The 71475-nt window shown below is 38.1% G+C and overlaps 5 protein-coding genes and 2 pseudogenes across 5 annotated transcripts; 4 read left to right on the forward strand and 3 right to left on the reverse strand.

The window, feature by feature from the left end:
* Nucleotides 1-25690: 25690 nt before the first annotated feature.
* Nucleotides 25691-26974, reverse strand: LOC116133021. Its single transcript, XM_031418695.1, has 3 exons — nt 26802-26974; nt 26606-26682; nt 25691-26261 (listed from the first exon to the last, which is right to left on the reverse strand). Exons 1-3 carry the CDS (start codon nt 26943-26945, stop codon nt 25691-25693), a joined length of 792 nt encoding a protein of 263 aa, XP_031274555.1. The 5' UTR covers nt 26946-26974.
* A 741-nt stretch (nt 26975-27715) lies between these two features.
* On the reverse strand, nt 27716-29263 carry LOC116133131 (protein ROOT PRIMORDIUM DEFECTIVE 1-like). The gene has a single exon (XM_031418810.1). The coding sequence runs from the start codon at nt 28947-28949 to the stop codon at nt 27741-27743; it is 1209 nt and encodes a 402-aa protein (XP_031274670.1). The 5' UTR covers nt 28950-29263; the 3' UTR covers nt 27716-27740.
* Nucleotides 29264-30187: 924 nt separating this feature from the next.
* On the reverse strand, nt 30188-32630 carry LOC116133118 (protein Mpv17). Its single transcript, XM_031418796.1, has 5 exons — nt 32263-32630; nt 31230-31385; nt 30994-31126; nt 30865-30904; nt 30188-30299 (listed from the first exon to the last, which is right to left on the reverse strand). The coding sequence occupies exons 1-5, from the start codon at nt 32521-32523 to the stop codon at nt 30212-30214; spliced, it is 678 nt and encodes a 225-aa protein (XP_031274656.1). The 5' UTR covers nt 32524-32630; the 3' UTR covers nt 30188-30211.
* A 3546-nt stretch (nt 32631-36176) lies between these two features.
* Nucleotides 36177-46545, forward strand: LOC116133134 (auxin response factor 6-like). Its single transcript, XM_031418815.1, has 16 exons — nt 36177-36286; nt 36384-36975; nt 37435-37547; nt 38211-38309; nt 38406-38462; nt 38540-38698; nt 38802-38886; nt 39025-39115; nt 39538-39702; nt 39780-39902; nt 42052-42127; nt 42260-42407; nt 42504-42927; nt 44391-45117; nt 45557-45747; nt 45982-46545. The coding sequence occupies exons 2-16, from the start codon at nt 36933-36935 to the stop codon at nt 46178-46180; spliced, it is 2700 nt and encodes an 899-aa protein (XP_031274675.1). The 5' UTR covers nt 36177-36286; nt 36384-36932; the 3' UTR covers nt 46181-46545.
* Nucleotides 46546-46984: 439 nt separating this feature from the next.
* Nucleotides 46985-50213, forward strand: LOC116133142 (protein DETOXIFICATION 41-like). The gene is made up of 8 exons (XM_031418822.1): nt 46985-47452; nt 47672-48216; nt 48322-48408; nt 48508-48564; nt 48644-48882; nt 48973-49091; nt 49173-49259; nt 49346-50213. Exons 1-8 carry the CDS (start codon nt 47144-47146, stop codon nt 49415-49417), a joined length of 1515 nt encoding a protein of 504 aa, XP_031274682.1. The 5' UTR covers nt 46985-47143; the 3' UTR covers nt 49418-50213.
* A 2018-nt stretch (nt 50214-52231) lies between these two features.
* LOC116133022 lies at nt 52232-59018 on the forward strand (annotated as a pseudogene).
* A 1256-nt stretch (nt 59019-60274) lies between these two features.
* LOC116133129 lies at nt 60275-62724 on the forward strand (annotated as a pseudogene).
* Nucleotides 62725-71475: the final 8751 nt, after the last annotated feature.

Here is a 71475-nt window from a genome sequence, read left to right on the forward strand (position 1 = left end):
TTTTATACTCATCCACATGTATATTTTCTTATATATTTTTAGTAAGTTTTACTGTTATATTACGAGTATACTAGCTAGAGAGAGAAAGTATTATAGTGGCGCTCTTCCCACCAACCGCCTTTTTGGCGATCATGGATTTCTTTGCACTTGGGCCCTCCACTAGGGGTGTTCAAAAAAATGCAAAAACCGAACCGAATTGATAACCGAACCGAAAAACCAATTAACTGAAAAAACGGTTCAGTTACAGTTCAAGAAATTCAAAAAACCGAATTTTCGGTTCGGGAAAAAATCAAAACCGGTTTTTTGAACCAGTTTATATATATATATATATAAATAAAAATAATATTATATATTAAACAAAATAATAATAATTTAAACTAAATCCCTAAAAAAATTGTTAGTAGTGGTCAATGGATATGTATGAATGTTTAATTTTAATTTGGATATGTATTGTTTATATTTACAATTGAATTTAGGAAAGAATTAAAAAAAAAAAAAAGTTTTATCCAATAAAAAAGGGGAAAACCGGTTCAAAATCAGTTAACCGAAAAACCGGTTTTCCCCCAAACCGGTTTGGTTCAGAAAAGTGGTTAACCGCTTTTGAACACCCCTACCCTCCACAAGCTCACCTCTGGTGCGCTTCGTGCTGGCAGCATCCGCTAACTGTTTTGTCATTGGAGTAGCCGGCGCCTTCCGGAGGCCACCATTTTCTTCTTAAGGCTTTTGGGTTTTTCGGCCTATATTTCTACAAGGAAAAAGGGAAACAAGTTAGCGATCTATTTGCGGTGGAAATCAAACTCGGGCAAGCAACAACAACAACTGGCTTCGTCCTTTCAAAAGTCGTATGCCTTTAGCTGAGGAAGCGTAAGAAGCTTGTGGATGTTGCATGAATTGTCAGGAAGATCACTGAAACACTGCAACCTTTGCAACCTTGCCGTTGGGAGATAGTTTTGCTTGACGTTAACTGCAATAGAAAATAATTCGGTTAGATAATGAAGCAAATCTTGAAACTTATCCTCGCGTACACGAGCAACCAAAGCCTTACTCACTTCCTAAGCGAAGACACCACTCGTCCCGGCTTCATAGAAGAAGAAATGGGAATCCCAATGTGGGACCTTCTTTGGGACATCGACCAGTGATCCAAATCCAACCAATTTTCAACAACAAACAACACAAAATATACCCTAAACTCAAGCTCAAATTCGGCCAAACACAAATGGAAGCAATGTTACACTTACTTGCAACTTTTAGGTTAAGACAAGAATGAACACTTCAAGCATAAAGGAATTCTCCACCAACTTGAATCGATTCACCACCAAATCTCCTTGCCAAGACTTGGATAAAGAAATCTCAATAAGAACACAAAGTTCTCTCAATGGTTAAACCAAGTTTTTGATAATTTTCATGAACTAACTTTACAAGGAGAATAGTTGCCTTTATATAGGCAATTACAAGGTTAAAAAGTGACAACAAATACATTACAAGAAATGACAATAATAAATATTCACACAAAATTACAAGCCTTCCATTCAAATTAAGGCCATACCCATTTAATGCAAAAGGGACATGATTCCCTAATTCTAGGGTTCATGTCTTTAACCACCCTATTAGTTGAAAACTCACTTTATTAGCCCAAAACTTGATCATATCCTAATCAAGTCTACTAATAAGGGTGCAAGAGATTGGCCTTGAGATCTTGCATTGGATCCAATAAGGGTTCAAGTGGACTTTCCCCTTTGGAATGAGAATTGGGCCGAATGGCTTACTTCAACATTTGGGCTTCTCTCTTGGTAGACTTGAGCTTCCTTTGTTGGGCTTGGACTTGGAATGGTTTGGGCCGAAGTGCTTGGCTCTCTCTCCCCTTGGCTTGCTTGGGCCGAATCTCCTCCAATGCTTTCCACACTCCACAATCCAAGTGTTTTAGGACTTGGAATGAAATTCTTTGTTCAACCGAATTAACAAGTGTTTTTAACTTGTAATTCCTTGTCCACTCATGTTTGCAAGTGTTTTAGGACTTGTACGTATCATCCTCCTCGGGTTGAGAAGGATTTGCCCTCAAATCCAAATCATCCTCCAATATGGGCTTAGATCCCCCACATTGAAGGTGGCCGAGACTCCCCCATACTCACTAGGCAACTCCACCTATAAGCATTATCATTTACCCTCTCAACAATCTCAAAAGGTCCATCGCCCTAGAGCTAATTTACTCTTCCTTTTACTTGGAAACCCCTCCTTTCTCAAGTGAATCCAAACTAAATCCCCCGGTTGGAAAAGCTTAGGTTTTCTATGCTTGTTTGCCTTATTCTTGATCTTCTCATTTGAATTCTCTATTTGAGCTCTCACGTTTTCATGGGTTTCTTCATTTGTTTCAACTTCTCATTAGCATTCACACTTGGCTCAAAATCAAGGGGTAGGGAAGTGAGATCAAAGGGATAATGGGTTTACTCCATACAACACCTCAAAAGGAGTGTGACCCGTAGTAGAACTAGGACTCCTATTGTAGGTAAATTCAGCATGTGCCAATTGCAAATCCCAATCCTTTAAATGCTTACTCACTAAACTCCTTAGGACATTACCCAACACTTTATTCACCACTCTCGGTTTGACCATCGGTTTTGCGGGTGGTGTGAGGTGCTAAACATTAATTTGTCCCTAGTCTCCCCCATAAACTTCTCCAAAATGACTCAAGAATTTTGTATCCCTATCCGAGACAATGGTCCTCGAATGCCATGAAGTCTCACCACTTCTCTAAAGAACAATTTGGCAATTTTGGAGGCATCATGCGTGGTATGGCATGATATGAAATGGGCCATTTTTGAGAACCTATCAACCACTACCATGATGGAATCTTTTCCTCTTTGTGTCCTAGGCAATGCAACCACAAAATCCATGCTAAGGTCCTCCCAAGGTGCTCGGCTATGGGTAAGGTAGGTATGTCCGGCCTTGAATTGACTCTTAGCTCTTTGACATGATCCACACCTTCTAATAAGAGCTTGAAAACCCCTAACATTTTAGGCCAATAAAATATTCCTTGATATTTCTAAAGTCTTAGTAACCCCAAAATGGCCTGCCAACCCACCACTATTGCTTTCCCTCATAATTAGTTCTCTAAAACTACCCTTAGGGCACATAATCTTTTACCCTTGAACAAGTACCCATCATGCATAATATAATTCTCAAAACCAGGTTTCCCACATTCAGTTATGCATGTTTTCATCTCCAATCTTCCTCATAGCACAATTTCATTAATTCAAAACCTAGAACTCTAGAATCAAGCAAAGAAATAAGGCATACCTTCTAGAGAGTGCATCAGCTACAACATTGTGTGATCCTTGTTTGTAATTCACACAAAAGAAAAGGATTGGATGAACTCAACCCATTCAGCATGTCTTGTGTTGAGTTTACGCTGCCCATTGATGAACCTCAAAGCTTGGTGGTCCGAATGGAGGCAAATTGTTTCGGCCGAAGGTAATGACTCCAATGGTCAAGTGCTCTCACATAGCATAAAACTCCTTATCATAAGTGCTATACTTCCTCCTTGAATCACTAAGCTTCTCACTAAAATATGCTATTGGCCTCTTGGATTGATTCAAAACTGCCCCAATGCCAACACCACTTGCATCACATTCTACTTCAAACACTTGGTTGAAATCGGGTAAGATAAGGATGGGAGCTTCACACAACTTCTTTTTAATCAATTAAAGCTTCATTTGCTGCCTTAGTCCACTCAAAAGATCCCTTCTTCAAACATTCATTTATGGAGCCAATGGAACTAAATTAGGGACAACCTACGGTAGAAAGAGGCTAAACCATGAAACCTCCTAACTTCCGTAATTGAACCAGGTTTAGGCCAATTTTGAATGGATTCTACCTTGATTGATCTACCTTAATGCCTTCCCCGAAACTACATAACCCAGAACACCAATTGTTTCATAAATAGCTCACATTTTTCAAGCTTAGCATACAACTTCTTTTGCCTCAATAATTCAAGCACTAGCTAGGTGTTCTACATGACTATCCTCAGAAGTACTATATATCATATATCATCAAAATATACAACCACAAATTTTCCAATGAAAGGTTTGAGTACCTCCATTATTAACTCTCATGAGTGCTTGGTATTGGAAGGCCGAAAGGCATCACCATCCATTCATACAATCCTCCTTTGGTCTTGAATGCCGTTTTCCATTCACTCCCTCTCTCATTCTAATCTGATGGTAACCACTTCTTAGATCAATTTTTGAGAAGGTTGCACCATGAAGCTCATCCAACATGTCATCTAACCGTGGAATGGGATACCTATACTTGATAGTTTCCGATTGATGGCCCGACTATCAATACACATCCGGTAAGTGCCATCCTTCTTGGGTACAAGCAAGGCTGGAACTGAACAAGGGCTCATGCTTTCTCTCACAAATCCCATGGAAATCAATTCCTCAACTTGTCTTTGAAGCTTTCTTGACTCTTTGGGATTGCACCTATATGCTGGTCTATTGGGAAGAGGTGCACCGGATCCAAATCAATATGATGTTCTATTCCCCTAAGTGGTGGCAAACCCCTTGGTAACTCACTAGGAAAACATCCGCAAATTCATCCAAGATATGGTGAACTTTTGGTAAATTCAGGTTGCTCTCTCTCTTGGTTTGTCTCGGCTATAAGGAGGGCAATGAAGGTTTGTGTTTTGGAAAGCTCTTTCTAATTGGGTGCTATTTAGGAAGAGGGTTTTACGGTTGGTGCCTTGGATGGGTTTGGGAAAGTGTTTGGGAAGTTGTTTTGTGTGGAGCTTGGATAATGGCTTGGGTGGGGCTAAGGGTGCAAGGGTAATAGACTTCTTGTTGAGCTTGATGAGTATGTATTCTTGCGGCCATCATGGATCACTTCTCTATCATATTGCCGTGGCCTTCCAAGTAAAATTGCAAGCATCCATGGGAATGATATCACAAAGTACCTCATCCGAATAGCTCCTCCCAATGGAGAATGGTACCACTACTTGCTTGACTACTTGTATGGTGTCCTCCTTGCTCAACCATTGTAGCTTGTACGGGTGAATGATCCACAACCACACCCCAATTTCTCCACAAGTTTGGTGGAAGCAACATTGGTACAACTCCCACTATCAATGATCATTGAACAAACTTTTCCTTGATATGCACCTTGTATGGAACAAGTTCTCCCTTTGGTTCTCTTGGGGTTTACTTGAGTATGCAGCAACTCTTGAGCATAAGCATCTCTCCATTATCAGCTTCCTCAATAACCTCATTCTCACTCTCATCTACTTCCTCTTCTTCACTAGAATCCTTTACAAGCATCATCAATCTCATTTATTTCTCTAAGGGTCATAACTCTTCGGTTTGACAATTTGCTTGGAAGTGCCCATAACCTTGACACTTAAACATTTCTTGTTCCTCAAATCAGGCCGTGGAGCATCATTCCTCACAAACCTATTTTCTCCTTTGGTGTTTCATTGGCTTTGTTCTTATCATAAGCCGTAGGTGCCCATATGGTTTGGTGTAGGAAGGTGAACCCCTTTGGTAGTTACTTTCCTTAAAGAGTTTCTTGGGGGCCAAGGACTTCATGTTCTTCAATTGCTTTTCAATCCTTGTAGACAGCTTGCAAACATCCCAAAGGAATGGTAAGCTTGCAACTCAAGCTTGTATGCAATGTCCTTACTTAAACCACCTATGAACCTTGCAATGTTATGCTCTTTCTCTTCGGGAATATCACTTCTCACACATCAACCCTTCAAACTCCCGAATATACTCCTCAACTTTTCTATCTCCTTGCTTCAAATTATGGAGCTTAAGATAAAGGTCTTGTTTTGTGATTTATCGGGCAAGAATCTTTTCTTCAACACTCTCCTCAATTTCTCCCTATCTAATTCTAGGCCTTCCCTTCTCTTTCTCTCTTCTTCCTTGTATTTTCCCACCACAAGGGGCATACTCTTGAACTTTAATATGGCTACTTTACACTCTTTTCATCATTGTAGCCCTTAAATTCAAATACCCGCTCAATCTCATGCAACCAATCAAGAAGTCTTTTGGGTCAGACTTCCATTGAATTCGGTAAGTCTACTTTAAGACCCCTATCATCATCAACTTTCTCCTCCTAGGCACTTCGGATTCACTAGATGAATCATTACTATCTCCTAGGTTTTCCATATACATGGTGTCCTAAGGATGCTTCGTTGGTGGTAGTGTGGGCGACCATCCCGTGGGGGTGTTTGTGGGGTTTCCTCAAAAGTAGGTTTGGGTTGTGAAAGGTTGGCAATGTCCTTACATGTTACCATCACACTCCATCATGCTTGACATATTTCTCTTTACTTCATCAGTTCTTCTTGAATTCTTTTGTTGGCACTTTCCCATGGTGTTGGGGTGGAATTGAGAGGAAGGGGACTTGTTTGCCATGAGAATTTTGAAAGTTTAGCTACTGTGACATGAACTCCGGATGAACGTAACTTTTTGAAAGTTAAAGAAAATGGAAAATGGAGGAAAAGGTCAAGTGTATGAGTTTTGGTGATTTTGGTTAAGTGTAAGTATTCTATGAATAGTGTTCTATGATAGTGTTTTGTGAATAGTGTTTTTTGTGATTAGGCTAAGGAATGGTGTTTATGGAGATGAGATTAGGTTAATTTAATTGTGTTTGGGTTTAGGGATTGTGTTTAGGTTTAGGGTTTAAGGTTTGGTTGTAAAGGAATGGGTTTAGTTGACTTTGGAGGGAATTGGTTAGGGTTTGGGTGAGGTGGCAATGGGTTGGTTACAAGGAACAAGGTGTAAGGGATTTGGTTGGGGAATAGTGTTTGATGAGAGAGAAAATTGTTCATTCACTTGTAACAAAGAGAAGTTTTGAAAACCTTAGGCTAAAGAACTCCAAATCCGGCAATGTATACTCCAAAATCCGGCCACCTTCTTTCAATCAATCCTAAATCAATCCTACTCCAATTCACAACCTAAGCTCTGATACCAATGATCCAAATCCAACCTTTTCAACAACAAACAACACAAATATACCCTAAACTCAGCTCAAATTCGGCCAAACACAAATGGAAGCAATGTTACACTTACTTGCAACTTTTAGGTTAAGACGAATGAAACACTTCAAGCATAAAGGAATTCTCCACCACTTGAATCGATTCACCACCAATCTCCTTGCCAAGACTTGGATAAAGAAATCTCAATAAGAACCCAAAGTTCTCTCAATGGTTAAACCAAGTTTTTGATAATTTTCATGAACTACTTTACAAGGAGAATAGTTGCCTTTATATAGCAATTACAAGGTAAAAAGTAACAACAAATACATTACAAGAATGAAAAATATTAAAAATTACAAAAAATTACAAGCCTTCCATTCAAAATTAAGGCCAACCCATTTAATGCAAAAAGGGACATGATTCCCTAATTCTAGGGTTCATGTCTTTAACCACCCTATTGATTTGAAAAAATCACTTTATTACCCAAAACTTGATCAATGATCCAATCAAGTCTACTAATAGGTGCAGAGATTGGGCCTTGAAGATCTTGCATTGGATCCAATAAGGGTTCAAGTGGACTTTCCCCTTTGGAATAGAATTGGGCCGAATGGCTACTTCAACATTTGGGCTTCTCTCTGGTGACTTTGAGCTTCTTTGTTTGGGCTTGGACTTGGAATGGTTTGGGCCGAAGTGCTTGGGCTCTCTCTCCCCTTGGGACTTGCTTGGGCCGAATCTCCTCCAATGCTTTCCACACTCCACAATCCAAGTGTTTTAGGACTTGGAATGAAATTCTTTATTCAACCGAATTAACAAGTGTTTTAGGACTTGTAATTCCTTGTCCACTCATGTTTGCAAGTGTTTTAGGACTTGTAAACGTATCAACCAGCCTGTTGAAACATACTTTCCTCTCCTTGGAAAGGTAGTACGTCTAGCCTTGCCCTTTTTTAAGCCTGTAGAAGTGGACAAACTCTTCGACGGACGGCTCACCTAGCTCAACGATCATGTACGCAATGTATACCCTTGTAGTGATCAAGTAAGAGTTGGTCGTCAATTGGAGAGGAGCGATGTCAAATTGCCTCAACACTTTATCAATGAAAGGGTGCGGGGAATGCATACCCCGCACTTGAGGAGAATCTCGAAAATAGCCACCTATCCAACTGGAGGGTTCTTCCGAGAGTGTTCTCTTGGGACCATTAGGTTGAGCTGCGGCGCGTAGGTCGCCTTGTTGCGTTCAGGATCCCCGAGGGTGATCGAGGATTGTGGCTCTTTTCGTAGCCTAAGAGTTAGAGAAGGTGGGGAATGAGCCAGTTGGATTGAAGCACAGTCGGATAAGCCCGCAGTGTTGGGGTCCGAACTTCTAGGGACAAAATCTTTGAATATCTCGAGGGATACATCCCCTAATGTTGTCGAGCCAACTGGTGAATCAAACATTCGATCTATTGTGTGACTGCTAGATGAAGACATGGTTGTAACTCGACTCTAGGTACCTGAAAAAAGAAGCGAACATGTGTTAGAGCTTGAACAACTCGGTGATCATTCCATATTTGCTTCTATCTCAGGCACCCGAAATAGCTCGTGTAACACAACCAAGTCACGCAACCTACCCATGACACCCGTGGCCACCATGATTAAACCCCTTTAAAACCCAAGACCGCCAGAAATGCACCCCAAAAACCCTACTAAAACCTTAAAACATTCAATGTGGTCACTACAACAGCCACACTTTAGCATAAAAGTCATAAAAATGAGCAAGGAGGAGAAAAAAGTCTTACCAGAATAAAGAAGAGTGCTGAGAACTCGTAAGAAAGACCACCGTGACGACGTAAGAGCAACGACAAAGAAAAGCAAGAGGGTGGAAGAACTTTCAGAGTGGTTGTTCTGACGATATTCACCAACTTTTTATAGTGATTTTTGCATGGAAGACGAAAGGGCGAAGTTCAATCTTGACCATCGACTTACAACTGATCCTAGCCCTTCGTTCGTTGAGCAGTCTCAGCCCTTAGATGTGGCCACGTGTTGACCATCCACGAGGTGCGACGAACTGTCTGATTGATTAAAATGATAATCGTCACCGCACGACACCTCAACTTCGCACGTGAGCAGCTATTATCGCCCATGCACGACGAAACGTAACTGACAGGCTGTCGCATTTAATGCAACACGACCACACATAAATTACATTTATACCATAACTTTTTATATTCTGAGTTTTGATAGGTGGCACAGGTAATAATGTCCAAGTGTGAAGAACGTCGACCAGACGTAAGGTTGGTCGTGGAAGCCCGATCGAGCATGCACTCAAAGACTCACTATTGAAGCCGAGCTTAGCGTCAATTCAAGCGATAGTCTTCGAAGCCCGAAACGAGCATTGAACACTAGGGGACAGGTGTTGTGTCTGGTTTTTCTGCCAAGCTCGGGCTAATGTGAGGATATAGCTCGACCCAGAATGATCTCGGCAACTATGATTGATCGACCCAGCATAAGTTCATCGAGCTATAGCTCGACCCAGCACAAGCTAGTCGTGGACAATCCAAGAAATTAATCAATCAAACCTCAGATTACTTCAGATCCCAGATATTGTAACAACTACTGAAAACTAGTACAATGCATGCATAATAACAATAGAAAATTGGGCCCACAGTTTTCTTTTCATTTCAATTCATATGTCTTTTATACACAAAGAGTACTGTTTACAAAAAATGCATTTTAAAAGACAAAACAGGGGAAACAGTGTAGCTATCTCTCTTCGCTTGCCGACGCCCCTCCGACTGCATCATCACCTAGATCCTGCATCCACAAAGGAAAATAACGGGGTGAGCACAAATAATTTACATGCATGTCTCGACCACACCTTGATCAAAGGTAAATGTTTATTTTTCATGTCATTCTCATGTGTTTTGAATGATGGTAATATTGATAATGAGCATGCATTTGTATTGAATGAGTTGTTAGTTGGAATAAGCATGTTTGATGTATGTATGTGATTTGGCCATCTCCTTACTTTGTGAAAATATGTTTTTCATCTTGCCCTAATATGATTGGATGTGTTAAAATGTGATTTAAAGCATGCTTAGATGATGGTTATTGCATGAGATGTATTGAGAACTACATGCATGTGTATGTTATGGTTTTCCTCTTTGTCATGTTCGGCCATGACTATTTTTGCTATAAGAATTTGTCATTTCATTCATGCATTGATGAATAATGTTTTGGGAAATGTTGCATGACGATTTATTTAGAGAAATATTCATGCATGTTCATTTCCATGACTTTGATTAAATTGATTATGCTTTGACATGCTAAATGTGTTATCCTTTAATTTGATTAAAGTATATTTTGTATGAAGAGTATGCAAATGTTGCAAGTGTTTAGTGGTGGAAAATGATGTTGGCATAAAGTTATGAATTATTAATTCATGTGATGAATTGTGATATTATGTATACATGATGATAGTAATTTTAATGTATGATATTTAATTTGTCATATAATGCATCATTGCATGGCATAAACTATTATATTTTGAAATGTAATAATTTGGTTTTTTGAATAGTTCCAAAAATTGATGATACAAAATGATATGATTGTCTTTGAGAAGATAAATGTGTCATAAAAAATATTACTTTATTTAAAGTAACTTGTGTCATAGAATTATTACTCTTAGTGTAATAAAAGGGGGAACGACTTACACCTACCCAGAGTTTGCTTTAAAGACAAAGTGATACCCAGAAGGTTTTAAAATGACAAATGCCCACTTTCCGTCCAAATCAGTTAGTAAATCTGTTAACTAAAATGGTATTATCGATATTCTATCATTTTTGTGGGGGTAATTTTGACTTTTTGTGTTTTAAAGTTTGTGAATAAAAAAAAAGTTAAAAAAACTACATTAATAAAAATATTAAAAAAATCTGCCCAAATCTCTTATCCTTCGTCTTCTTCTCCCCTTTCTCTTTCTCTTATCTTTCTCTGATTATCTCCCTTCTCTTTCTTCCCTTCATTCTCCCTCTTTTTCCTCCAGTCACTAAGCAAGAACCCGGCACCAGAATATGGCTAGATCGAAAGCCTCTCTCCTCTCTCTCTTCCCGTCTTCATCTTCTTCATCTCTCTCATAAAAGGGCAAAACAAAATGGGGTCATTTGCAAAGCTGTCGCACTTCCCCACCCATTTTCCGAAAGCCCCGTCACCGAAAACCTTTCCTCTCCCCGCCAATCATCTTTTCGGTGTGCCCTCTCCAAAACCCCCATTTTCCCCATCGTCATTTGCTCACATTTCACCTCCCATTGAATTCCTAGGGTTTTTGTTGTTTGTTGAATTGGGATTGATTAGTGTTTTCCGGAGTTTTTAATAGATGGTTGGAGATTAATTGGGAGTGTTTTTTTTGTGTTTTTTTTATTTTTGAGGATTTCTGATCAGTTTTGGCATTGATGATTGATTTTCCAAGTTTTGGCACAGCACTTGTTTGAGGTTTTGCCCTAAACCTTCTGCGCCTTGCGTGTTTTGGTTCTTTTGAGTGTTTGAGAGTGATTCTTTAGGATTTTTTGCATTGAATCTTTTGGTGATTTGAGTGAGGTTTTTTTGGGGCTTTGGTCGTTTTTGCTGCTGGTTGTCCTGTGATTCAGGCGAGAGATGAAGAAGATGAAAACAAGATTTTAATTAAAATTAATTATAAAAATAAAATAATTAAAATTGAGAAGAATTATTTTTATAAAATTTATATTAAAGAGAGAAATTGGGCAGAATGATATATTTTTTTTGTTGGATATAAAATTACCATATTATCCTTTTTTTAACTAACTTTACTAACAGAGTTGGACGGAAGGTAGGTAATTGACGTTTTCAAACTGTTTGGGTACCACATTGTCTTTATAGCAAACTATGGGTGGGTGCATGTCGTTCGGCTGTAATAAAACTCATTTATCTATGTCATGCATGACTTTTGTGAAAAGTATTGAAATGATGTTAATAATTAAATAACAAATTCATTATTATATCTTTAGGTGGAATATGACAAAAGTGTTTATGTAATGATTCCCTTGAAATGTGTAATTGTTGCATACCCCAAAGTTTTGATTAAGTTACCACATGCATATATATAATATCTATATTAGTGAATATATATATTTTAAATTGTTTATATTCATGTCTTTAAATCATTGTTTATTATATTTGGTATAAATGTTTAATATTTATTTATATGATGGATGAATATTAGATTAGAGGGTTGATCATGGGCGCCATTTAGTTTTCAAAATATTCAAAATTGTTTGTAATATTCTTTTATTAAATGGCTTGTAATAATTAATTTTTTTTTTTTTTAATCGGGCCTGCGTGCCTAAGATCCAATTTGTAATTGAATCAGCTGGACGGGAACCCGAAGAGCATCCGGATAACGATCCAATCGAAGATATAGGATTAGGGTAAATAGTTGACCTTTAGGATGTATTTTCGAAAATCCCCATGGTCAACCCACATGCTTTAATTTATGCATATATGTGATATGTATGGATAGTTAGTTAAACAGGACATGTTAAAATTAATTAACTAAGGTTAAACCTAAGTCTCCCCAAATTAAAATTATTAAATCCAAGTCTCCCATTGTGGGATAACTAAATTCTTTAATATAAATTTTAATATCCCAAGATTTCTATTATGTGAGGGATATGATCTTTATATCATAGAATTAAGTTGATCTTGTTCTTGATGGATATTTTCACCTTGACCAAGATTTCTATTATGTGAGGACATGATGAAAATGTCATCCTAAGAAAGCACAATGGTTCGGATTTAACTAGCCTAGGGTACCAAGAATTCTATTATGTGAGGTATCTGAAGCTAGGACAAGGAATATGAATCAAATCTTATATAGTGATATAAAAGGAAAATAGTTTCCTACTTATTAGACTTAATTAACCAAGAATTCTATTATGTGAGGTTAAGAAATTGATTCCCCACTAAGAAATTTAATCCAACGAAAATTTCCGGATTCTATTTAAGGGAGTGTAGGACTCGAATAAAATAGTAGGAGCTAATTTGATTATGCAATAAAAGGTTTAAAAGATTACAAGACACTAATAAAATTATTTTTCTTTGCAGTTTCATCTTTGTGATCTATAATAAAAAATGGCCAACAATGTTCTCCTAAAGATACTGGATAATAACATGTTAACCGGACCCAACCTTAAGGATTGGCTAGGAAATCTCATAATTGTTCTAGATTTCGAAATGATTGCTTATATCCTGGAAGCACCTCTTCCACTTGATATTGGACTAGATGCTCCACAAGTTGAGCTTGATGCTTTTGAAAAATGAAGAGAGGATAGTAGGAGGGCTAGAAATTACATGCTAGCCTCAATGAATAGAGAACTTCAAACTAAGCATGAAAAGGTTTCAAATGCTTATGATATCATCAAAGCTCTACAAGAATTGTACAGCGAAAATCCAAGAGTGGTTGAGTATGAGTTATGTGCATCCCTCTTTAGCATAAAGTTAAGGGAAGGGGTACCTCCAGATGATCATACTATTAAGATGATCAATGGATTAGGTCGACTAGATGGATATGGGGTGGTCATGCCAGACCGCCTCAAAGTGAATTTGATTCTACAATCCCTTTCTTCAAGTTATAAACTATTTATAACTAACTACAATCTCAATAGGATTGAGCGAAACCTCTCTGAATTGCTAAATGAGCTTCAAGAATTTCACAAGCAGAATGTGAAAGGGAAAGGACATGAGGATGTATTTGCTGCCTCCACCAACAGGCCAATAAAAGGCCCAAAAAGCAACAAAAGAAAGGTCCAAAAGTTGGACCCAAGAATAAAAGCTTCAAGAAGCCAGTGGCGAAGGCAGAGAAGGCCAATGCAAAGGGAAAATGTTTCCACTATGGAGAAGATGGACACTGGAAGAGGAACTGTCCTCAATACCTGAACAGTCTGAGGAAAGGCAAAGGAAAAGCAGGTACGAACCAATGTCTTATGATTGAATATGAATTAAGTGTTAATTCAGATAGTTATTCCTGGATATTAGATTCAGCAGCAACATCTCATGTTTGTATGTCTTTGCAGGTACTTCAGAATAATTCTGAGGTGACAAAGGGCGAGATCATTTAGAGAATGAAAAATGGGGCACGAGTTGTAGCCGAGGCCATGGGGGCTTGCCCAATAAGACTACCTTCAGGGCATGTTTTGAATTTATTTAAAGTATTGTACTTTGAAAAAGCCATTAGAAACATCATTTCTATTTCTGCTTTGTGTAAAGCAGGTTACTATGTACTGTTTAATGGAAATGAATGTTCAATACATTTTGGAAATGTTTTAGTTGGTAAAGCTGTGAATACAAATGGTTTGTATGTCTTAGAACTAAGTGACTATGCTTTAATCAATACCATTTCTAATAAAGGTGTTCAAAAGAACCGGTAGGAACCGGAACTAGCGGGTACCCTGGGTTTGGTTCCGGTTCCTACCCAGAACCAATCGTCAATGGGTAGGTTCCAGTTCCAAATCTTTGGAACCGTTACTGTACGGTTCTGGTTCTGGTTCCTATAATTAGGAACCGGAACCGGAACCAAGAACCAGGAACCGAGACTAATATAAAATAAAATTAAAGATTAGGGGGGTTAATAAAAACTTTTATAGAAAAAGTAATGTGAATACATTTATATTTATATTTCATAACATTTAAAGTAAGTTGATTTCACTTTTGAGAATCTACCTTTACAAAGTAATGAAGTTTGTAATTTTGAATTTATAATTTGTAATTTTATTTTTGTTAAAAAGTGCCAAGTAGGGGGGTATTTGTAAATTTTTAAGGGTTTTTTTGCCATTTTAAAAAATTTTGGGGGGTCATGAATTTTACAGGGTACCTAGAACCGGAACCGGAACCGGAACCGTTGTTACAGGTTCTGGTTCCAAATTTCAAGGAACCGTCGATTCCGATTCTGGTTCTGGTTCCTTCAAAAAGTGCAGGATACCCAGAACCGAACACCCCTAATTTCTAATAAAAGAACTCGATCTGAATCAAATCCTAAAATTCTATGGCATCATAGATTGGGTCATATAGGATAGAGTAGATTAGTATAGCTTGGAGAAAGTGAGATCATAAACTCGTTGGGTTCTAAACCCTATCCAACCTGTGAATCATGTCTCCAAGGAAAGATGACCATGTCTCCCTTTAAGAGTAAAGGAGAGCGAGCTAAAGAACTATTAGGACTCATACATACAGATGTGTGTGGACCATTCAGTACTTTAACAAGAAGAGGATTTGAATACTTCATTACCTTTACAGATGATATGTCACGATATGGGTATTTGTATTTAATGAAATACAAATCTGAATCCTTTGAAAAATTCAGAGAATTCAAGAATGAAGTATAAAATCAAACTGGAAAGAGTATTAAAATACTACGATCAGATCGTATAGGTGAATACTTGAGTTCAAAATTTCAGGAGTTCTTAAAAGAAAATGGGATCATCTCACAATTAACTCCTCCCTATACACCCCAGCTAAATAGAGTGTCTGAAAGGAGAAATTATACCCTATTGAATATGGTACGATCGATGGTAAGTTTTACAGACTTACCAATGTCTCTGTGGGAGTACGCTCTCCAGACCGCTGTGCACATCCTTAATAGGGTCCCATCTAAAATTGTCCAGAAAACACCGTATGAGATATGCTATGAAAAACGTCCAAGTCTGAATTATATGAAGATTTGGAGTTGTCTAGCTTATGTTAAATTAGTAAAATCTTATAAGTTGGATGTTAAATCCGAGAAGGGTCGGTTCATTGGATATCCTAAAGATAGTTTAGGATATTACTTTTATTTCCCAAGTGATCAAAGAGTTTGGATCAGTAGAAATGCGCGCTTCCTCGAGAACGAGTTCTTGGAGGAAGCGGTGTTAGAAGAAATATTGAACTCAAGGAAGAGTTTGAATAGCCAAGAACCGAGATTGCTGAAGGTAGAATGTCCACTCAGCGAACCTCAGTATCAGATACTATGGTTCTAGTGCAAAAGTCTTCTAGAATATCAAAATCTCCAGAAAGATATGGGTTCCTACATGAGCAAGATTTTAAATCTTACTTAGTGGGCGTAGATGATCATGTTGATGATCCTAGAAGCTACGAAGAAGCAATACTAGATAGAGATTCAGGAAAATGGCTGGAAGCGATGGATTCTGAGATAGAATCAATGCATGCCAATCAAGTATGGTCACTTGTGGATCCACCAGAGTGAATAGTTCCTATAGGTTGCAAATGGGTCTACAAGAGAAAAGTTGGCAAGGATGGGGAGGTAGAGACCTTCAAAGCTCGACTGGTGGCGAAAGGTTATACTCAGAAACAAGGATTGGATTATGAGGAAACCTTCTCACCTGTAGCTATGATTAAATCCATCCGTATAATGCAAGCCATCGCAGCATACCATGATTATGAAATTTGGTAGATGGATGTCAAAACAGCTTTCCTTAATGGGTTTACTGAGGAAAACATCTATATGGAACAACCGATAGGTTTTGTATCCTCTGTTGAAAAGCATAAGGTATGCAAATTGCATCGATCCATTTATGGATTGAAGCAAGTTCAAGAAGCTGGAACATTCGATTTGACGACATAATCAAATCATTTGGTTTTGTCAAGAATCCGGATGAACCCTGTGTATACAAATGGGTTAAAGATCATGTCATCACGTTTCTCATATTATATGTAAAGGGCATACTTTTGATGGGAAATGACATAGGCATGATGACAGGGGTTAAAATTTGGTTGTCCAAAACCTTCTCGATGAAAGACTTAGGAGAAGCGACTTATGTCCTTGGCATTCGTGTCTATAGAGATAGACAAAAAAGGTAATTGGATTATCCCAGAAATTGTACATAGAGAAAATGCTAAAAAGATTTAGCATGGAGAACTCTAAGAGAGGTCTTTGCCCTTCACTCACAGTCTTCAACTTTCCAAGGAGATTGGTCCAAAGACCGATAAAGAGCGACAGCGGATGCGTAATGTGCCTTATGCGTCTGTCGTAGGCAACTTAATGTATGTAATGCTATGTACAAGACCTAATATAGCTTATGTTGTAAGTGTTAGAGCAGATATCAGTCAAATCCAAGGGAGAAACATTGGTCGGTTGCAAAATCGATCCTTAAGTACTTGAGAAGAACTAAGGATCTAGTTCTGAGTTATGGATGTTCTGAGTTATGGATGTTCAGAGTTAAACATTCAAGGATACTCAGATTCTGATTTCCAATCAGCGCAAGGATCACATTTTGAGAGAATTCGTTGGAGCTAGAGAGATTATAATTTTGAAGACACCTTCAGCAGAAAATGTAGCTGATCCACTGACTAAGGCGATGACACTAAAGCAATTAGACCATCATCTTGAGAAGATGGGTATGAGATACAACATCGAATGGCTTTAATGCAAGTGGGAGTTTGTTAGTGTATATTAGTGTATGCCCTAGAAACCATTCGTGTTGTCGGTTTCAGAGCATTTTGTCTTATATTAATATATCATAAATAATAGAAGAAAGAGTTCTTCAATTCATATATATAAATTGCTTCCTTTATTTAGTCATGCATTTAAAATAAAGTATGTGTATGAATTGTCCAGATGATTCATTTAATCAGTAAATGAATTATCAAAAAGGGTTTCCTACGGAAGCAATATAATTTGGGCAACTATATTGCATAGTAGGCATATTGGATGCTTCCGAAAGATATCATGAGTTGATATAAGTACGGATGGCGATGGTAGTCATGTCACTGGGGCATTGGTATGGATTAGTGGTTGGTGAACTGCTTTTCGAACGTGACCAAATAACGACAAATCACTAGGAAAAACATGTAGTCAATGATTTATCGTTTGGTTATATCAGTGCACAATGTAGTCCTTTGACTTGAGACATTGTGGCCGGATCCGATACAGATGTGTATGGTTCATATGGTATAAAAGTACGAGACTAGTCATGTTTCGTATGATAAAGCCTATTTGGTCATGTGTTGTTCATATGCGAAAACGAACGATGGTCAAGAAGGGATCCATTGACTCGAAAATATAGGATCAGGAGTACCGCTGATTCTATCCAGATTGAGTTCCTGGATGAATGTCGATAAATGTCAGAAATCGAAATCTCTGACCAGAGTCTATTATTAGTCATACGAAAGCAAGTTCGTGATGACAAGTTCCAGACATATTGATCGACGATTCGGTAGAAGATCAAGTTTAGGATTTTGGCATTCTATGAATCCGTACTCGATCAGGAAATATCAATAGAGGGACTTTACCTGCATGGTACATATGATCTAAAATGGGTTCGATGAAATATTTTTTCATTGTGGTTTAGGGACTATGACACATTGCTAGATGTTTACCATAGTCGTTGGGCCTCCGGACAGGTTTTCGAATTCATCCAGAACCAGCTCATGGCTAATCCACGATGGACCCACATGGTCACACCAGTAGCCTTGAGAAGTTAGAGAAGAATAAGAGAGAGAAATGATTATCCGAAGAGGGCTAGCACCTTCCAAGGGTAATGACAAGATTTCTATGGTAATAGTTACATAGAAAATTATTTGTGACATTTTAAGGGTTAAAATGGTCAAGCAATAATTAATTGTATTTAATTATTATATCTTAAAGCGTTAAGATAAATGAGATGAACTAAAATAACTTTTTAATAATTAAAGGGCAAAAGGGTAAACTTATGGGTTGTTCATGTAAACTAGTAAACTAGTTTAGTTTACATGGGCTCTTGAATAATATTGATTATTCAAAGGGTAAAATAATAAATACTTGGGCTCCTTTTAAAATAAGATTTTATTGGGGCATAGAAGTGAAAAACAACTAATTATAAAATGGCCCATGTATATATAAATGCAAATGGTTGCATTTTAGGTCAAGGATTCATTTTGTTCACTCAAAAGAAAATCAATCTCTCTCTCTTAGGATACGGCCACTCTCTCGCTCTCTCTTAGGGTACGGCCACTCTCTCACTCTCTCAAGGTTGTGTTAAAGTGTGGAGGATTCATCCCTTTGAATCTTGGCTTCATCAACCTTAAGCAAAGGAAAAGGTATAATGTTTTCAAGCTTTGTTTGAAATTTTTTTGAATCCTATTAATCCAACCCTTTCATGCTTTCAATCTACATTTTCTGCCACCTCTTCATGTTTTTCTTTCAGTATATTTTGATGATATTCTCATATATAGCAAAAACTTGGGTGATCATGTACAACATTTTAAATCTGTTTTGGATGTGCTTAGAAAAGAAAAGTTATTTGCTAATCTGAAGAAGTGTACCTTTTGTACTGATAATCTTGTGTTTCTAGGATTTGTTGTGAGTGCATAGGGTATACATGTTGATGCAAAGAAGATACGTGCCATCCAAGAGGTGTCGAGTCCTAGAAACGTAGGTAATGTGAGGACTTTTCATGGACTTGCTAGTTTCTACCAAAGGTTTGTGAAAGACTTTAGCACATTGGTCGTGCCACTTACTGAAGTAATCAAGAAAAACGTGGGTTTCGTGTAGGGAGAAGAACAAGAAAGGGCGTTTCAATTGGTCAAGCAAAAGCTGACCAACGCTCCCTTATTATCTTTACCTAATTTTACTAAAACATTTGAAATTGAATGTGATGCTTTAGGTATTGGTATAGGCGCGGTTTTAATGTAAGAGGGACAGCCAATAACTTACTTCAGTGAGAAACTAAGTAGGGCAGCCTTAAACTACCTGACTTATGACAAGGAGTTGTATGCATTGGTTAGGGCTTTGGAGACATGACAGCACTACCTATGGCATAGAGAATTCATGATCCATACAGATCATGAGTCCTTGAAACATTTAAAAGGCCAACATAAGCTGAACAAAAGACATGCCCGATGGGTGGAGTTCATCGAGACATTTCCGTACGTTATCCGATACAAGCAAGGTAAGGAAAACGTAGTTGTTAACTAGAGACCTATTCAATGAAAGAGACAATGAAGCCCTTCTACGTGCCAAGTCTGGACCTAGTTGAAGAACACCGCGACAAGGCTCGGTTAAGGATAGCATCCTACTAGCAGCGTGCGAATAGGTTCTTCGACTCTAAGGTTAGGAGAAGAGACTTTTAGGTCAGCGACCTGGTTCTAAAAGAAGTCCTTCTCGTTATAAGGGAACCAAGTGCAGGGGTATTGAGACCTAACTAGGAGGGTTCATACCGCATCGCTAAGGTAATATGACCTAGAACATATCACCTCAAAAGGCTTAATGGTTCCGAAGCAATGTTCCGAAAATCGGACCGGACTATGACCCGTTCAAAGGTCTGATTTTCGGTTTGACGGGTTGGATCAGTCGATTGGACAGTATTCTATAAAAAAAATTTAGTCCCTGAAGGTTTGAAATTCATCAAAAACACCCTTATAATACTCCCTTAAGGTTTGAAATCTGTCTAAAACATCCTTGTCACGCGAAAAAACTGGTGAGTGGTGGCGGCAGCAACGATCAACGGCCAATCGAAGTTGGAATCATGGGGCTTTTGATGTATAGGTTCCGGCGAATCTAATGGTGGTGCTAGGGAGTTCCATCTACGTCGGAACTCGTCGAAATCAACAAAAGAAGCCCGACGGTCACGTGAACTTTAGGTGGATGGCAAGCGATGAAGGCTGGATGACGGCGATTGAAAATGGCTAGGTTTTGTCATGGAGATGTTGTCACGTCGAATGGTGGTGTTTTCTCCATCGAACGATGCTGGAATCCGGCGGGATTGAGTGGCGATTGGACAGCAACTTGGCAATATTCCGACGGTCCAACTGCGGCTCAATCCGGTTTAATGGGAAATGGTGGTTTTTATGAGATACCAGACCGAAAATATGCCGGCTCCCTGTCTAACCAGTCCGATCAGAAGGTTCGGTCCGGTCCGGTCCAGTTCTCAGAACATTGTTCTAAAGTACCGCGAGCTTGGAATACTGAGCATCTTCACCTCTATTACTAGTAATTCTGAACTCGCTCTTAATTTTTTCATTTCTTTTGCTTGTAAAGTTTTCCTTATAATCTTTATGAATAAGATCGTTCTGCTTTATCTCGAAGGAATATTTGTGTCATGTTCTTTTGAATGGTCTTGTTCGTTACAATATTTTTACAAGTTTCCTGATCAGATGTATAATATTAGTCTTGTGAAATGCTCGAATTATAGAAGTGCTATCACAAATGGTCGAATATATTCCTTGTATATATGTCAAAATAAGTACAATGGGAAACAGAAAGATAAAAAGAAAAAGAGGAAGAGTCCAAAGGAAAGATGTGCAAAAATAGAAGAGGCGATCACTGGTCCCCAGCTCTAGGCTCTGCAGGTGCGATCTCTGTATCCGCTGGTTAGTCACCGATCATCCGATCCGCTGTTGGGTCCTCAAGGACATATGCCTCCAACTGGTCATCCTCCAGAGGAGGCTCTTGTCTCTCTTCCTCCTCGGCATCATCAGCTTGGGCCATGGAAGCAAGGATGTCCTAATATTCATTCAGGAGGTCGGAGAGGTCCATCCCCAGATTCCTTGGTCGCAAGTTGTAGATGGCCTATATTGCCCAATCAACGGCTTTCCTCTCAAGTTTAAGATTTTGTCGCTTCATTTGCTCAGTTAATGAAGCGACTCACCCTTGGAACAGCTCGAGATCCACCTCCAGAGCCCTCTTCTACTTCTTAGAGTTTTCTCGCAGTTGAGCTTTGTCTTCCTCTGCCTTCATGGCACACTCAAAGTTCACCTTCAGCTCATTCTCTTTCTCGCCACACTCTTTGGTGAGTCTGGCCATTGTCCTTTGGAGCACCTTGTTCTTCTCGCCTCTCTTCTCGAGCTCGACCTTCTGGAAGTCCACTGTGCGAAGGGCAGAATTTCTCTCTACCAAGTACTAATTCGCCTGAATGTGGACCAATTTCACCTCTCTGTTTAGAGCCACGAAGTCCTGTTTCAGCTTCGTATTCTCTTCCCTCAACTCGTGGAACCTTCCCGCAGAGTCCAGATCGATTTTCCGTTGGGCCATATGCAAGGCGAGCAGGGACTATATGAGAAAAGAAACAAGAGTTAGCCTCCCTTTTCCCGAAAATCATAAAAGTTAGAAAACCAACTGATACTAAAAGTCCTCGACAAAAACGAGTTGTTTTACCCGGCTTTGCAGATGAAGCGCAGTAGCCACCAGGTCCGTGGGTCAGGAAGTCACGAACTCCTCGAAGGTCGTAGCCAATTGGCATTCTAGCAAGGTATACACCACCGGCTATAGGTGCTCCGAGAGTTGTCCCATGGAATCCAGCACAAGTGTGTCTGACCCTAGAGGAATTGGCACCTCGTCGACCCATTGTTGGCCCGCTCTCCTTTGGGCAACTGCGACCTCCCCCTCTCTTCTACAAGAGCTCTTGGGGACCGCTGAAGTGCTAGGCACGCTCCTCGAGGGCACCCCTAAGCGAAAAGCTTGGTAAGGCTGCGATCTCCACAGCGGCATCCCGAAGCCTTCTGACTCGGACTCCAATTTCTCCTCGGCAAGCAACTGCTTCCTCTTCTTGGTTTCCTGGCCCATAGTTTTCTGCTTAACGGCGCGAGTAGCTGCGGGCCAAGAAGCTTCTCTATGTTACTCCATAGGTGTTCGCCTTTCAACACTAATTTGTATCCCTTCTGTGGGGATATCGTCGGGGATCACTTCGGCTGGCTCGGTTGGGTCAACCTGCGGAAACACAAACCGCTTAGTCCTTGTCAACGGCCTTGGAACCCTGGGTGGCATGGTTGTTGCGCGCTATGAAAGCATGTTAGCGAAAAGGTCACCTCAAGCAAAAGAAATAGGGACTAAGGGTGAAGATACTTACGAGCTAAGGGTTCCAAAGATGCTTTCGGATTGAAAAAATCGTACTTTCTTAAGTTGGCAGTAGTCACGAGCAGTCTCGTGTGCGACTTTGCATAGGTAGATGACCGAATGTCACAATTCACTTAAAGTTTTTCAAAGCCATCAATCTAGTCGTCTTATTTTCTGCAAAGAGATAAAAAGTTCGTTAAATATAAGAAGAGTTGACGAAAAAGGGACAGTTCGCGAATCAAATGAAAAGAAAACCTATTCGGCTCCCTAAATTGGCAAATACCATCATATTCAAAAAAGAAAAATTTGGTCTCATAAGCCCCGACGTTACTGGGGTAACCAAATATTCCTCCCTCGATCATATATCGCTTCGAGAGGTAAAAAGAATCATTATCTTTACTCTTCTTCAAATAGTAAACACATGCGAGCTCCAGCGCTGTTAGCTCGCCAAGACCATTTTCGCCACATGTGATATACATAGCAACTACTATCATATATGCATTAGGTGACAATTATAATAGCGTGACCTCGAAGTGGTCGAGGATCGATTTAATGAAGGGGTGAAAAGGTATCAATGCCCCACACTTAAAGATTGCCTCGGAGATCGCGGCCATTCCCTCTAGGGGATTCCGAGTTGTGTCCGTCCTATGCTGGTAGACATCCACACTAAGCACGAACTAGTCCACCGCTTTCTGTATCTCGTCCCGGGTGGCCATTGATAATGCTTCTTACATAGGACCTACTGAGGTGCCCAGCGCTTGCGAGCTCATCCCCTTGATTGCTCTAGTCGCTGAAGTATCCATTGCTCCTAAAGTCTGAAAAAGGGGCAACATGCAGAGATAACTCAATCTCCATACAGTGTTCCGTATGATGACGTGGAAGAGCAAAAGAAACTCTAATTTACCTTCCTTAACCCCTAGAAAAACCCTTAGGAATGAATTCCCAAGAATCCGTGCCCTAAGTTCTCACTTTTTACAAAGAAAAAAGTTCTCTTCTTACCATTATCCAGAAATTTGCACCATGTAAGCTTACCAGGTAGTTCACACCCACCATTATCGTAAAGTCAAGCTATTAACAAAAATAATAGAAGAAAATGATGGAGAAGCCCTCCTTACCTCTTGACTGTTGGGCACGAACTTCCTGTTGTAACGAAGAGTGTGTATCAACTGGAAGAAGAATGGACTGATTTCGCAAGTGCAAGAGTTTTGTTTTTTTCTCTGAAAATGTGAGTTACGTGATAAAACTTGAGGTGAACCTGGGGTTTTATACGGGGAAAAACAACGATTGATTTCCCTAAGCAAGCGACGCTTGGGCGGGATACGTTTCTCGCCATTGATTATGACCACATGTTGTTAATCCACAAGAAGAGTAACCCTCACGCTTCATGGATGTCAATCGACGTTTCCCTCCATTGGAGCAATCAAGCGTCGGTGCGGTTACCTCCTCCACATTAAATGTGCCCTCATCCACATTTAATACTCTGAAAAGGAATGTCGTTTTAGCATAGCTTGCATTTAATGCGCATAGCTAGCACTTATTATGCAATAGACACGTCTGTCAGAATAAAGTTTATTTATTGACCAGATTAGCTGTCAAGCGCAACGGATAATATCTGAAGAGGTCGTTCGAGTAAAACATTCTTCGCCGTGTATCGATTTTGAGACGATGTGATTTCTAGTTTTTGGTAAAAATGTGCTAAGTATTTTCAGGTCGCGAGCGACAAATGAAATCCAAAGCATGTTGGTATAGCACTGAGTAGGGTCCGACCCAGGTCACTGAACCTATGGGAGAAGGCCGCCTCAGGTCGCTTGTGTTATTCTTAGAGACCTATGTTGCCACCTCCTTATAGCTCGATGGTCGGGTTAAACCGCTAGTTTCACATTATCTTAACTGCTTGTCTCATACAGCTATATCAGCTCGATCAGACGTCACTCAGGATAAGTCAAGTCACGACATAATCATGAAGTTCTCAAGGTTCAATCCTTAAACCTTGAAAACTATAGGGCTTCTGTTATGCCTAAAAAATAATGGCTGACGTGAGCTCACACTAGTAAGAGCCAATCAGAGTTCAGGAGCCAGGCTTGTGAGTGGCTAGGAATTGTCCACCTGCCCAAGCCCTACGCGATTTAAGGATGTCTCCCGTGCAGACAACCAATAGGAAGCGGGTTAGGAATTGTACCACACCTGCCCGACAATAGAATCATGATTACTACCTTGAATCCCCCAACTATAAATAAAAGGCTCCTCTCTCATTTACGAGATTGGCTCATCTTTAGTCGAAAAAAGTATACTCTCTCTCTACATTTAAACTCTCTATAGATTGTAACTCAGCTTGCTGTACGCGACTTGTGTAACCATCTATTAATACAACCATAGTGGACGTAGGATTCGCTTTTAAGAATCTGAACCACTTTAAAAATCACTTCTCATTTATTCTTTCATTGCACATTTCCATATCACGTTTAATTTCTAAGTCCGTTTAGCACTTTGCACGTGCGAGTCGTTGGTGTCAAAATCAAGCATCAACAAAGTTTTTATGTAAATAATATTATTCAAGAGAGACTCTTGAATGTATTATTCAAGAGGTTTTGAGTTCGACTCTCTTCTTAATTGCTAATAGAGATCGCTATCGAAGCTCTTACTCAATCGATAGTTTCAAAATTCCGAGAGATTAGTTAAGATGAGTATAAACTGGTTCAGACACCCCTCATCATATATATATATATAGCCACTGGCTTACATAATACTTTAGATCAAAAACCTTTTAACTTATTTCCTCATCAAATACAACTTGGTTTGCAATCTCTTGGAATTGGGAGATGGGTTTTCCAAGTATAAGCTCATAAGTTCCTAAATACATTTACAAAAAAGTATCTTCACTTAATAAGAGATCTTGGATCGAATCGGTATATCAAAAGTAGGAAACTTGAAGAAGGTTATGTCAGATATAAGCGGGCAAAACTGTTCCATATGGTACCCTCCTCTATAGCCCTTATAACTGATATAAGCTCCCTTTCAAATGGATCGTTGGCTGCTACAACATTCACCCTGTCATTCTCTCTCTTTTGCCCACTGAGTACAAACCTACACACAGGGCACTGGCCCTGGCTTCTCACCCATGGCACAATACAGGCTTCATGAAACATGTGTTCGCATGGTGTAAGCATCACCGTCTCTTTTGGCTCGAAATCTTCTAAGCAAACAGCACAGCTCTTAATGTCGTTTTCTTTTTCCTTTTGTATCTCTTTCACGGCGTTTTTGGAGTCGAGTCTGTAATATAAATTCGGCCTTATTTTCATTGGAGGGGGATCATAGACTCCTTTCTTTAACTTCTTCAAAGCCATTTGCTGCTCCTCTCGAGTCAACTTTGAGTTGTCGTCATGAGTTGCACCTTGCACATTCTGTTGTCTTATGAATGCTGGCGGGGATGCCTGGATGATTTGCCTGTGACTAGGGTTGACCTCCATTCCCAAAATATGCACTGGGGAATGTGATGGCACTGGAAAACTATAAGTACTCCATAATTAGAAATGGGAATAGAAATCAATGCTCATATTGTGATAAGAGCAATCAGCATAAGCCATGAAACTAAATGAACTTTTGAAATTAATTCATAATTCATATATATTCCAAAAGTATTGATCCTTTGATCGTTTCACATAGCTATTTTCTTAATAACTGGTTATGATGTTTCAGGTAGAAGAAACGAATTTACATAAAGTTAACGAATTTAACTTGTTGGAAAATGGAACAGTGATCATGTGGTTTGGGGTTCTGTTATTTGTTGTAATTGATTTCCACTAGTTCTGAGATACCAGCTTAACAGAATTTGTAAAAGTTAACATGCTTACCCAGCTAAGCTGAATGGTCCTGTTATCACTCTCTCATCGTATAAAGGTCGTGGATTGGGTGCATCCCAGCTGGTACCCTAGATAACCAAACCAAAATAAGAATTAATTAAACAAATTAATCATCTTCCGCAAGATATGAAATTTCAAAGAAAAATCATTACTCTTGATCCTATTATAAAGGCAGAAGTATACTTACTGGATCAGCACGGAAGGAAAGAGATCCAGCTTGAGAAAATGGAGCTTGTGCACGGCTTCCCTCACTACTGTTAGGAACATGGCCACCATAACCTTGTCCGACCGGCCAATTTCTTGAACTTGGGGTGGAATTGCCGCCACTCATGGTGTCTTTGTCCAATTTCTCAGCAGAAGTCCAATATATGTTATATTAAATATTGGTAGCTTTATGTAGTGGAGTTATGAAGAAAAAGTTTTATTCCTCTGTCTAATTGAATGTCACTCAGTGAATATGCCCTATTAGTCGCTTCCTTGCTTTTCTACTTTTCTAGTTTCCTATTCTAATCCAAAGTGTGATTCTTTCTCCAACTTAAAGATGCTCATCTATTGGACGATCTACAAAGGAGAAATAGTTCAAAAGTAACTAAGAAAGGCATCCAATGCTAACAATATGGATGACTATACACTTTGACTTCTCTAAATGTGCATCTAGTGTGACACTACCCACACATCCAGAATCTCGCTTTGTCAGTGATGATAAAACTTACACTTTAGTACTTGTTCTTAACCCAAAAGAAAAAAGGCCTAATAAATTAAGGTACACAACAAAATTGTATAATGTAAACCAACGGACAGAAAAATAAATTAACTTCAATAATTTATACAGTTAATATAATTCAAGAAACTAAAATTTCGCCTTAGAAGCACAGGGGAAAAGGGAGTGGGGGAAGTTATAAGAGTTATCACAAAATTGAGACCGTTCAATTCAATCATCTATGGGAAAATCTCACTCCAATTCCTTATCATAAATAAGAGTTTAGCGTGTGAACCCCGCTCTGAATCAACAATATTATTAACCAACGTTTTAACAGGGACAAAAATAACAAAAAGACAGGGCAAACATAGCTATGTAAACCATACCAAGTTTTGATATACCTCAAAAAGATGAAAAACAATTACTTCATTCACTATCCTCTTCTTGTGATTCAGACTCTCCACTCTTACTAGCTTCCCCACATTTAAAACCACCAGTAATCAAACCATGACGACCCAAAACAACAAGATCAAGAAGCTTTCTCCTACAATCATACACTACATTAGTCTCAATTAACTGCCCCCTCTCATACGCCTCCCTCAGAAAAACAGTATGTTTCTTCCCTTTGGTGGACAAGTAAAATATACCCGCGTGATCCAAGAACAAATCTCTAATATTAAAATCAATCCCAAGCCATTTCCTAAAATGACTAATCTTCTCTACTTCCACCATCTTCTCCACTGTCAAACTTAAAAATTCATGCACAATAGCAACTGCCTGTTTTTCCGATCTCTTAATCCCAGACTTAGTTTTCTTATTCTCTGCCATTACCTCGTACGGCCCCACGTAAGGCAACCTCTGCCATTCCTTTACCTTAGCCTTAAAATCTTTACTCAACCTCATACCGGACGGAAACCCTTGTTTAAAACTGTAATGTAAATCCATTCCATTAACTTCACAATCCTCTCTACAACACTCCATCACCCTCCAATTATCAACTGCCGCAGTGAAATCTCTCCCACGCATTTCATCAAACAGTTTCAACACATGAGTATTTGGTTCATTACCGTCGCAAAGCTTAAAATTTTTCGAGTTTCGTGCAATCACCGAATCCTCAAAATCATCAGGCAGCCCAAGCTCCCTCCAAACCTTAAAAACAGCGCGTAGAGGCAAAGATTTCGAAGTGGACATTGATAACAACCTAACTAACTTCTCAACAACTAGAGGCAAAGAAGCATTGATGGCTTCAGCTTCTTGGCGGGAAATTTCAAAGGCGACATCGGTCAGCTTAACAAAGGGCTGGGACCTAGTGGGATCATAGAAGATACGAAAAATGTGGGGATACTTGCGTAAGAAAGCAGTGGCGCCACGATTGAGTTGGAGCTTTTGGGAGAGTCTATTGAGGAAATCAAGGGACACTGAAGGAGGGTCGTTTTTGTTGGTTGGGTTAGCGAGAATGAGGTCTTGAATGGAGATGACTTTGAGGAAGTTCTTGTACTTGTCCATGAGTTTTTCGAATGTGGGATCTCTGAATCTTGATGATACGTACTGGGCTGAGGTTGTTTTTGATCGGACGAATGATACCGTCGTAGGGTGTTTCAAGATTGATTCAAGGATTTTGAACTTACTTCCCATTTTGGTGCTCTGAATTAAGGCCTTCTCATATGTCTGAAAGAGAATTTAAGAGAAACACAATTGAAAGAACTCTGCCTCCTGTTAGCACAGAGGCATAAAATCTGGAAAACAAAATTCTTTCATTAAGCAGGATAAACCATTCGGGAGTTTTCGATTAAATGAACCAGTTGAAACAAGGGTGTGGAGTGTGGACCATGGAGCAAAATTTGTATTAGAGAAATTGATGTAATAGTTCCACGATATAGACGTTTGCAGGTGATTTTCAAATGCATTAGCATTACCCCTTTTGATCACAAAAGAACGCAAATTTTGGAACCAACGGGACCTGAAATTTTGTTTATATCATAGATTTAATAGTCATAAAAAGCGTTTGATGCTTTCATTGAGATCTCCCTCTTCTAAGATTCTTTTGTTTCAATGTGTAATTTTTCATCAAACATCTACCCACATTCAATAGCGGATGAATTGTTGAAGCATAGAAAGTTCAAAGGTTGATTAGCAATAGGATAAGAAGTTCGAACAAATGCTGGAAATTTTGAAAAGAGATACGACTTCGTGAAGACGATTGGGCTTTGTTGGGTTCTGCCTATACAAGCTAAAGCCTAGTATCACCAAAGATCTGCAGGTGAAACCAATTAGAAAACCAGCTATGAACTTCTCCATCAGAACTTTGAAAGTGAAATACTTTGCCAATTTAATCTCTGAACATCCACTTTCCACCCCCCAAAACCATGAATAAAACTTTTATGTTCATGACTAACAACTAGAGGGACTGTCAAAACATTTCTAAAATCTTTTATATTGAAAAAAGAAAAAGAGAATCATTACGAAAATTACACCAAATAAAAGAAAGGGAAATTCTCATGAGAATTCTGAAAAGTCAATAATTTGAATGCTAGTGAAGCAAACAAATGACATATCTTCACTGTATGCATTTCAAGTAGCTTTGCAGTCAGAAACAAAGCCCTCTTCTCAGGATCTCACATGGGCAAGTAATCTGCTCTCCAGGTCATCAAATAATAAAAGGAAATGAAGAGCACAATTGAAATCATATCTTCTCATTCCCACCATTTTTCTTCGGCTTAAGTCCTGATTTCAGGTCAGTACATTATTTTTGGGCAAACAATACAAATTAAAATAAAACAAGAAGCTGAACTAACAAGCTCAAACTTGCAAAAGAAAATTGATGTGAGAAAAATACCTCATACTCAACACCCCCATTCATTATTACATCATTGATAAAAAGCCCAGTAGAGAAGAATCTACTTGCTCATAGTGGATGATAAATAGAAATTCCAAAATATGGAGCCCATTGACATGAAAGCTACACGAGCTTGAAGTGGGACCACCCTGTTACCAAGCCATCATTATTGTAAAAGCATATTACAGTCTAGCAATCTCTAAAATCAATTGTCATTGGGAGATATTCAATAAAAGTCTATGGGGAAGAACCATGACAAAATGCATACAGATAGTCTAGACAATAGTCAACTTGTTGCCAAATATACAATATTAACCAATTACAAAATATGCAGTATCAGACCTTGACTTGAACTTTGGTGACTTTTGAAAGTGGAATAAGTTTGTGAAAGTTTACATGAATTCTGAAACATATATATGGTCAAGCAAAAAAGTTTCTTTATTAACATAACTGCTCATGCTGGCTACAAAGATAAGTGAGTTATAGACGCTTTAAAATCAGGTTCCTATTGAGAAAATATGTATGTTAACAGGTCATGTTCTAACACAAGCTTTTCCCCCAATTTACCCAGGTTACTTGAGAAAGCAGCAAAAAATGGTTCTGTTGTGTACCAAAGGGTCTAATGTTTCTGGACTCCTGGAGGCATGGCCTTAAATTTCTCATACAAAAGCACCAAAAATAAATTGAAGGAAAAGAAATACCAAGAAGATGTACCAAAAATTTAATATACTGACAGGGATCCAGAACCTAAATCCTGCACAGAAATCAGAGGTTGACATTAAAAATCCAAAAGCTAGAGCACAGTATAAATTAAACAAGAGAATGATTCCAAGAGATTGTTACCATAAAGTAGTGTGGGCAGAGCATCTTTTTTATACTTGTTTGGAAGCTCAGAAACCTTTCGTAGCCATAAATTGTTCCAAGCGAAAACAACAGCAATCACACATGGGCCAAGCACTATTTGGTTTAATAAAACCTAAAAAGACTTTAAGTCATGAGGCATTTGTGGAATAATCTGGTATTTCGACATAACAAGATTGTTATTGAAACACTATATGTGAAACCTGAAGACAGTATACCTTCAGCAATAAATTCTCCACTGTTTGCTTTGGCATACAACGCTCAAGTAACTGGTACCACGCATAAGAACCAGGGCCATATAAAAGGAATCCATAAGAAGTCATCCGCAGAGCACGGATCCAGTCATGATCAAGAAGAATGGCCCACAAATCATTCTAAGATAGAAATTTTGGTCAAAATAAAACTCAAAACAGTTTAAAAATTGCTTAAATATAAAAGTAACTGAGTGATAAAACATATTTCCAAGCCCCAAGTGTAAACAAAAAGATAAGAAAACTAGGAAATACAGAGAAGCCATAGAATTTTCTTCACACTTGGGGATGCTAGTTAGATTAGTCTTAGATAGTTGTTAAAGGTATTAACCTTCATTTTCTTGGTAGCGAAGCTGAGGGAAAGAAAATAAACAAAGTAAATTTGAATTCTCAACTCCTATGTTGTTTATCATTGTAGTTATTTTTTTTATTTAAGGTTTTTCCGATAACTATAAATTCTTACAGGACCAAGTATTTCCATTGACAGAGTTTCAGAAATGATACTTTTTATCTTGCGTCCAAAATCAAATAGGAATCTGATTCCATGGTTTTCTAAGGAATTAGCAGTCTATTAGCTTCAAACCAAACAAGAGTGGCATTCAAGTTCATTAGAACCAATCATACCCTAATTGATTAAAACCCCACCCTGCGCATGCATCTTAAAGGAAAAGCAGTGCACATTTCCAAATCTAATTGCACTAATCAGAATCTTCCATAAAAAACATCACAACCATTTACACCCATCCTTGACTAAGCCAACTCAGTTTTCTAATTTATGATAACCAACCACATATCACTTTTTAACCTTCCAGATGATATTTTTAACTCCTCCATAAGACCACCTTATAAAAAAATTCTTAAACCATTTTATACACATTCCAATTTCCATGCATGTTCAAAACACAATCTTTAACTAGACGACTCATCCTTTCATTTTCCGAAATGAATACATATTTTTTAAATATATATCTACAGAGTGATGGAAAAAAATTAGACCGACCTTATCGGAATGAAGTGGATGTTGTTTCAAAGCATTGTCTTTTCTCCAGCGGTCAATGAGCTGAGCGATGGTGTCACCGGTCAAAGCGAGTGAGCCGGCGGTTACCGCCTGCTTTAAGGGGAACCGGTAACCGGCTCTTCCTGTAGCCTCAACGGAATCGGAGGATTTAGAATTTCTACTTCCAGAATTGCGTGGTTTTGCTTTTCTCCTTAAGAAGTTCCAACCCAAGATTCCGCCGCTACCACCACCTAGTGCTTCCATTTTCAGATCAAAGTTGCAATCAGATATTTCTTTTTTCCCTCCCTCGCTTTATTGCCGTTCATTTGTAGCCATTACTGCGGCCGACAACTTTTAGACGCATACCGCAACAGTTCAGCTTCGGCGAGTAGGGGGAGTCCCACTATTACGAAACGCCGCGTTTCGCTGATACCTTGTTATTATTAGCCTTGCATTTCGATTTTTTTTTTTTTTTAATAAAAAAATAAAATTGACTAACCAGCCGACTGAGTTAGTGCAGCAGTCCAACAACTTGAGTTTGGTGGGGCTCCTTCAAATAAAAATTTATAGATTTTTTTTTTTTTTTTTTAAAATACATTTTGTAACTACCGACTAGATTCAAATTGGACTAGTTGAGTTGATTAGGATGCTTCTTAATATTTTATTATTTCTATAGACAAATGGACAATAGAGTTTTTATAAGAAAAATATATTCTTTATTTCTCAATAAAACACATTTCATTGCAGTAAGTAGTAATTCCTTCAGTCTCTATCAATATAAGGGAAAGTAACATAACAAAAAATTGTTTTTTTTTAAATCTTAAAAAAAGGAGGATATAAATAAAATTACTATTTAAATATTTAAAGAACTTGGTCTTCTCCTATAACAATAGTGTTATACATCTTAAGTACGTCTTACATTTTTATCTCAATAAAGTATTTTATACGACAAAATATAATATTTATCATAGTAGATACTTATTTACACTTCAAAATCATTATTTTAATGTCAATTTTATCATAAGGCATGAGATATCTGATATTATTTTGATTTCTTTAATCACCGCTTTTTCCATGTCAAAAGCAAACAATTATGAGAGAGATATTTGAGCTATCAAATATTTAAGACTTTTTCCCACCATTGTGTATTGACACTTTTTCACCCACAGATTTTTAAAATACTATTTTATCATCTAAATTTATATTTTATTTCTAATTTTGGTATCGTTGCAACCCTACACCACCACCATTCTCTTTTCCAATCATCACTCACCAAAACCCCTCAAACCCTACTCTCGCCAATTGCTAACAATTGAGCGATTAGAGTTTACGCAGTCACTCCTCTCAAGTAAAATTTTGATCAATTCCAAACCAACAAAAGATTCATCAGTCTCCCCTCTTTAAAAGCTCTAACAGCCTAAACCAAGTTTGCTTTCTATTTTTTATCGGAACATGAATTTAGGTAGTCAAGTGGTATTTTAAAAGGCTATGGGTAAGAAAGTGTCATTAAACCATTATTTGGGTGTAAAAAAGTCCTTAACTCTATACGAAAAAGTAATACCATGTCCACAATTCAATCTCACAACTTTCTCTTACAACTTCAATATGACACTTAAGTTAATAACTGTTACGTCAGCTCTCACAACATTAAGATACTAAATGACTTTTGACTGAACAAGAACTATTGTTTCTTATAGACGAACGGTCGTTCCTTCATAAAGAATAATTGTTCCTTATAAAAGAATATTCGTTCATTCATAAAAAAATGATTGTTCTTTATGAAGGAATAGTCATTGATTCATAAGGAATGATTGCTCCTCATGAAAGAATAACCATTCATTATGAATGGAACAATTATTTCTTATGAATAAACGGTCGTTTGTCTCAAAGAAATGACTATTCATGTTTAGTCAAAATCGTCAACTGATGTGGTGATGCCAACTCTATTGCCATAATAGGGCTGTAAGAGAATGTTGTGAGATTAGATTGTAAACGTAGTATTTTTGCACACAAAAATATTAAGTTAATTTTGGTTTACATTGTCTTTTGTATTATTTCACCTGACTCGGTAACATATATCAGTACACCAAGCTTACCAAGAATGCAAAATATTAAATATTGATAATTTAAATAACTTTCAAATGTTGAATTAGTGATTTTCAAACATAATGAACTATTAGTCTTATGGTTGGATGACAATATTTTAGCTATCATTGTGAATTACCAAGAGGTCTTGACCTACCACATTTTTAGGGATTAGTTAAAATGCCAACAAACTGGCCCATACACCCTGGTTATATATATATATAATAAACAATACATAACATGAAACCTCATATTAATAGTATTATTGTTTGTTTTATTATTTTGGATAGGATTTTTGAAAAAGAAACTCCGTTTGGTTTACTATTTTAATGCTTTTCAGAATAGTATTTTGGAAAAAGTAAAGTTAAATTGAGTTATCTTATAATTATTAATGTTTTGAATTAAATAAAATAGAATTGAATTTTGAGAATGGTTTTTAGGATAGAACACTGGAATAGGATAGGATAACAATTGTGAATCAAATGGGAGTTGGGTGGTTATTACGAGGTGGATTTAAAAATTAACAAAAACACCCTCCTATATTTGCTAATTTATTAAACACCCTTGCAATAAAACATTAAAAATTAACAAAAACACCCACACCCACCAATTAAATGCAGATAGCCGGTCATCACCGTCAGAGGGTGGGCGGAGTCGCCTTATTTTCGGTCAGATCTATTGTGGATCTGGTCGAAAAAGGTTAGATCGATGCACTACTGGCCAGATCCAGCCAGTAGTGCGTTATTATACCAGATTCCAGCTACCTTCCGGCGGTGGTGGCCGAAATCTAAAAAATGTGGGTGGGTGGGTAGGGGTGTTTTTGTTAATTTCTAAATTTTTTTTGGAGTGTTTAGTTAAATTAACAAACTCATGAGGTTTAAAAATAATTGAATAATATAGAATAGGATTTTCAGAATACGAAACAAAATATGTATTTTGGATAGGATAGGGATATGATAGTGCAAAAATAACAAACATGCCCATTTACATTAACATTTTGTAATCATCAATATTGTATAATATGATATTATTAAATCCACATTATTTCATATTATATAAAAAAACAGATGAATAGCTCATAAGAATTAAAGGAACTTTTTTTTTTTTAATAATTGAGATGTTCGAGCCAGCTTACGCGAATCTCAGTTAATTCTTGAGACTCTAGAACTATCCACTAGGTAAGAGCTCAACTGTTACTTCTATTAATAATTAAGAAAAGACTTAAACTCATAACCTTTTTAGTAATACATCCAAAAATTTCTATCGAGCCGTTTGACCATCCAAAGATAGTTTAAGGAAATGTTATGCCAATATGTCCAATAATTTTTAAAATAATGTTAGATTTATAACCCAATCTCATAATATTATTTCATAATTTGCGATGCAGCAACTCATAAATAGATCTCGTTTATCTGTTTATGAGCTGTGCTTTCGGCGTTTATAAGAAAAGGTTGCAAGGTCGAATCTTTGATTTAACGTTATTGTAATTTTTACTAGATTAACAATGCAATGTTATTATAATTTTTACTAGATCAACAAATGCAATGCAATAAAAGAGGAAAACGAATAAAAGAATATGAAAAAAAAACAAAAAAACCCTCTGGGCTCAAGCTATATTCGTAGGACCCACAAAGATCTAAAATATCTCAAGTGGAGATCTACGGTACACTAGAGAGTACTAGATTCTACAACCACGCAAGCACGCACCACTCAAATATCCACACCCACACGCCTTACAGATTTTTACCCTCCCAATTTTTAAAATTACACAATACCCCTCCTCCCGTATAAAAAACTGCAACCTCAATACTGTAGAAACCAGAAAGTATTTTCACCCATTCAATTCGGGAAATAAAATAATTGAAGTTTGATAAATTTGAAGAAGTTACAGGGTTCAAAGTTTTGAGCTTTTCCAGTACATGCCAATTAGGGATTTTGACAGGTATTGTACCGTTTGCCTCAAAATAAAATAAAAATACGTAAATAATAATAATAATGGAAATCTTTAATGTATTAATTGATTGATTGATTGATCGCAGAGTTGTGGAAGTACTAGTAGACCAAGAAAGCGCTTTCAAAGTCTCGCCTTTCTTTCCTTTTCTTTTTATTTGTTATTTTTGGGTTTCTCTCTCTCTGCCTACTGCTTTCAGCTCCCTCTTTAAAAAAACAGCAAAATCCCAAAAATAGAAAGTCATTTTCTGCTCACTGAGCTTCAGCTGATTCTCACTGGCCTTGAGTTGTTCAAATAAGAGGTTTAGCTTGCTTAGGTGTCGAGATCTGGTTCTGAGCTAGGTTTTTGGTTGGGATTTTGGTTGATTCTTGAAGCTAGGGTTTAGTTTGGGGTGTTGTGTATAAAATGTGGTAATTTGAGAAGAGGATTGGGGTTTGGGTAGAGAAGATCTGAGGGTTATGAGGCAGTGGAGTTTGGAAGTAGCTTTGAGGATTTTCTGGGTATTTGGGGGGGGTGGGCGGGTGGGTTTTCATGAATGTGGTTAAATAGAGAAAAGTGAGCGGTGATTCAAAACTTGTCTTCTTTTGGACGTGTTGGTTTTTAGTTACTCAAGGACTTGCTTTTGTTTGGTTTTAGAATGAGACTCTCTTCGTCGGGGTTTAATCAGCAGACTCAGGAAGGTTAGTGCTTCATGTACTAGCTTCAAGTTCTCTATGTTTAACTGTTTGTTTTATATGTTGACTTTCTGTTTGTGTCGGTCAAGACTCAAGCCTTTCTTCATGTGTGTACACATACGCTGGACCTTTTTCTACTCTCTCGTTCTACTGTCCCATGAATAAGCGTATTTTTTTGTTTCTTGATGAAAAGAAAAAATAAGTATTTGATATTTGATTGTGTTTGGGGATTAAATACGATGTTCGATGATATTGCGTGTGTGCATGTTGTTCTGGGTGGAAAAGGCGTAGCTAAACTTGAGGCGGTGTGATGAAGATCATGAAGTATATGCAATTTATGTTCTATGTAGTGGGAACCTGAATCATTGTGTAGATCTTCTATGCTTTCTCGATCAAAATTGTCTAAACTTTGTGATGACGTTTTGTACTATTTGAACTAATACGAGCATGGGAAATTTTTTGCAGGGGAGAAAAAATGTTTGAATTCCGAGCTTTGGCATGCTTGTGCCGGCCCTCTTGTATCTTTGCCTCCTGTGGGAAGCCGTGTTGTGTACTTTCCCCAGGGTCACAGCGAACAGGTTATTATGAGTGTAACAATGTGTCTTATTCCGTTCGTTTGTCATTTGCTATTCAGGAACAGTTTGCCTCTTCTCGATGATGCCTGAGCAGAACATGTGTTAGGTCTTTAATTACTACAGATAGAAAGTTTGATGATTTGTAATCTAAAGATGTAATCCTTTGGGGCCGGTAGTCATCATTTACTCCTTCCAAAGAAATGGTTAAGTTATTAAGATGATTCTTAATTTCTTACAAATGCAGCCTCGTCTGATTCATTGAGCTCCTTTTATGTATGTTTAAGAGATGATTGTTTCTGGTAGTTGTCTACGCAAATAAATAATAGTTTCTCTGAATGGAAAATTCATTGAATCTTAGAACATAATGAATTCTTAGTGTTTTCTTTGATTCCTATTATCGTAAACATGATGCATACAGTTGTCTTGCCTGAAAATTGCTTGCTTCTTGGATTTTTATATTCTTTAGATTTTAGGTGGAGTTCATATTGAAATTCTTTCAGAACGTGTTATAACCATAGTTGTAGTATGAAACAGTTGAACCAAATTATTGTTGTTTGTAGCTGAAGCTTCTTGCGTCTTAGTATTTCTTTTTGGTCCTCCATAGCATATTATTTCTGTTTTCCTGAATTCTGTTTGATTGTTAGTGGTTCTTAATTGCCTGTGCAGGTTGCTGCTTCGACAAACAAGGAAGTAGATGCTCATATTCCTAATTACCCTAGCTTACCCCCGCAGCTCATCTGTCAACTTCACAATGTCACTATGCATGTAATTGTTGGTGTTTTCAGATTACATATTCTTTAAACTCATATTCTTTAAACTATTTATGGGCTACTCCTTATAACTTTTATTATGCATGTATAGGCAGATGTGGAGACAGATGAAGTATATGCACAGATGACCTTGCAACCACTGAGTCCGGTTAGTTTGCACCTTTTGGATATCAGCTTTCAAGTGTTATAACTATTTTCTTGTGTTGACACAAAATTTTATTGTAGCAAGAGCAAAAAGATGTATACCTACTGCCTGCAGAGTTGGGTACTCCCAGCAAACAGCCAACAAACTATTTTTGCAAGACATTGACTGCAAGTGATACCAGCACACATGGAGGATTCTCCGTTCCTCGTCGAGCGGCTGAAAAAGTTTTTCCTCCTCTTGTAGGTGACATTTGATAATTCACTAGTTTTTGATGCTAATGATGTCTTGTGCTTGCGGATCTAATTTGCTTCTTTCACCATTCTATTTTAATTTTTGTTTCAGGATTATTCACAAACTCCTCCAGCTCAAGAACTAATTGCAAGGGATCTTCATGATAATGAATGGAAATTCAGGCATATATTTCGAGGTGATCTTACTGTCTTCTATATATGTATGGTGATTATGAGAGAAGTGTGAAGTCCTGCCTAACTACTTAACGGAGGGTGCAATGATTTTGTGAGGAATAATGCAAGTATCAATTAGTTTTTCCTGTTCATGTATGCAGGTCAGCCCAAGAGGCATCTTCTTACAACAGGATGGAGTGTTTTTGTTAGTGCAAAGAGACTTGTTGCTGGTGATTCTGTCCTATTTATCTGGTTAGAGAATTTCTTATGAGACTTTAGATTAGTTTTATTTATTTAATCCTCTAGATTGTGCTGAATATTTCCATTGGATGGTTAGTTGGCAAGGGAAGGAAATTTTCCACAGTATGATACATGTGGAATTATAATGGGAGCTTGAGACAATATGATGAAATGATTTAATTTTTTAATATATATTGTAGATGACTGGCAAAAAAATTTGTAGCGCTTTAGATAAGAAGTATCATGGTGTGTAGCATTATATGTATACCAAAGGATCTTTTCCTGCTGATATGTCAAGTATCTACATTCCTGCATATGTAGTTTATTTGTGAACAGGACCATGTTATTCTGTTTGCTACATGTTGAAGAAATTATATGGCAATTCTCATCAATTTTTTTTTTTTTGGTTTCTTCAATATGGCCTCTTTAATTAGGAATGAAAAAAATCAATTGCTTCTGGGTATCCGACGAGCAAATCGCCCCCAGACTGTTATGCCTTCATCAGTTCTTTCAAGTGATAGTATGCACATTGGTCTTCTTGCTGCTGCAGCACATGCAGCTGCCACAAATAGCCGATTCACTATATTTTACAATCCAAGGTGAAGTATCTGCTGAATTTTAACTGATTGAAAATATTCAATGCAGATCTTAATTGTTCCATTTACTGTGATTGCAGGGCAAGTCCTTCAGAATTTGTCATTCCCCTGGCTAAGTATGTTAAAGCAGTCTATCATACTCGGGTTTCTGTGGGCATGCGATTTAGGATGCTGTTTGAGACTGAAGAGTCGAGTGTTCGTCGGTAGGTCTTTCTTGTAGCTATATATATGTTTTGTGCTTCAAAAGAAAAAAGAAAAAAATAAATAGACGAAAATTACTTCAAGATTTCAACTGTTATGCATTGTTGAGCTTAGATTAGCTTTCTTTTTTCTTTTTCTCTTATCTCTCCCTGGCTTGTGGTACTTGTATACATGGATGTATTGTGGTGATCAGTATGTTCTTACCTATACTGCTATGAATGGAAGTTGCAGATGCTTTCATTTGTTTTAGAGTATAAATATCATTTGTGGGCCTTTATCTATCAGCTTAGCTTTTGGATCGGGGGTGTCTCAACAATCTGAAATAGTAATTCAAGTCAAAGCTTTATGTTGTGAAAAGAAGTGACATTCATTGTCTCTATTTGGTGGTAAAAATAATATTGTCTAGATGTAAGACAGCACTGATAGAGGTTCTTATTGTACCTGTGCGTGGTTCGCTGGTGTCTAAAATGGTAGAGAAATATGTGTGGGATTTTGGACTAGTAATGGTGTAAGAAAAGCTTAAACTTCACTGCTATTTAGCAAAAGAATTGGGATTACTTGTCTTNTTTTTTTTTTTTTGGTTTCTTCAATATGGCCTCTTTAATTAGGAATGAAAAAAATCAATTGCTTCTGGGTATCCGACGAGCAAATCGCCCCCAGACTGTTATGCCTTCATCAGTTCTTTCAAGTGATAGTATGCACATTGGTCTTCTTGCTGCTGCAGCACATGCAGCTGCCACAAATAGCCGATTCACTATATTTTACAATCCAAGGTGAAGTATCTGCTGAATTTTAACTGATTGAAAATATTCAATGCAGATCTTAATTGTTCCATTTACTGTGATTGCAGGGCAAGTCCTTCAGAATTTGTCATTCCCCTGGCTAAGTATGTTAAAGCAGTCTATCATACTCGGGTTTCTGTGGGCATGCGATTTAGGATGCTGTTTGAGACTGAAGAGTCGAGTGTTCGTCGGTAGGTCTTTCTTGTAGCTATATATATGTTTTGTGCTTCAAAAGAAAAAAGAAAAAAATAAATAGACGAAAATTACTTCAAGATTTCAACTGTTATGCATTGTTGAGCTTAGATTAGCTTTCTTTTTTCTTTTTCTCTTATCTCTCCCTGGCTTGTGGTACTTGTATACATGGATGTATTGTGGTGATCAGTATGTTCTTACCTATACTGCTATGAATGGAAGTTGCAGATGCTTTCATTTGTTTTAGAGTATAAATATCATTTGTGGGCCTTTATCTATCAGCTTAGCTTTTGGATCGGGGGTGTCTCAACAATCTGAAATAGTAATTCAAGTCAAAGCTTTATGTTGTGAAAAGAAGTGACATTCATTGTCTCTATTTGGTGGTAAAAATAATATTGTCTAGATGTAAGACAGCACTGATAGAGGTTCTTATTGTACCTGTGCGTGGTTCGCTGGTGTCTAAAATGGTAGAGAAATATGTGTGGGATTTTGGACTAGTAATGGTGTAAGAAAAGCTTAAACTTCACTGCTATTTAGCAAAAGAATTGGGATTACTTGTCTTAAAAATTTGGTGATTTGAAAACTACCATCAATGGAATTAAGGTCAAGTTACCTCCTCTGTTTATGCTTAAAAAGGTAGTAACTTAAGGTCAAATTAGTTGCTTTAGTGGTTGATACTACCTAATGGAATTCTTTTCGCAGGCAAGCTTTGTATTGTTTAAAAATTGAGATGATGGTCGTTATTCCACTTGCAATTAATTTTGAAATTCAAACTGATTTATGGAAAAATAAAATTGAACTGCATTTTGGACTGTGTTATATGTGTTCCACCTCATCTTGGACACGTTTTTGATATAAATAATCGCTGGGATATGTGGGGTGAAGATTTTGTGTCATTTGACCTGGTGTTGCCTTGCTTGGCTTCCCCTTTGACCTCTTGTTTTCAACTTCTCCTTTTCTTTTTGTTTTTTCCTTTCATCATTATAGATTATCGTCATTTCTCTCTTCATTGTTTATGTGGACCATTTAACATTTCCATACAGTAACTTTCGGCCTTTTCCTTTGCACTTCTATATTTTTTTCCTTATTTATTTAATATATTTCTATGTCTTAAAGCAAATACTTGTAAATGCAACTGGTGGATAATTTTGCTCATGGGTGTATATTTAATGTCCAGATACATGGGTACAATTACTGGCATTAGTGATCTAGACCCTGTTCGCTGGCCAAATTCACATTGGCGCTCTGTTAAGGTGTGTTTTGAGATTTTTAAGTGTAGATACTCATTTTTGAGGTAGCACACTATATATTTTATTGAGATTTTTCTTAAATTCTAGATCTGTTTTTATTAGGTCATATTGAATTTCATTTTGCCATTTCTACAGGTTGGGTGGGATGAATCCACTGCAGGGGAGAGGCAGCCGAGAGTATCCTTGTGGGAGATTGAACCATTAACAACATTCCCTATGTATCCATCCCCCTTCCCTTTGCGACTAAAGCGACCATGGCCATCTGGACTGCCTTCTTTCCATGGTATGCTTGGATTGTTTATGGCTCACATAATATCACTTTTACAAAATTGAAACTTGATAAATTTTCATTGAAAGCTGTTTAATTTGTTTCATGAAGGTCTGAAAGATGGCGATATGAGCATAAATTCTCCGTTAATGTGGCTTCAAGGAGGGGTTGGAGATCAAGGAATCCAATCTTTGAATTTTCAGGGATTTGGTGTTTCACCCTGGATGCAGCCAAGGCTTGACGCTTCGATGCCAGGTCTACAACCTGATGTATACCAAGCAATGGCGGCTGCTGCACTTCAAGAAATGAGAACAGTGGATTCTTCCAAATTAGCCTCACAGTCTCTTCTGCAGTTCCAGCAATCTCAAAGTGCATCCAATGGGGCTGCTTCTTTGATTCCAAGACAGATGTTACAGCCGTCCCATTCTCAAAATGCCTTTCTACAGAATTTTCAGGAAAATCAGGTCTCTGCTCAGGCTCAGCTTCTGCAACAGCAGTTGCAGCGACAGCAGTCCTATAATGATCAACGACAGCANAATGGAATTAAGGTCAAGTTACCTCCACTGTTTATGCTTAAATAGGTAATTACTTAAGGTCAAATTGGTTGCTTTAGTGGTTGATACTACCTAATGGAATTCTTTTCGTAGGCAAGCTTTGTATTGTTTAAAAATTGAGATGATGGTCGTTATTCCACTTGCAATTAGTTATGAAATTCAAACTGATTTATGGAAAAATAAAATTGAACTGCATTTTGGACTGTGTTATATGTGTTCCACCTCATCTTGGACACGTTTTTGATATAAATAATCGCTGGGATATGTGGGGTGAAGATTTTGTGTCATTTGACCTGGTGTTGCCTTGCTTGGCTTCCCCTTTGACCTCTTGTTTTCAACTTCTCCTTTTCTTTTTGTTTTTTCCTTTCATCATTATAGATTATCGTCATTTCTCTCTTCATTGTTTATGTGGACCATTTAACATTTCCATACAGTAACTTTCGGCCTTTTCCTTTGCACTTCTATATTTTTTTCCTTATTTATTTAATATATTTCTATGTCTTAAAGCAAATACTTGTAAATGCAACTGGTGGATAATTTTGCTCATGGGTGTATATTTAATGTCCAGATACATGGGTACAATTACTGGCATTAGTGATCTAGACCCTGTTCGCTGGCCAAATTCACATTGGCGCTCTGTTAAGGTGTGTTTTGAGATTTTTAAGTGTAGATACTCATTTTTGAGGTAGCACACTATATATTTTATTGAGATTTTTCTTAAATTCTAGATCTGTTTTTATTAGGTCATATTGAATTTCATTTTGCCATTTCTACAGGTTGGGTGGGATGAATCCACTGCAGGGGAGAGGCAGCCGAGAGTATCCTTGTGGGAGATTGAACCATTAACAACATTCCCTATGTATCCATCCCCCTTCCCTTTGCGACTAAAGCGACCATGGCCATCTGGACTGCCTTCTTTCCATGGTATGCTTGGATTGTTTATGGCTCACATAATATCACTTTTACAAAATTGAAACTTGATAAATTTTCATTGAAAGCTGTTTAATTTGTTTCATGAAGGTCTGAAAGATGGCGATATGAGCATAAATTCTCCGTTAATGTGGCTTCAAGGAGGGGTTGGAGATCAAGGAATCCAATCTTTGAATTTTCAGGGATTTGGTGTTTCACCCTGGATGCAGCCAAGGCTTGACGCTTCGATGCCAGGTCTACAACCTGATGTATACCAAGCAATGGCGGCTGCTGCACTTCAAGAAATGAGAACAGTGGATTCTTCCAAATTAGCCTCACAGTCTCTTCTGCAGTTCCAGCAATCTCAAAGTGCATCCAATGGGGCTGCTTCTTTGATTCCAAGACAGATGTTACAGCCGTCCCATTCTCAAAATGCCTTTCTACAGAATTTTCAGGAAAATCAGGTCTCTGCTCAGGCTCAGCTTCTGCAACAGCAGTTGCAGCATCAGCAGTCCTATAATGATCAACGACAACAGCAGCAGCAAGTTCAACAACCCCAGCAACTACACCAATTATCAGTCCAGCAGCAGATTCCGAATGTCATCTCTGCTCTACCTCACCTTGCGTCAGCCAGTCAGTCCCAGCCTCCAACTCTGCAGGCCATTCCTCCACAGTGCCAGCAGCCAAACTTTTCTGATTCTCTGGGGAACCCAATAGCTACATCTGATGTTTCCAGTATGCACAATATCTTAGGTTCATTATCACAGGATGGAGCATCCCACTTGCTTAATTCGAACGCATCAAACCCTGTTATCTCTTCTACCCCCATGCTTAGCAAGCAAGTCACAGTTGATTCTCATCTTCCTTCTGGAGTTGCTCATTGCATACTGCCTCAGGTGGAACAGTTGGGAACACAACAGTCAAATGTTTCTGAACTTGCTAATTTGTTGCCTCCATTTCCCGGTAGAGAGTATTCTTCTTATCATGGTTCTGGTGATCCACAAAACAATCTATTATTTGGGGTGTCCATTGATTCCTCATCTCTTATGGCACAGCATGGGCTGCCAAACCTGAAAAATATTGGCAATGAAAATGAGTCATTGTCTCTTCCATTTGCTACTTCAAATTTTACAAGTGCTGTGGGAACTGATTTTCCACTGAATTCGGATATGACAACCTCAAGTTGTGTAGATGAATCAGGTTTCTTGCAGTCTTCTGAGAATGTGGATCAAGTGAATCCACCACCTAGAACCTTTGTGAAGGTAAACATTATAGTCACTGTCTTTGAAAGCATACTACAAGGTGTTTGGGGATTGTTCTGTTTCAACACTGTGACATGCTTAGTCTAATTGCTAAAACCATTTCTCTGGCAAAACCTGATGTATTATGCTTGTGATCTCGTGTTCTTTCTGGCCTTCTGCCTTCTATATTTCAGAAATTTTGATTAGGCTGGTCACAACCAACTGAATCTTATGATTGAATGTTACCGTGATCCCTTAAACAATGCAAGTTTCCTAGAGGATGCCACTTTGAACGGTCACACCATGCCAACTTTTGCCTTGTTTTACATGTTTTTTCTGCCAAGAAGATGCCTGTGTTTAACTTTAATTTGCATGCAAACTATGATTTTCATGAGCTTTAAATTCATTTGTTATGCCCTTTCATCATTTAATTGCTGATCAAATAATGTAAATTTGACAGGTTCATAAGTCGGGGTCCTTTGGGCGGTCACTGGACATTTCCAAGTTTAGCAGCTATGATGAGCTGCGCAGTGAACTTGCTCGTATGTTTGCCCTTGAAGGCCAACTAGAGGACCCTCAGAGATCAGGCTGGCAGCTTGTATTTGTTGACCGGGAGAATGATGTTCTTCTCCTTGGTGATGACCCTTGGCAGTAAGTAACAAATCATGCTCTGCTTTCTTGCTTTCTTTTTTGAACTGGTGTGCAACTCTCTCTTGCTTGCTTGTAGCTTTTTCATGCAACATAAGATGTGATGTTGTCTAAACCTTTGTGATTATTTGTATAGTGGTTGGTTGCACAAAATTCCAGTTCGTGCTTTATGGTTTTACAGTGGTTTGTAATTAATACTGAATTGTGTATTCTCTTTTTCCATTATCCTGTCATCAGGGAGTTTGTAAACAATGTGTGGTATATTAAGATACTATCTCCGCTGGAAGTGCAACAAATGGGAAAAGAAGGTCTGAGTTCAGTGACTTGTGTCCCAGGGCAAAGGCTCACGAATAACAACTGTGACGACTATATGAGCAGACAGGAACTGAGAAGTTCGAGCAATGGAGTTGCATCCATGGGGTCTCTTGATTACTGAAAGCCAAAATCTAGGGAAAACTGAAAAGAGAAAAAAGAAAAAATGGCTTCAGATAAGTGTTTTTAAGTAATATACTAGTAATGTTGTGAAATGGATTGTCAGCATTCTTTTTCTACGCTAGCCCTTTTGTAATGGTTTTGTTAAAAAGTTGCTGTTGTATGTGAGCAGATGCAAATGCAAAATATCAGTGTAAATTATTGTAGGAGAGTTGCTCTTGGTGTGAGAGCAACGTTATGCTACTTAGAACACGGATGTATTAGGAGAATGAATGACACTCAATAGTAGCCTGTTTGTTTGCTATCTTGAATTGTAATTTTATGAACAATGGATCTTTATGACCGCATGGATAGCCCTTCATTTTTTGATGTTTAATTTAAGACTTGCATCATCCTACTATTTAGTCACTATGTTGTTGCTGAAAAAGGAAACAAAAAAGTAAACCAATATTCTATAATATGAAATAAATAAAATCCTTGTCTATGGGTTAGGCAGCGGAGATTGAAGAAAATCCGGTATAGCTAATCCCTAAGTGGGTGATTTCATTTTATTTTTACTGTTACCTAATTTAATTGTAAGTGTGACATGGATTTGTGGGTTACTCTTTCAGTCAACTCACTCACGGTCCCACCCACAATTAGGTGCACGTGCCACCACCTACGACTCTTTCCGGAAACTATAAAGCCTGCCACTCCATCCAATCATCATATCTATTTTATATCAACTTTCACTCTCTCTCCTATGCTTGTATCAATACCAACATAAAAGTTTTGGCTTCACGCCTGCATCTGCCTTTCCTTGTATGACCTTTTCACCAATTAATTATGGAATGTTAGTTAAGTAGAACTCTCACAAATTCATGCATCCATAAATAACAAATATCTAACTTTTAGTGCAATCAACTCACTACTACTCTTATAAGTCAATTCCTTGTAGTGAAGAAGACAGTGCCAGTGTGAGTCTGAGATGGGGAGTGCAGAGTACCAGCCGTTGTTGCTGGGGCTGGACTCACATTCCAGGATACCTGACTTGTCGTCCGTGGTGATTGAAGAGTTTTTGGAACAGAGGCCAGTGGCGGTGCGGTGGTGGCCTCGTCTTTTTGCCTGGGAGTCACGTCTGCTTTGGCTGCTGTCTGGGTCTTCTATTATTGTCTCTGTGTTTAATTACATGCTTAGTTTTGTCACGTTGAGTTTTAGTGGCCATTTGGGTGCTTTAGAGCTCGCTGGCGCCTCCATTGCCAGCGTTGGAATTCAAGGTCTCGCTTATGGAATCATGGTATGTGCCTTTTTCAGCACTCATTTTATACAAAGAGACAAGTATTTTTATATTAATTATGGACAAGAAGCATCTGCGAATACAGAAACATATGTTTCTCTGAACAAAACCATTTTTCTACACAAAAACTCAGATGGGTACTCGTTAATAATAGTATATGTTCTTAATTTTTGTTTAAATTTTGTTTTACTTGACTACTCTTTTGAAAAAAAAAAACAGTTGGGCATGGCTAGTGCAGTTCAAACCGTGTGTGGCCAAGCTTATGGAGCCAAGAAATATTCGGACATGGGCATAATTTGCCAAAGAGCAATTGTACTGCATGTGGGAGCGGCTGTACTCCTCACATTCTTGTATTGGTTCTCAGGTCCAGTCCTTATAGCAGTTGGGCAATCAGAAAGCATAGCCGAGAAGGGCCAAGTTTTTGCTCGCGGTTTGATCCCTCAACTTTATGCATTTGCAATAAGCTGCCCAATGCAACGTTTCCTTCAAGCACAGAACATAGTAAACCCTTTGGCATATATGTCTGTTGGGGTATTTTTGCTGCATACGCTGTTAACATGGGTTGTTGTTTATATCTTGGACTATGGCCTAATAGGGGCAGCTCTTACTCTGAGTTTCTCTTGGTGGCTGCTTGCTATTATAAATGGTCTTTACATTGTTTTAAGTCCATCTTGCAAAGAAACATGGAACGGCTTGTCTATCAAAGCGTTTAAAGGAATTTGGCCCTATTTCAAGCTCACTGTTGCTTCTGCTATTATGCTTTGGTTTGTGACTAAAACTCTCTGTTTGTGTCCGTCTTAGTCTTATACTAGTTTGGATATTATATATGATTACTAATGTTAATCATATTATACTCTTTATAATTTCAGTTTGGAAATTTGGTACAACCAAGGACTGGTGCTTATATCTGGACTTCTCTCTGATCCTACAGTTGCACTAGACTCCATTTCCATATGGTATGCAATAATGTGGACGTCCCCTTTTTTTTTTTCCATAATTTATATATATAGCAACATTTTACTCTTACATGTAGCTCTAATGTGATATATTTTCAGTATGAATTACCTGAACTGGGACATGCAATTTATGCTGGGCCTGGCAGCAGCAGCCAGGTTAGTGAAATATTCACATTGAGATATTCCAATAGTTTCCACCAAAATGTTAATTTCCTTCTTTGTAAACTGGCTGCAGTGTCCGGGTGAGTAATGAACTTGGAGCAGGACATCCCAGAGTAGCAAAATTTTCAGTAGTAGTAGTGACCGCGACAAGTGTCTTCATTAGTATACTTTTCAGTGCAATTGTTTTGATATTCCGGGTTGGACTCAGTGAACTCTTCACAACTGATTCTGAGGTTATAGCAGCAGTTTCAAATTTAACACCACTACTTGCCACGTCTGTTTTCTTCAATGGAATTCAACCTATACTTTCAGGTTAGTTAATAATGAGAATGTTGTTTCTCCAAATGGGATCATTGTCCTTTGGTTTTTGGTAATGATTTTCCCTCCTTTTGGAAATTTCAGGTGTTGCAATTGGAAGTGGGTGGCAGGCTGTGGTTGCTTACGTGAATCTAGCCACTTACTACATAATTGGTCTTCCAATTGGATGTGTTCTTGGCTTCAAGACTTCCTTAGGAGTTGCAGTAAGTTGATGATCTTCCTCTGCTTCTGAAATGTTAGGTTATTAGACATCTTTAACGAAATGGTAGCATATGCTTGTTCAGGGTATTTGGTGGGGGTTGATTATTGGAGTTCTCTTGCAAACAGTAACTCTGATTATCCTCACAGCCAGAACAAATTGGAATGCAGAGGTAAGCTACAGGTTTTTCATAAATTATGTAACACATTAGGATGTGTTGCAGTTAGGCAATTTCTCACTGTTGTAATGCTTTTGTAGGTTGTGAAAGCTGCTGAGCGTGTGAAGAATTCTTCAAATGACGAGACCTTAGATTTGGTGACTAAAGCATGAAGACGATATATTGATTCAAACTTTATTATTTTAAATTGTGACAACATGTGAGGTCAACAGTGAAAAAAACGAAATTAAGCAAGGAAAGAATAGAGAATCTGAGGTTCTGTAAATTAGATTCTGAACATTCTATAGTGTCATGGTTCAATTCACAAGTTAGACACAGAATTGGACAGAGGATTATGTATGTCAGTTTTGGCCTGTCTTCCAGATGAAATGAAATTCAAAATCACCAAATTATTTCAGAGCATTTGTAATGTCCTTCCTTCAGTTTCATGGCTGTATTAAAGTGTATAAAAACTTAGGACAACAAAGTTTGTTCATTAATATAAATGTACATGCTAAAAATGATTTATTTTAAATGGAATCAAAGACAACATAGACTCATCACAAGAGTCAGTAAGTCACAATTGGATGATGCATGATTCCATTCACATAAACAGTGACAGATATCAATTGTTGAAGATTGAATCTTTTTGGTAGGAGAAGAATTGCAGCATGAAATGTCTACAAGAATGCCAGCGAAAGGACTCTGAAGATGTCTAGAAGAAGCATGCCGGCGAGAGGACTCTGAAAATGTTCAAAAGAAAGCATGTCGCGGCATAGAGAAAGTCATGACACAGATCCATGAAGAAAGCTACTCCAAAAACATTCTAGAGAGCAATATGTCGCAGCAGAAGAAAATATATGCCGCGGCAAGGCCAAAGAACTTTAGTTTTAGATTGAATCAAATTATAGTTATGTCCAATTATGAATTTGAATTTCTCTTAAACGAACAGTTAAGTAAGTTACATAATCTTATCTTTTACAAAACTATAAAAAGGGAATGTCTTATGATTGTATTTGAAGAAAATCTAGGGAGTGAATGAATTTGTTTTATCTTCCTTTTCACCAGTTCATCTCTCTTATAAAATTTTAAAAGCCTTAGAATTGATTTCAAGGCTTCTAATTCCAACATCAATATCATATACAACTGATTTTCATGGTTAAATCATACAACTATAAAGCAGGACACATTTTTTGAATTTACAAATCAACTGTTTGTAGCTTCTGTAGGCCTAATTGATTTTGTCGATGATCACCGTTAACAAAATATAAATTCATTTTGCTTTTCATAATAAGAAACAGCCTCTTCTGCATACTCAATCCTCATCATCCTCCTCGTTGACAAACCCAGAAACTCCATTAAACCCTATGCTCGTCGCCATGATGATCAAAATTCCCTACGAATTCATTAGCTTCTCTCTGTTCATCTGCAGTCCTTGTTGGGATATTGTGGCTTGTTTTTCTATGTGTTCCCATGTGAAATTGAATATCTTTAGAAAAATTATTTAGTAAAAAATATAATCATGAATAGGAATAGAATTTAGGAGTCCTAATAGTAATTGAAATATGAATTCTATTAGAAAAAAAATATCTCATATATTATCTATAAAAACAGGGATGAGAACCGATTTAAGGTTATAAAAGAATACGAGAATATAAGGTATTTAATGTAAGAATCATTAAACATCATGAGGAGAGTGTCTTAGAAACTGTAATCGTTTTCACTCTAGGTATTGGGTTGAGCGTGGTTAGAAACTAGGATTGTTTCCACTCAGTTAATTGTTTATCGGGTTTATGATGTTACGTACTATTGCATATTGTGTTCATGAAACTATAATGAATTTTCCTCATCCGTGTATATAGGTGGATTACGCTAAACTACGTAAATATCATATCTCTTTGTGATGGATGATTTTATTCCTATGTTATTATCTCGAATTATATGTTTTCCTCCTAACAGTCCTAGCGAGAGACAAACAGAATATTCTTTGCTTTCCAGTCTGGAGGAAAACCACAAGATTCCAATTCCCTGTTCTTGGCATGTGCATCCATGATGTTAGGGATGATTGCATGATTGGCTCTGATACCATTTACTCACAAATCTTCATAAATCTCCATAATTTTTTCAAGATTATTTACCTTAGTATGTCTGGGGTGCATCAGCAAAAACATAAATAAGAATAAGAGCAGAGTATTTTTCACTAAAGATTTTATGGAATCTGTCTAAAACATTTGTTAATTCCCTAATAACAGACATAAAGCCGGGCCATTCTCAACTAAGGTTTAAATAAGATAATAGGAAAGAATGCAAAATTGGAAGGTTTGCGAATATTAAATATAAAAGTCAAGCTGTCATCTGGAGAGAATCATTTTTCTAACAAAGAGATGAGACGCATCGGTATAAGAGCAAGAGGCTGGCAACAACCGACGCTCACCTCCACCAAAATCCATATTTTTTTAATAATTCGATTCATGAACCCTGCCTGTCCACTAATTTGACAAACAGTTGAATGGTTGGTATGATACCATGAAACATACTGGAATTGATCCATCGCCTTGACGATCAACCTCAGAAGAAAAACATATTGGAATTTATGCTGTAGTTAAATGTTTTTATCTACATCATATTAATTAATGACAGATGTAAATCTTTCGATGCATATAAGAGTTCCAAAGTCATGTGGACATAAAATCACCTTACTTAAACTATGTTCAAACGATTTTGATGTTAAAAGTTATCAGTTGTACAACAAACTTTATTGTTACTCTGCTCAATGTTTCATAACTCTTACATTCAATTGAAAACTGCCACAATCCTTCAATGACTTGGAACAAATTTAATATTAAGTGGACTGTTAGTTAAATTAAATTATTCACAAATTGATGTATGAATAAATATAACTCAATCAACATTTCATTTATATCAACTCAGTTCCAATCACTTCTCAACCAATTTCATAGTACTAATCCAAAACTAAGGTTGTTGTCATGGGGTCTACAGAGTCTCAGCTGTTGTTGATGGGGCTGGACTCGCGTTCCAGATATACTCGACTTGTCGTCCGAGATGATTGAAGAGTTTTTGGAACATAAGCCGGTGGTAGTGCGGTGGTGGCCTCGTCTTTTAGGGTGGGAGTCGCAGCTACTTTGGCTTCTTTCTGGGTCCTCTATTGTTTATTCTGTGTTCAGTTACATGCTTATTTTCGTCACGCTAATTTTTAGTGGGCATTTGGGTGTGTTGGTTTTATGGCCGGAGAATGAAAAGAAAGAAAGGAAAAAACTGGAAGAGAAGTGGAATATCTTTCATTACAGAAGGCTGGAAAATATATACACCAGTCTAACAAAAACCTTACTGTTACAATAACTACAGCAGATACATTTTCCAAATTTGAATTTGAAACTCTAGCAACTGATTAAAGCATACTCATAATACATCAATTACATGTCTAAATCACACCTAAACTAGGATTCAAAAATTGCACCAAACTGCAGTTCACACACACACCCTCTGCAGCAACTAATGCCATTGGTGCAAAAATATTTAAACTGCAAACTGGAACAAAATGCATTTCCAGCAAGGTATCACTTCATCAACACTCCTCCTTGATACATTTGCTGGAAACACCAAGTCTAAATCTGAATTCTTCAAACTTGGCTTTAGAAACAGCTTTAGTCATAATGTCAGCCACTTGTAATTCAACCCTGTAGTGCATCAGTTCCACTTCACCATTTTGTTCAGCCTCTTCCACTGCATGAAACTTAATTTTTATGTGCTTTGTACGTCCATGATGCACTGGATTTTTGGCCATTGCTATAGCAGATTGGTTGTCACACATGATGGCAGTAGGCTTGACCTGTTTCAGCTTCAAATCTTCAAGAATCTTTCTCAGCCAAATGGCTTGATTCACAGCAGCAACGACTGAAATATACTCAGCTTCTGTTGTGGATTGAGCCACGGTTTCCTGTTTCTTAGACAGCCAACTAATTGCACCAGAGTTTATGTAGAACACATAACCTGAGGTGCTTTTCATATCATCAAGAGAACCTCCCCAGTCACTGTCTGTATATCCCAACAACTTCAGGTTTTCAGATTTTCTGAACCAAATGCCAAGCCTGGTGCTTCCTTTCACATACCTCAACACTCTCTTGGCTGCCCTGAAATGCAGCTCACTTGGATTACACATGAACCTGGAAAGATAACTGGCAGCAAGCATGAGGTCTGGTCGTGTGGCTGTTAAGTACAGCAAGCATCCAATTAGGCTTCTAAACAACCTCTCATCCACTTTCATTGCACCATCATCGCATAACCTCAAATTTGGAACCAATGGAGCATCCACTGGTTTGCAATTTTCCATGCCAAACTTCCTAAGAACTTCATTTGCATACCTTTCTTGACACACAAAAACCCCATCATTAGACTGATTTATTTCCATGCCAAGGAAATATGTCATCTCCCCCAAATCAGTCACTTCAAATTCCCTTTCCATGGACTTCTTAAACTGACTCAATTGATCTACATTGCTCCCTGTGATTAGCAAATCATCCACATACAAAGAGACCACAATCATGTCACCTTTAGTTTCCTTAACATAAAGTGTATGCTCATTAGGACTTCTAACATATCCTAGGCTGCTTAGATAGTCATTTATGCGGTTGTAGCAGGCTTTAGGTGCCTGCTTTAGGCACATAAAGCCTTCTTCAGCAGGTACACTTTATTTTCTTCACCCTTGACTTGGTAACCTTCAGATTGCTCCACAAAAATTTCTTCACTCAGCTAGCCATTCAGGAATGCAGATTTAACATAAAGCTGGAAAATTTTCCAGCCAAATTGGGCTGCCATAGCAAAGAGTAACCTGATAGTGTCATGCCTGGCCACTAGAGCAAATGTGTCAGAAAAATCCACCTTATGCTGCCGTGCAAACCCCTTAACCATCAGCCTTGCTTTGTGTTTTTTGACTGATGCATCAGGATTAAGTTTCTTCTTGTAAATCCATTTTACTTGGATCACCTTCCTGTTTCCAAGTCTGTCAACCAGCTCCCAGGTCTTGTTTTTCTCTATCATTAACATCTCCTCCTGCATTGCATTCCTCCAAGCTTCTGATTCAGCAGCTTCAACATAACTTTTTGGTTCAAGCACAGCCATATTACTTCTTGCATAGACATCAGCCAAGTTTTTGGTCCCTCTAACCGAAGGCTCTTCATCCTCTTTAGTTTCAGCTTCATTAACTAGTCTCTCGGTTGGCTGCTGTAATTTGCAGTCTTCATCAATCCTTTTCTCCTCCCAATTCCAGATTGCTCTTTCATCTACCTTTACATCCCTTGTAATCACTACTTTTCTAGATTTAGGGATGTAGAATCTATAGCCTTTGGACTGACTGTTGTACCCAATAAAAATCCCAACTGTTGATTTTTCATCCAATTGCTCCTCTTATTTCCTGGAATCATAACATAGGAAATACTCCCAAACACTTTAAGATGATTTACTGTCGGTTTGACTCCACTCCAGGCTTCAAATGGAGTTTGATTTTTGACAGCCTTGGTGGGGAGTCTATTGAGAATGTAGACTCATGTGTTCATAGCTTCAGCCGAAAAACTTCTTGGTAATTTTTTCTCCACAATCATACATCTAGCCATCTCCATGAGTGTCATATTCTTCCTTTCACTAACTCCATTTTGTTGTGGAGTGTATGGAGTAGTGAATTAATGCATGATCCCAGCTTCTTTACAAATGGAATCAAACTCCTTACAGGTATATTCTGTCCCATTGTCACTCCTTATGATTTTGATTCTCATCCCTGATAGATTCTCCACCAGCAGCTTGAAACCTTTAAACATTGCAGTAACCTTATTCTTTTGCTTTAGGAAATACACCCAAGTCATCTGTGTGAGGTCATCAATGAAGAGTACAAAGTACCTGCTCCCACTTATGGATTCAGCTTGCATAGGGACACAAACATCAATATGGATCAGCTGGAGTTTTTCAGTTGCTCTCCAGACCTGATCTGTGAGAAAGGGTGGCCCACTTAACTTGCCAAGTTGGCAGGCACTGCATAGGGTCTTCTTTTCTTCAATCTCAGGTAGGTCCAAAACTATATTTTTGTTCTTGAGCTCTTTGATGCCATTGTAGTGACAATGGCCAAGCCTTTTGTGCCAAAGTTCAGAATCTTCTAGCCTAGATGATAAGGCTAAATTTCCAGAATTCTTCCACTCAACTGGGAAGCTTTTTCCCATCATTTTCACACACATTAATTCATTTCCATCAGCATCTAGAATGAGACAGGCCTGATTTTGAAAATGTAGAGAATAACCCTTCTCTAACATTTGCCCAACACTTAACAAATTTTGACTGATTTTAGGTACATACAAAACATTAGAGATGATTTTAGTACCTGCTGGTGTTTGGAGAGCCACATCTCCAATGCCTTTGACCTCCACAAAATCACCATTTCCAATTTTAACTCTGGAGCTATATGTGTCGTCCAGGTTAATGAATATTTGCAGGTCTGCAACCATGTGGTTTGTGCAGCCACTGTCAATCAGCCAAGCTTCAATGCTGATCCGAGCTATATAACAAGAGGCCACAAAGAGCTGCTCAACCTCTTGACATTGCAGCTGATCTTCTCCCACTTGAGCTTGCTGTGGTGGCTGACTTCCCTTGTTCTTGCAAACCTTTTCTATGTGTCCAAATTGCTTACAACCTCTATATTGAATCCTTGGTCTGAACCAACACTTCCTCTCTGAATGCCCCTTCTTTTTGTAGTGAGTGCAGGCTGGATACTCCTTCACTCCACTTGTTTTTTCCCACTGATTATTGCTCCTTTCTTTCCCTTTTTTATCTCCAGCATACCTCCTGTTATGTCCTTGTGCAGGCTTGCCTTTTTGGTTTGCTACCATTGCTCCCTCACTTGTGTCTTCTTGCCTCAAGAGTCTTCTTTGCTCTTGAGCTTGGAGTGCATGAACAAGCTCAATCAAGGTGATCTGAGACATGTCCTTAGAGTCCTCAAGGGAAGAGATTTTGGACTCAAACCTCTCCGGCAAGCTTACCAAGACCTTTTCCACCACTCTTCTACCAGTTAACTCTACCCCTAACAACCTAATTTTGTTGACCACATTCATCAGCCTGTCAACATAATCCTTCACTTTCTCTGATTCTTTCATCCTCAACAACTCAAACTCCCTTCTCAAGTTCAGCACTTGCATGTTTCTTATTGTATTGCTTCCCATGTATTCCTTTCTCAAGTTGTCCCCTGCCTCCTTTGGAGTTTCAAATGCCATGATCCTTGTGAACACAAGATTAGTTATAGCTGCATGGATGTGAGATAGGGCTCTCGGTGCCTTGGCAGCTTCCTCTTCATGCATTCTGATCTGGTTCAAAGTAGGATTTGGCCTAAGGGTGCTGGCTGCCTATTCTCCTCTACATACTGCCACAAGCCCTGACCCCGGAGGAAAGCCTTCATTTTTATTGCCCATATGTGATAATGTTCTCCGTTGAAAACTGGAGGTGACATTAAGGCAGACTGTGCAGCCATGTTCAAGCAGATGGTCTGAAACAGGGGAGTTTTTGGATGTCGGGTGGAGTTCTTGAAAATTTGAGTAAAGAGCTGATCTTGTGAGGAAGAGTTTTTAAATTTCTTAGGCTGGCTCTGATACCATTTATTGGTTTTATGGCCGGAGAATGCAAAGAAAGAAAGGAAAAAACTGGAAGAGAAGTGGAATATCTTTCATTACAGAAGGCTGGAAAATATATACACCAGTCTAACCAAAACCTTACTATTACAACAACTACAGCAAATACATTTTCCAAATTTAAATTTGAAACTCTAACAACTGATTAAAGCATACTCATAATACATCAATTACAAGTCTAAATCACACCAAAACCAGGATTCAAAAATTGCACCAAACTGCACACACACCCTCTGCAGCAACTAATTCCATTGGCGCCAAAATATTTAAACTGCAAACTGGAACAAAATGCATTTCCAGCAAGGTATCACTTCATCAACAGGGTGCTTTAGAGCTCGCTGGTGCCTCCATTGCTAGTGTTGGAATTCAAGGTCTCGCTTATGGAATCATGGTATGTGTCTTTTGACTTTTTAACTAGTTGATAATACTTAAAAAGTAATGAATCAAGGCTGATGTTTATTAATGTTTTTGGACCTTTTCAATGGTTGAATTTTTTTTTTTTTTTTTTTTTTTGAAGAAATATTTGGTCAAACACACAAATCAACAAATTCTATAAAGAAACTTCTAAACAAAACCATTTTTATAAAAAACTCTCCAATGGGTTCTCATTATAAATAATAGTACATCTTTCTTCACTTTTGTTTAAAATTTGTTTTACTTGTCCACTTTTTTTGTTAAAAAAATAAAAAAAAAATGCAACAGTTGAGCATGGCCAGTGTTGTTCAAACCGTGTGTGGACAAGCTTATGGAGCCAAGAAATATTCGGAGATGGGCATCATTTGCCAAAGAGCAATAGTACTGCACGTGGGGGCAGCTATACTCCTCACAATCTTGTAATGGTTCTCAGGTCCGGTTCTTAAAGCAATGGACCCATCAGAAAGCATAGCCGAGCAGGGCCAAATTTTCGCTCGTGGTTTGATCCCTCAACTTTACGCATTTGCACTGAGCTGCCCTATGCAACGTTTCCTTCAAGCACAGAACATAGTAAACCCTCTAGCATATATGTCTATTGGGGTATTTCTGTTGCACATACTGTTAACACGGATTGTTGTTTATGTCTTGAACTATGGCCTACAGGGAGCAGCTCTCACGCTGAGTCTCTCTTGGCGGCTGCTTTCTATTATAAATGGTCTTTACATCGTGCTAAGCCCATCCTGCAGAGAAACCTGGACTGGCTTGTCTATCAAAGCGTTTAAGGGAATTTGGCCTTATTTCAAGCTTACTGTTGCTTCTGCAATTATGCTTTGGTTTTTGACTAAAACTCTTTCTTTGTGTCTGTCTCAGTCTTATCCTAGTTTTGATATTTTATATACATTAATTTTAATCATATGATACTCTTTTCATTTCAGTTTGGAGATTTGGTACAGCCAAGGACAAGTGCTTATATCTGGACTTATCGCTAATCCTACAGTCGCACTAGACTCCATTTCTGTATGGTGTGTCACTGTTTCAACATATCCTCTTTCCATAGTTTAAATTTATAGTAACATTTTAAATTTACATGTAGCTCTAATCACTAGTGTGATATAATCTCAGCATGAATTACCTAAACTGGGACATGACTTTTATGTTGGGCCTAGCTGCAGCTGCAAGGTTAGTGAAACACTTCAAATTGAGATATTCCAATGGTTTGCAGCAAAGTGTTCATTTCCTTCTTTGTAAACTGACTGCAGTGTCCGGGTGAGTAATGAACTTGGAGCAGGACATCCCAGAGTAGCAAAATTTTCAGTAGTAGTAGTGATCGCGACGGGTGTCTTCATTAGTATACTTTTCAGTGCAATAATTTTAATCTTCCGGGTTGGATTGAGTAAACTCTTTACATCTGATGCTGAGGTTATTGTAGCAATTTCAAATTTGACACCACTACTTGCCATGTCAGTTTTCTTGAATGGAATTCAACCGATACTTTCAGGTAAGTCAGTAAGGATGATGCGCTGCCTCCAAATGGGATCATTGACCTTGGTTTATTAAGTATGGTTTTCCCTCTTTTTGGGGAATTTCAGGTGTGGCCATTGGAAGTGGGTGGCAGGCTATAGTTGCTCATGTTAATGTAGACCACTTTCACCCAAAACCATATTGTTTTAATACTTGAGTCCACGTTGTCTCGCCAGTCGCCACTACTATGAAGAACATAGATGGGATTATGCTGGAGTTGATCCATCGGCTTGACAATCAAACCTCAGAAGAAGAAGAAGAAGATATTACGACTGAAATTCAATTTGAAGTAAAGAGTTTAGCTGGTAATTAACATCTCTCTACTCACATCAAGATGAAGCTTTAATTATCATTTTCGAACACCCTCTTGCATAATGTTCGTTAGAAGATTCTTATATTAGAATTTGTGCTGTAGTTAAATGTTTTAATTTAAGATCTTATAACTATTTGATAGATTTTAAATTTGTCCATGAACACAAAATTTCCAAAGCCATGTCAACATCTCAAGAACTTAAGAAGGTAGAAGGACCACAGCACATTACCTGAGTTGAACAAACAAAATTCTACGTTACATCTTATCACGTGACTTGTATAACAAAAATTTGGCTGAATCACTATTTGATTTACTGCTAAAATTACATATATGTCTATATTCACAGTTTTTTTAGGCTATTTTAATTACCTATGTGCTTTCACTGAAATTATTTGAGTTTCTATACAAAAAAAAATGCAAAAACTTTTCATTTGTAATTATCTATAAGTAAAAAATTACAAAACTACAAAACAAATTTTCATCAAAAAGGTAATTTTTGCAAAATATATATTTTATGAAATTATATAAAAATATAATTTCCAAAAGTAGAAAAAAAAAAAGAATTTGAGTTGGTTGGAATCGCAACTGAATTGGTAAAATTCCGTCACCGAAGGCAAGGCTGCTAGTGAATTTTCTTTTAAGTTTTTTTCTTCTAAATTCTAAATTGTTATTAATGTCTTTTGGCTGTTGTACCCCTCTCAAATAACAAAGTTTTTTGACAGAGATTATTGTCTTTTGGCTGTTTTTTTGGGAAAAGAAAAATGTACATTGGTCAGACTTCGGGTGGGACAATGTTATTTAGCCCTACGCATAAGTCTTTTACTATCAATTCAATTTGAAAACTTATTTATTTGTTCCAGATTTGGTGACGCGACATTTTCCAAAGTGGTTGGCTTCCATGCCATCACCAACCCTTCTTTCAATGGCTTGAACAAATAAATTTGTAAGTGGAAGTGGAACGTTAGTTCAATTAAAAAATTGCATGCGTAAATATCTCAACTGGTGCTGCATTTTTATTTCAACTCAGCCCCAATTACAATCAACTGAATTCATTTGTACGAATTTTAGACCAACACTAAGGGTGTTCAGTGTGTGTGAAAATGGGGTCTGCTGAGTATCAACCGTTGTTGATGGGGTGGGACTCACACTCCAGGTTACCCGACTTATCGTCCGACATGATTGAGGAGTTTTTGGAACGGAGACCGGTGGCGGCGGTGCGGTGGTGGCCCGTCTTTTGGGGTGGAGTCACGCTGCTTTGGCTGCTGTCGGGGTCGGCTATTATTGTTTCTGTGTTAATTACATGCTTAGTTTTGGCACGTTAATGTTCACGGGCATTTGGGCGCTTTAGAGCTCGCCGGGGCTCCATTGCAAGTGTAGGAATTCAAGGTCTCGCTTATGGAATTATGTATGTATGTGTCTTTTGGCTTTTGTTTACGCTTCATACTATTAATAGAAAGGAACCAAGTGTGATGTCTTTGAAGCTTCTTGAAGTAGATTTTTTATTTTATGACAGATAAAAAAATTTGTCTGCAGAACAGACATATATTTTGATTACACTAAGGAAAATAGAATAAGAAGCATCATGTTTTATACTTCCTATCTCAGTGTTTCTCTTTTTCTTCACTCAACCCAAAAAAAAAAAAAATCTCAGATGCGTCCTCATCATGAGTCTTTAACTTCTGTTGCAATTTTGGCTTTACTTGAATAACAGTTGGGCATGGCCAGTGCAGTCCAAACCGTATGTGGCCAAGCTTATGGAGCCAGGAAATATTCGGAAATGGGCATCATTTGCCAAAGAGCAATTGTACTGCACGTGGGGGCAGCTGTCCTCCTCACGGTTTTGTATTGGTTCTCAGGTCCGGTCCTTAAAGCAATGGGTCAATCAGAAAGCATAGCCGAGCAGGGCCAAATTTTCGCTCGCGGTTTGATCCCTCAACTTTACGCATTTGCACTCAGCTGCCTATGCAACGTTTCCTAAGCACAGAACATAGTTAACCCTTTGGCATATATGTCTGTTGGGGTGTTTTTGCTGCATATGATGTTGACATGGATTGTGTTTATGTCTTGGACTATGGCCTAATAGGGGCAGCTCTCACACTGAGTTTCTCTTGGTGGCTGCTTTCTATTATAAATGGTCTTTACATTGTTCTAAGTCCATCTTGCAAAGAAACCTGGACTGGCTGTCTATCAAAGCGGTTAGAGGAATTTGGCCCTATTTCAAGCTTACTATTGTCTGCTGTTATGCTTTGGTTGAGATTAACCTTTCTGTCTGTCTCAGTCTTTACCTAGTTTGGTGTTTTCTATAATTACTATTGTTGAGCATATCACTACCTTTTTTTTTTCCAGTTTGGAGATTTGGTACAGCCAAGGACTGGTACTTAATCTGGACTTCTCTCTAATCCTACAATCTCACTAGACTCCATTTCCATATGGTGAATGAATTTTCAACATACCCTGTTTCCATATGTTATATATTAGTAACATTTTAAACTTACATGGAGCTCTGATGTGATTATTTTCAGTATGAATTACCTGAACTGGGACTTGCAATTTATGCTAGGCCTAGCTAACGGATCCAGGTTAGTGAAACACTTCAGATTGAGATATTATTCCAATGGTTTTTGCACCAAATTATTCATTTCTTTGTTTTCAAACTGACTGCAGTATTCGGGTGAGTAATGAACTTGGAGCAGGACATGCCAGAGTTGCAAAGTTTTCAGAGTAGTAGTGAACGCGACCAGCATCTTCATTAGTATAGTTTTCAGTGCAATAGTTTTAATATTCAGGGTTGAATTGAGTAAACTCTTCACATCTGATTCCGAGGTTATAGAAGCAGTTTCGAATTTGACACCACTACTTGCCATATCTGTTTTCTTGAATGGGATTCAACCTATACTTTCAGGTAGTAACAATGATAATTCTGACCCTCCAAATGGATCATTGTCCTTGGTTTTAGGTAAGGATTTCCCCTCCTTTTGGAAATTTCAGGTGTGGCCATTGGAAGTGGGTGGCAAGCTGTAGTGGCTTATGTTAATGTAGCCACCTACTACGTTATCGGTCTCCCAATCGGATGTGTTCTTGGCTTCAAAATCTTTAGGAGTAGCAGTAAGTCGAAGATCTTCTCTATTTCTGTGATGTAATTTACTAGACATCGTTAACAAAATGGTATCATTTACATTGTTCAGGGTATTTGGTGGGGTTGATCATTGGAGGTCTGTTTCAAACATTAACCCTAATTATTATCACAGCCAAAACAAATTGGGATGCAGAGGTAAGCCACAGGTTTTCATAAAGTATGATATGAATGTATAAAAATGCGTTGAAGTTGAGCAATCCTCACTGTTGATAATATTATTGTAGGTTGTAAAAGCTGCTGAGCGTGTGAAGAAATCTTCGAACGCCGAGACCTTAGACTTGGTGACTAACGCATGAAGACATATATTGACCTAAAATAATGTGACAATCATTTCTGCATATGTAATTCATATTATAAGGTTAATAGTGAGACTAAAGCAAGTAATTCAAGGGAAATCAAGGTAAATAAAACTCAATTTATTGTCTTCTTTTATCTCAAAAAATGCAGAATCAATTTGATTGTCTTTTTCGTATTTTACATTAATGCTACGGCAAAATCTTTATATTAAATGTAAAAGAAGTTAAATTTAAGTTGTCTCTTCCATCATCAAAATATATTAAATCACCAAACTTACAGCATCAAAATTGACTGTAAATAGGTGGATCAAAATTTACAGCAACAAAGTAATGGTTTAAACCATAGGTTGATATAGATATAAACGTACAGGCCAAAATCGACTCATTTACATAGAACCAACAGCAAAATACTCGATACAAGAACCATTAGGGCCCAATGGGATAGTGATGATGATTCATTTACACGAAGGTGCGACTGATAACATGAACTAATTTAAGGGTTGGTGTGATACTAATAAGAAATGGCCTCTTCATCATCACCTTCCTCATCGACAAACCTAGATAATCTGTTAATCCTAGGCTCACTAAAATGATAATATAAATTTCCACAACTTCATTACCATCTTTCTGTTTATCTGCAGTCCTAACCAGAGACAACAAAATATTCTTTGCTTTTTGGTCTGGAGAAAAACCACAGGATTCCATTTCTATGCCAAACAACAGCACTGTCAAAATCCTTGTTCTTGCCATATGCAGCCATGATCTAGGTGAAGATTGTTTGATTGGCTTTTAATCACTACTCATTTTTCCATAAAATTCCATCTTTTTCAAGATTATTGCCTTAGCATATCCTTTGATCAACGTCCCATAAGTGACAACATTGGGAATAAATCCATCTGTTTCAATCTTCTGAATAACTTGTCCGCACCTTCCATAATGCATTCACATAAGCTGATCATACTGTCACCCAAAACCATAATTTTTTAGTACTTTAAGTTCATGCTGTCTGTCTACTAATATGAAGAAGAGCTGCATTACTGGTATAGTGAGACTGTAGGTTTTGGAGCTAGATTATGCTAAGAGAATGAAGGTTTAAGTGCACGTGAGAGAGAGTTATAGAGAGGGAAAATATTGAAATACAAATCTGCTCTGTTTCATTCATAGAACAGGAGTGTTTGTTGGTGTTATGGCCGAGACTTAAAGAAAGGAAGGAAAAAACTGGAAGAGAAGTGGAATATTTTATACAGAAAGCTGGAAAATATATACACCAGTCTAACCAAAACCTTACTGTTACACAACTACAGCAGATACATTTTCCAAATTTGAATTTAAACTCTAACAACCAACAGATACATACTCAAAATACATCAATTACCATCTTAATCACACCTAAACTAAGATTCAAAAAATGCACCAACTTGCAACTCACACAAAACTGCAGCAAATGAATTCCAAAGGCGCCAAAACTTTTTCAAACTGAACTGAACCATGATGCATTTCCAGCAAGGTATCACTGCATCAACACTCCTCCTTGATCCTTTTGCTAGAAACACCAAGTTTGAGCCTAAGATGTTCAAACTTGGCTTTGGACAATGCTTTGGTCATAATGTCAGCAGTTTGTTCTTCAACCCTGCAATGGATTAAGCTAACTTCACCATTATACTCAGCTTCCCTCACTGCATGAAAATTTATCTTGATATGCTTGGTCTTGTCGTGAAGCAGGATTTTGGCCATGGCAACTGCAGACTGGTTGTCACATAGAATTGGAGTTGAACTTCCTTGTTTTGCTCAGGTCTGCCAAAATTTTCCTAAGCCAAATTGCTTGGTTCACAGCTGCTAGCAGATACATACTCTGCTCTGCTGTGGACTAAGCCACAGTCTCTTGTTCTTGGACAGCCAAATAATTGTACCAAAGTTTAGTAGAATACATAACCTGAGGTGCTTTTCATGTCATCAAAAGATCCTCCCCAGTCACTGTCGGTATAGCCCAGAAACTTCAAATTTTCAGACCTTTTGAACCAAATGCCAAGCCTGGAGCTCCTTTCACATTCTTAACACTCTCTTGGCTGCCCTATAATGCAACTCACTTGGATACTCATGAACCTAGAAAGATAACTGGCAGCAAACATGAGGTCTGGTCGTGCGGTGTTAAGTACAACAAGCATCCAATCGACTTCTAACAGCCCTTATCCACTCTCTTGCACCTATCCTTACTTAGCTTCAAATTTGGAACCAATGGAATGTCTACAGGTTTGCAACTTTCCATGCCAAATTCTAAGGACTTCATTTGCATACCTCTCTGGCACACAAAAATTCCATATTAGACTTAAATATTCCATACCAAGAAAGTATGGCGTTTCCCCCAAATACTGTCATCTCAAATTCACTTGCATGGACTTCTTAGATTGACTCAATTGATCTACATTGCTCCCTGTGATCAGCAAATCACCACATACAAAGAGACCACAATCATGTCACCTTTAGTTCCTTAACATAAAGTGTATGCTCATTAGGACTTCTAAAATTCCTAGGCTACTTAGATAGTCATTTATGCGGCTGTACCAGGCTCTAGGTGCTTTTCAGGCCAATAAACCTCTTCAGCAGGTACACTTTATCTTCTTCACCCTTGACTTGATAACCTCAGGTTGCTCCACAAAGATTTCCTCATCAACCAGCCATTTAGGAATGTCGATTTAATATCAAGCTGGAAAATTTTCCAGTCAAATTGAGCTGTTATAGCAAGGAGTAACCTGATGGTGTCATGCCTAGCCACCGGAGCAAATGTGTTTGAAAAATCCACCCCATACTGCTATGCAAACCCTTAACCCAGCCTTGCTTTGTGTTTGCTGAAGATCCATTAGGATTACGTTTCTTCTTGTAAATCCATTTTACGGATAACTTCCTTTTCCAGGTGTCAACAAGCTCCTAGGTCCTGTTTTTTTTTTTTATCATTAACATCTCTCCTACATTGCTTTCTCCAAGCTTCTGACTCAGCTGCTTCAGCTAAATTCCTTGGTTCAAGCACAACCATATTGCTCCTTGCATAAATGTCAGCCAAGGTGCTGGTCCCTCTAACCGAAGGCTCTTGATCCCTTCAGTTTCAGCTTCATCAATAGTCTCTTGTTGGCTGCTGTAATTTGCAATCTTCATCAATCCTTTTTTCTCTCAATTCCAGATTGCTCTTCATCTACCTTTACATCCGTTGTAATCACTACTTTAAGATTCAGGAATGTAGACTTTATAGCCTCTAGACTGACTGTTGTACCCTATAAAAATCTAACTGTGATTTCATCCAACTTGCTCCTTTATTTGCTAGAATCATTACAAAGGAAATACTCTAAACACTTTAAGATGACTTACTATCGGTTTGACTCCACTCCAGGCTTCAAATGGAGTTGATTTTTGACAGCCTTGGTTGGAAGTCTATTGAGAATGTAGACTCTTGTGTTCACAGCTTCAGCCCAAAAACTTCTTGACAATTTTTTCTCCACAATCATACACCTAGCCATCTCCATGAGTGTCCTATTCTTCCTTTCACTAACTCCATTTGTTGTGGAGTATATGGAGTAGTGAATGATGTTTAATCCAAGCTTCTTGCAAATAGAATAAACTCCTTAGAGGTATATTCTGTCCCATGTCACCCTTATAATTTTGATTCTCAGCCCTGTTTGATCTCCACCAGCAGTTTAAAACCTTTAAACATTGCCACAACCTTATTCTTTGCGCTTAGGAAGTACACCCAAGTCATAGTGTGAGGTCATCAATAAATTGCACGAAGAACCTGCTTCCACTCATGGATTCAGCTTGCATAGGACCACAAACATCAGTGTGGATCAGTTGGAGTTTTTCAGTTGCTCTCCAAACTGATTCATGGGAAAGGGTGGCCTGTTGAGCTTACCAAGTTGGCAGGCACTACATAAGGTCTTCTTCTCTCAATCTCAGGCAGGTCCAAAACCATTTTTGTTCTTGAGCTCTTTGATGCCATTGTAATGACAATGGCCAAGCCTTTGTACCAAAGTTCGTAATCTTCAGCCTAGATGATAAGGCTAAATTTCCAGAATTCTTCCACTCAACTGGAAGCTTTTCCTATCATTTTCACACATATAGTCATTTCCATCAGCATCAAAATAACACAGGCTGATTTTGAAAATGTAAAGAATAACCCTTCTCTAACATTTGCCCAACACTTAACAAATTTGGAATGATTTCAGGTACATACAAAACATTAGAGATGATTTTAGTACCTGATGGTGTTTGGGGAGCCACATCACTATGCCTTTGACCTCCACAAAATCACCATTTCCAATTTTAACTTTGAAGCTATATGTGTCGTCCAGGTTAATGAATTTTTGCAGGTCTGCAACCATGTGGTAGTGCAGCCACTGTCAATCAGCCAAGCTTCATGCTGATCCGAGCTGTGTAACAAGAGGCCACAAAGAGCTGCTCAGCCTCCTAACATTGTGGCTGATCTTCTCCAACTTGAGCTTGTTGTAATGGCTAATTCCCTTGTCTTGCAAACTTTTCTATGTGCCCAAATTGTTTACAACCTCTGCATTGAATCCTGGTTTGAACCAGCGCTTCCTCTCTGAATGCCCTTCTTTTACAGTGAGTGCAGGGTGGATACTCCTTCACTCACCTGTTTTTTCCTACTGATTATTGCTCCTTTCTTTCCCCTTTTTCTCCAGCCTACCTCGTTATATCCTTATGCAGGCTTGCCTTTTTGGTTTGCTATGTTAGAGTAGATGCCCTAGAGCCAATCAATTATTGTAGAATTGACTCTTTGTAATAATGTTCATTAATCAATAAAAGCATTTATTCTATATCGCGTAAATCATTATTATTGCAATATGTATGATATATGCCTTAGAAGGTAGAGCCATGACGAGGGTATCAAATGTTTCAAATCTTGATAGTGAGAACCCTATGAGCACATATGGTGGCCATTCTAGAAATGTCTGTAGCCCCAGTATTATTCTGAAACTAAGGGCACAGATAATACGGTAAGGCTATCATAGTGTTGAACGACCCTGTCGAAAGGCAGTGATGATCACTTGTCAAGGTTGTTTGGTGACAACCTGGTGCAACACATGGGTGTTTGGTAGGCGATTACACACAGCAGTTCACTGGACTGACCCACCAGAGGATTCCATATGGATGGTAACCCCAGTGTCTATGGAACAAATCCTCTAACGAATGGTGGTGCATGTGATCCTTAGACTTGAGATCACGGAGCGTCTTGTGCACCGATTGGTGTAGTTGACACCTAGCCTAACGCAGTCTTTTCAGAGCTGTCAATACGGTGGTGATTGGCTGCATCAAGGAGTGTATCAAGACTATGGTGGATTGACAGATGATTTATCACTCCCAGGTACGGGAGAAAGTTATCTCACGGTGTAATTCAGTATATGGCAATGACACTAAAACTGTGGCCACAGTGAGATTGAGTTGTGCTCTATCCAGTTTATAATACGGGTCATTGGTCCAGAAACTGAATAAATAATATCGAGAGTAACCGAAGGTTGACACTATTTCTATGCCTTCGTCTTGTCGAGATAACGAATGATGAAAGGATCGAATTGACAGTAACCATATCGTTGACAGGTAGCTACTTTGCTGAATCCGAATCTATCGGGTGGCCATGATGCCTTGCTAGGGGCCAATCTTGGTCTGTGTATTAGTGAGACGATTAATTGGTGTAATCGCAATACTATACACTGGATATGTGAGGGAGCCTAAGGGTCACACACATAGAAGACAATTTAAGATGCAAGAAGAAAGAAGGGCATTTTCGTCTTTTAAGGCGAAAGCGTATTTTGGTAATTTCACAGTGCAATTAAATTGCTGAGGTCGTAGCCTTTATTTAATTTGTTAGAAAAAATTAAATAAGTGAAATTACGTTTAATCACATGTTATTAAATATATTATCATTATTGTTAAATGTTAATATATATTTAAATATATATATTAATTGATTTTAATTGAGATAATGATGGAAATTAAAATAAATCAAATTGGGAGTGTTTGGCAACATGGGGCGTTTGGGTTGGAGCCCAAGCCTATTCCGTATGGGATTAGGGCAAATTGATTAACTATAAAAAGAAAAGTGTGTGTGTTAATTAAATAGATGAATTGATTTCTTCCAAAAGAAAGATACACACAGCAGCCCCCTTTTGAATACACTCCCACGGCAGATTGATTTGGCCTTGAAATCAATTTCATTGATTCTTCTTAATCTTGAAGCCAAAGAGGATCTAGCAAATCCCTCTTTGGTTCTTTTAAGATTGTCTTCGTGTGGACTACGCAGTTTCGATCCTACACTTGGATCGGTAGCAAAGCGTTCGTCGACAAATTTGGAGGAGCCTTCAACGTGCGTTTGTTTCTATTAACTCATGTTGAATATTTATGCAGATTTTATTTAATATAAATTGTTAAAATCATACCCTTGATCTTGGCTCATGTAAACGATCCTGTTATATATATTTTTTTGTTTCCGCTGCGTATACGGGACCGTTTACTAACATGCTACCATTGCTCCCTCACTTGTGTCTTCTTGCCTCAAGAGTCTTCTTTGCTCTTGAGCTTAGAGTGCATGAACAAGCTCAGTCAAGGTGATCTAACATACCCTTAGAGTCCTCAAGGGAAGAGATTTTGGACTCAAACCTCTCCGGCAAGCTCACCAAGACCTTTTCCACCACTCTTCAATCAGTTAACTCTACCCCTAACAACCTGATTTTGTTTACCACATTCATCAACCTGTCAACATACTCCTTCACTTTCTCTGATTCTTTCATCCTCAACAACTCAAACTCCCTTCTCAAGTTCAGCACCTGAGATAGGGTTCTCGGTGCCTTGGCAGCTTCTTCTTCATGCATTCTGATTTGGTTCAAAGTAGGATTTGGTCCCACGGGTGCTGGCTGCCTATTCTCCTCTACATACTGCCACAAGCCCTGACCCCGGAGGAAAGCCTTCATTTTTACAGCCCAAATATGATAATGTTCTCCATTGAAAACTGGAGGTGACATTAAGGCAGATTGTGCAGCCATGTTTAAGCAGATGGTCTGAAACATGAGAGTTTATGGATGTCGGGTGGAGTTCTTGAAAATCAGAGTGAAGAGCTAATCTTGTGAGGAAGACTTTTTTAAATTTCTTAGGCTGGCTCTGATACCATTTGTTGGTGTTATGGCCGGAGACTTACAAAGAAAGAAAGGAAAAAACTGGAAGAGAAGTGAAATATTTTCATTACAGAAAGCTGGAAAATATATACACCAGTCTAACCAAAACCTTACTGTTACAACAAATGCAGCAGATACATTTTCCAAATTTGAATTTAAACTCTATTAACCAACAGATACATACTCAAAATACATCAATTACCAATCTTATTCACACCTAAACTAAGATTAAAAAATGCACCAACTTGCAGCTCACACACGACAACTACAGCAAATGAATTTCAGTGGTGCCAAATTTTTTTCAAACTGAACTGAACCATGATGCATTTCTAGCAAGGTATCACTACATCAACAGTGTTTTATAGACAAACATTTCACTGTTTCAACAACTCCACAGTGAATATTTTATGCAAATACAATACTAACCATACAACTCAAACTAATGCTGATACACTATATCAAAAGAAGCCTTAATCACCGGCTGTCATTACCTAATAACATCACATTAATATTTTAAAAACAAACAGCTACATCATTTAAAAAACAACCCAGCACATTCAAACTTGGCGCCGAAATACACACTTTGAGCAACAAACTTTTCCAGCAAAATATCACAAGTTTTAACACTCCTCCTCAATATTCTTGTTGGAAACTCCAAGTTTGAATCTTAATTCTTCAAACTTGAATTTGCTCAAGGGTTTAGTCATTATATCAGCCACTTGATCTTCTCTTTTGCAATGAATCAACTTCACTTCATTACTCTGCTAAGCTTCCCTTACTGCATGGTATTTGATCTTAATATGTTTAGTCCGGCCATGGAGTACTAGATTTTTGGCTATTACAATAGCAGATTGATTGTCACAATACAACACATTTGCTTCCCTTTGTTCTTGCTTCAAATCCTTCAGAATTTTCCTCAACCAAATCAATTGGTTGATGGCAGAAGCAGCATAACTATATTATGCTTCTACTGTAGAATATGCCACCACTTCTTGCTTTTTAGATATCCAACTTATGGCACCTAAATTTAAGAAAAAAACATAACTTGAGATGCTCTTTATGTCGTCTAGAAAGCCACCCCAATCACTGTTGGAGAAGCCATACAAGTTGAACTCAGCTGATCTCCTATACCATATCCCCAAATTAGCAAACCCTCTGATATATCTAAGAACCCTTTTTCATGCTTTCAAGTGCAGCTCACTTGGTCCACTCATGAATCTTGATAGCAGGATAGCTGCATACATAATGTCAGGCCTTGTTGCTGCTAAGTACAACAAGCACCCAACCATAGTTCTATATCTGGTTTCATCCACTTTAGCAACTCCATCTTCTCTACATAACTTCTGATTTTGCACCAAGGGTGTGCTAACTGACTTGCAGTTTTCCATCCCAAATTTCTTGAGTAATTCATGTGCATATTTCCTTTAGGAGATGAAGATACCATTAGGAGATTGATACACCTCCATTCAATCAATCATCTTAAATTCATTATGCATCTCAGCTTTAAATTCATTCAGCCGAGAGGAATCACTCCTTGTCACCAAGAGGTCATCAACATATAGAGATACAATTGTCATCTCATCTCCTATCTCTCTAACATATAAAGTATGCTCATTTAGACTCCTTGCAAACCCCAAACTGATTAGGTACTCATTGATCCTGCTATACCAGGCCCTTGGAGCCTGTTTCAGGCCATA

Source organism: Pistacia vera, unplaced genomic scaffold, assembly GCF_008641045.1.
Source record: "Pistacia vera cultivar Batoury unplaced genomic scaffold, PisVer_v2 Contig265, whole genome shotgun sequence".
In the NCBI taxonomy this organism is placed as follows: domain Eukaryota; kingdom Viridiplantae; phylum Streptophyta; class Magnoliopsida; order Sapindales; family Anacardiaceae; genus Pistacia; species Pistacia vera.

Coding starts and splice junctions, on each gene's coding strand:
- LOC116133021 (XM_031418695.1), bottom strand. CDS start 26,945: ATGAGTGGCGGCAATTCCACCCCAAGTTCAAGAAATTGGCCGGTCGGA. Junction 26,683..26,801: donor TTTCCTTCCGTGCTGATCCA/GTAAGTATACTT, acceptor TTGGTTATCTAG/GGTACCAGCTGGGATGCACC. Junction 26,262..26,605: donor GGACCATTCAGCTTAGCTGG/GTAAGCATGTTA, acceptor GAGTACTTATAG/TTTTCCAGTGCCATCACATT.
- LOC116133134 (XM_031418815.1), top strand. CDS start 36,933: ATGAGACTCTCTTCGTCGGGGTTTAATCAGCAGACTCAGGAAG. Junction 38,463..38,539: donor CCTTGCAACCACTGAGTCCG/GTTAGTTTGCAC, acceptor ATTTTATTGTAG/CAAGAGCAAAAAGATGTATA. Junction 39,703..39,779: donor ACTATATTTTACAATCCAAG/GTGAAGTATCTG, acceptor CTGTGATTGCAG/GGCAAGTCCTTCAGAATTTG.
- LOC116133118 (XM_031418796.1), bottom strand. CDS start 32,523: ATGGAAGCACTAGGTGGTGGTAGCGGCGGAATCTTGGGTTGGAACTTC. Junction 31,127..31,229: donor TGGAGAATTTATTGCTGAAG/GTATACTGTCTT, acceptor AAGTCTTTTTAG/GTTTTATTAAACCAAATAGT. Junction 30,300..30,864: donor GTCAGTATATTAAATTTTTG/GTACATCTTCTT, acceptor GCTTGGTAACAG/GGTGGTCCCACTTCAAGCTC.
- LOC116133142 (XM_031418822.1), top strand. CDS start 47,144: ATGGGGAGTGCAGAGTACCAGCCGTTGTTGCTGGGGCTGGACTCACAT. Junction 48,217..48,321: donor GCTTCTGCTATTATGCTTTG/GTTTGTGACTAA, acceptor TTATAATTTCAG/TTTGGAAATTTGGTACAACC. Junction 48,565..48,643: donor GGCCTGGCAGCAGCAGCCAG/GTTAGTGAAATA, acceptor AACTGGCTGCAG/TGTCCGGGTGAGTAATGAAC.
- LOC116133131 (XM_031418810.1), bottom strand. CDS start 28,949: ATGGGAAGTAAGTTCAAAATCCTTGAATCAATCTTGAAACACCCTACG.